This window comes from Furipterus horrens, unplaced genomic scaffold (assembly GCF_987537825.1).
Source record: "Furipterus horrens unplaced genomic scaffold, mFurHor1.1.pri manual_scaffold_17, whole genome shotgun sequence".
NCBI lineage: Eukaryota > Metazoa > Chordata > Mammalia > Chiroptera > Furipteridae > Furipterus > Furipterus horrens.
Window position 1 is genome coordinate 75,046,544 of NW_028327187.1, and position 63,924 is coordinate 75,110,467.

Sequence of the window (63,924 nt, forward strand, 5' to 3'; positions counted from 1 at the left end):
GATGTGGAGAAAAGAGAACTCTTGTTCACTGTTAATGGGAATGTCAATCTGTGCAGCCACTATGAAAAAACAATGTGGAGAACCCTCAAAAATTTTAAAATAGAACTACAATATGACCCATCAAATGGCCAACAGGTACAAGGTGCTCTCATGTACCTGTTGGCTATTTGAATATCTTTGGGAAAATGTCTGTTAATGTCCTTTGGCCATTTTAATTGGATTATTTGGGGGGGTTGCTATTGAGTTATGAGTTCTTTATATATTCTGAATATTAACCCCTTATCAGATATGTGGTTTGCAATTTTTTTTCCATATGATAGGTTGTCTTTTTCATTTTGTTGATGGTTTCCTTTCTTATGCATAAGCTTTTTAGCTTGGTGTAATTTCACTTGTTTATTTTTTATTTTGTTAATTAAATTTAGGTGTCATATCCGAAAACTCCTTACCAAGGCCCATGTCAAAGAGCCTAATTCTGTGTTTTCTCCTAGGAGTTTAATGGTTTCTGGTCCTATATTTAACTCTTAATCCATTTCAAGTTAATTTCTGTGAGTGTTGTAATATAGGGGTGTAGTGTCGTTATTTTTACATGTGAATATCCAATTTTCCCAGCACCATGTATTGAAGAGACTGTCCTGTCTCCATTGAGTTCTTGGTTCCCTTGTCAAATGTTAGTTGACCATATGTGCATGGATTTATTTCTTCTTCGTGGCATTTCTAACTAATATCACAGATGAATTTAAACAAGTAAAGAATGTTCAAGTGCTTATGGAGTCACCAGGTAAACTTGTCCCAAATACACAGGTGCTCCATTGATAGAAGGGAACTGGTCTTGGAGGTCTTGCTCTCCACAGGAGGAAAAGTTGTGAGGTTACTGGGCCTTAAAGCATTCTTAAAAGCTATGAGTTTGTGGGGCAGTGGCCCTGCATCTCCTTCTCTTGATTGGATTCTTCCAGGGCTGGGAGTACTGACTGCTGCTGGTCTGAGGAGACAATGTGCTGAAAAGTTTCTCTGTGCACCATGTCTCTGGGGGGCCACCTGTCAGAAATGACCTGTGCCATGTCTGTCTTTCAGCCACCTGACATCATGCAGCAGTGCTACTGAGATCATGTCTGTGCTGTTCTTCCACGTCATGAGATACAAACAGAATGAGCCAGTGAACCCAAACAATGACCGATTCATCCTCTGCAAGGTAAGCAAGCATGGGAGCCTAGGGCCTACTCAGTTGCTTGCCTTAAACTCATTTTTAAAGCCACCATGTGACTACAAGGCCTGAAATGGGCTCTGTTTATTTTGTTGGTTCTTCTTTCTTTGCCTTATATCTTAGTCCATTTGGGTTGCTATAGTGAAATACCAAAGACTGAGTGGTTTATAAACAATAGAAATTTATTTTTCACAGTTTTGGAGGCTGAAAGTCAAAAATCAAGGCACCAGCATGGTCATGTTCTGGTGAGGGCCCTCTACCTGATCACAAGACTCCTAATTGTATCCTCACATAAAGGGCCTCTTTTATGAGGACACTAATCCCATTTTTGAAGGTTCTGCTCTCATGACCTAATCACCACCCAGAGAACCCCACCTCCTAATACTGTCACCTTGGGCATTAAGTTTTCAACATAGGGATTGTGGTGTGGGAAGGAGGGGCACAAACATTCAGACCATAGAAGGTATTCTAGTGAGGAGTGAGTGGTAGGAGGGATGATTTGTGATGACTGGCCACCCTTCCTTTCCTTTGATGGTGTCCTCTCATACCACCTAGCACTAAAGCAGCCCCCCTTGGAAGGATCATGCTGCTCCCATCTTCTGTCACCTGGATAGAGCTGGGCAACTTTAGCAAATCCAACCTTTCTGAGCTCAAGGAAAACTGAGTTGGATTTGAAGGGAAATCTTACCCGTCAGTTAGTTTTCTCTTCCATTTCTCTGTAGATCTGACTTGACTCTAGTCGGGGAGGACTTTCTCATTAGACTAGCTATAGTGCTAGGTCAGGTACCTCATTACATTGGGGATGGGAAAGAAAAGTAATATTAAAAGCAAGGTGAATCTAGTAAGAATGTATAGCTCTTTGATGCTATCTGAAAGTTTGCTGCACCCTGAGCAAATCATTTAAAATTTAACTGATAGAGCACCATATATAAACAGAAACCCCAGATCTGGACAGCAGAAGTAGTTTAAAAACAAAGTCAGAATACAGGCTTGGCTGAAGTATCTGGGGTTATAGTTATAACTCTGTCTTAGTGTCTGAAACATAATCTTTAATGAGGTTTGGCAAATGGCGAATTAAATGTGTGAGCGTGCATAGGAAGATGGAAATGAAGCAAAAGTGGTCCATTAGTAATAGTTGGTAAATCTAGGTGAAGAGAGTATGTATGAGACATGATTATACTGGTCTCAAAAATTGCCTATAAGCTTGAATTTCCTTTACAATAAAAATCAAATAAATATAGGTGTATAAACACAGTATGAATGTTCAGATCTCTAGTTAGAAAAAGAAAAGGTGCCTAGACTATCCCATATCTGCTGCTATCCTATCAAATAATGAGAATCATTGGCCTTAGAGGGATAAAGAGGCTTTCTGACATGCAGTAGCAGCCTGGGCACTGTTCAGTTGCCAGAATTTGTATTCATAAGATTTAATCAGAAGATAAAATTGGAAGAAAGGAGAGAATACACAGAAGTGTAATCCATTTTGACTTTGGCTTGGAATGGAGTAAATGGACTCCACTATAGGCAGAGGAACCACGGTCTTCACGATCAGTACTCCTAGAATGTGTCTTAACTGCTAAAGCCTGGCAGTGTGTTTGGATTCCCTTAGAGCCCTTGGGTGCTGAAGGCTTGGGAGGGGGGCTTACAATGCCCCCATCATACACCCAGGCCTTTGTTTTTATCAACTCTTTTGTTTTCTCCAGCCAAGCAGGTTTGGAAAGTAACCGAAAGGCTTTTCTGTAAACTTGTTCCTCAGTGTGCACTTTATGCTGGAACAAAGATGAGAACATGGAAGAGAAGTCTTTTTTTTCTGGGTGTCCATAGCACCTTGTATGCATCTTTATTTTAGTTCTTGGTCCCCCTCAACTGTGTCTCCCTCCACAGCATAAGGGTTCTTGGAGAAGAGAAAGGAACCCATGTGGTGGCACTTCTGCCATGCCAGCATTGTGCTGTTGCCCTGCCAATCTTCTCAATCAATCCTACAGCCTCCTACTCCCCAAGGAGGGTTCTCACCTCCATCATACCCACAAACTAAAACTTCGAGGAGGTAGTTTCACTTGTCTCTGTTTTAAAGTCAGGGAGAAACAGGGTTGGTCTAAGGGCAGACCTCAGGTTGAGTCCAAGGGCATGCAAAGCAACTGGGAGCCAGAACTTGTTACAGGAGTAAGATAGGAGCCATGTGGGAAAAGATGACATCAGGAGAGACTTCAGTGGGACAGTTCTGTGGTGATAGAGATGCAAAACAGAGAGGAAGTCTATGGGATTACAGAGCATGTAGAGAAAGCTAGTAGTAGGGTGGAGCAGGAAGGGAGAGGGACCTGAGACTAACAAGTACCCTTCCATGGTGGTGACAACACACACCAACCTCTGCTAGATTGGAGCTGACATTTGAATGGAGGAGAACCCTAGCTGGTGTGGCTCAGTGGATTGAGTGCTGGCCTGCAAACCAAAGGGTTGCTGGTTCGATTCCCAGTCAGGGCACATGCCTGGGTTGCAGGCCAGGTCCCCAGTTCAGGGCAGGCAAGAGGCAACCACACATTGATGCTTCTCTCCATCTTTTTCTTCCTCCCTTCCCTTCCCCTCTTAAAAAATAAGTAAATGGAATCTTTAAACAAAAAAGGGAGCAGGCAAGAAACAAACATAATAGGTAGCTAGCGTGTCAAATGGGGTTGAGGATCCTGGATCCAATGGAAGTGGAGGGGAAGGGGCACTGGTTGAAAGACATGGCCCAAGAAGGCCTTGATGCTGCCATTCAAGCAGAATTTTGGAAGGGGTGAAGGAGTGAGCTGTACACTTATTTAGGCATGAGCACTGAGCACTTGGGGAAGAGGGAGCTGCAAGTGCTAAGACCTTCAGGCAGCCATGTGTCCAGTGTGTAGTATGTTCAAGGGGCAGCAAGGCCAGGGCACTTGGAGTGGTGTGAGGGAGAGTAGGAAGTGAGGGGGGGCCAGAGTGAACAGGTCAGTGCAAGAACTTGGGCTCTACTTGGCACAAGATGGCAAGACCTTGGTTGGTTTTTGTCAGAGTAATACGCAGGCTTAGGTTTTAACAGGCTCCCCTTGACAGTTGTGTTGAGAATGGCTATGGAGGAGCCAGGAGGCCACTGCAGCGATGGAGGAGAGAGAATTCTGTAGCCAGGCTGAGATGGTGGCAGTGGCAGGATAAATCAGTTCAGTGTGTTTTATGAAACCATATTCTCGAAAAAGATTGAGCATTTGTTTTGTGCGTGACTGGATAAAAGGCCTTGTGAAATGGCAAAATTCATGCTTAGGTGTTCTGCTTTGCCCTTGAACTCTGTTGAGTCTGCCATGTAAAGGAAAAGTCTCCCTCTATGTTCCCAAAGTTCCAGTCACCCTTGCTACGTTGTGTTAATTACCTACGGCTTCCCTATCTTTGTCATCTGTGACTTAGGGTGCATGTAGGTGTAGTGAAGAGGAAGTCATCCCACAGGGTGGGAGGGGCTATTCTGAGGAGTAGCCTGTGCTCAGTGCCAGAAGGTGGCCTGATATTCAACTTCCTGATACCTGTGTCCTGCAGATGTACCTAGGTATCAAAATACCTCCTCTTACAGAAACTGGCATTTGTTGATATGGCAGTCCGATGGCTCGGACAAGGATTGGGGGCTGCATGCGGGATGGCATATACTGGCAAGTACTTTGACAAGGCCAGGTAAGTTGCATACCCAGAAACCACTTGACTGTCCCCGTACCACCTCCAGCACTTTAGCTTTATTTGTGGCTTATTAGTTTGGAAAGACAGTGATTATTTGGAAAGTTCAGGTTACCAAGTGTTCAAGCAGTATAGAAATCATATTTCTGGAAACTTCTAGAATCTCAGGTTGGGTTCTAAGTGCTGCCTGCAGTATGGGCACCAGTTTATTAGGACTCTAGTCTTTCCTAAGAAAGTCATCTTCTGTATTTCATGTCTCAGGAGCTCTACTAGAGAGTAAACAGATGGCACATTTGCCTTTGCCTTGGGGACCCCTAAATATTAATAGTCAAAGGTTTCTTTTTCTGGAGTGGTTCCACCGTTTTGAAGACAGGCATGTGCCCAGCTGCTGCTGAAATGGGAGCAAGGCAGAGGCAGGTGGCTTGGGTGCGGGGGCAGGGTTGGCTATGGAAGTGTGCAGTTCTACTTCTGTGACTCCTTCACATCCTTAGTCCAGAGCCGATCAGTCCCTGGTTCCAGCCAAGGTGGCCCCTCTGGAGGCACTTCATGCTTCCTCCATTGCTCAGGCAGTTGCCCTGCTCTACTTCCCATAAGTCTGTAACATTTCTCATCTCATTATTGCTCCTATTAGTCCCTATCCTGCAGTTAATCAGTTTTTAAAACATAGCATTTTTGTGGAGTCTGGGTTACATTTTATTGATAGAAATGTTTCGTGTTTTTGCTGTGGAGGAATTTACCATTTTCAACCGAACATATGCTCCTGAGGTAGAACGTTTTGATTGTTGTGATTATTGTAAGTAAATCTGTAAGATCAGAAGTAGGTGGCAGTGTTAAAATGGAGCTTACCAAGAAACTATATGTAAATGCTTGGGTGTTTAAGGAAGTTTTCTTCCCATCACCTCTTGTTTGTTGAGCTCAGAGAAATGGCAGAAGAACCTAGAGATAGCCTTTACAGCTAGAATGAGAAAACCAGCCAAAGGTGAAGTCCATTCATGAGGTCTAAGCTTTCAAAGTTGTTTCCTCAGATGTTGAGTGTGGGCAGGGTGAACAAGGAAAATAGTCTTAGGAACTTGATCTTAAGCAGCTGCCTCAGTCTGTTCCTTTGTTTCTGTCCATGAAATATATTTGCTTGAGTGGCCCTGAAGAGACCTGAGCAGGGTCCTAAACTTCTTTTGACTTGCTCCAGCTACCGGGTGTTCTGCCTCTTGAGAGATGGCGAGTCTTGGGAAGGCTCCCTCTGGGAGGCTTTAGCCTTCAGCTCCCACTACAATCTGGATAATCTCGTAGCCATCTTCGACGTGAACCGCCTTGGCCACAGTGGCGTCTTGCCCATTGAAAACTGCTTAGAAATCTATCAGAAGCGCTGCGAAGCCTTTGGGTAACTCCTGTTTTATGTCACCTCTTTCTGCCCCCTCCCTCCTCCACCTTGTAACCTGGCCTTCTCCTTGGTTGACAGGTGGAATACTTACGTGGTGGATGGCCGTGATGTTGAGATGCTGTGTGAGGTATTCTGGCAGGCAACTCAAGTGAAGAACAAGCCCACTGCTGTAATTGCCAAGACCTTCAGGGGCCGGGGCATTCTAAGTAAGCAAGTGTTTGTTTTCTGCTTGGGGTTATTAAAAAACATCTGTCTACACAGAAGACAAGGCAGAAGACTCAGGCTAACCAGGCAGACAACTGACTTAGTATACAGTGACTATGCTGCTCCTTGACTTCTATAGATAGAGTGTCTGCTTAGGGTGGGAGGGGAAGGCCAGATCCCTAGCAAGGGAGTGGGTAGGAGGATAGTCCTATCAGTTAAAGGACTGGCAGGGAACACTCTCCATGGGAGTGCAGAGTGAGAAGGTACTGCTATGTGCATGAGCAGATACATAAATAAGGCTGAACACACACATGCATACGCATGCTTGTCTGTGCCCAAAGTATCAGGGAAAACACAGACAACTATTTAAGTGGTACCTCCAGGAAAGGTAGCTGTGGAATTGAGGGCCTGGGGAAGGACAGGGTTTTGAAAGATTTCAGAGCTGCCACCTGAATTTGTTCATCTTGAGTATAGATAGTTGCAAAGGGTGTGATTCCCAGTATGTTTTAATACAGAAATTTTAGAATAAAACTGTTCTATGACTCCTCCCAAAAATACAGTCTTGCTCTGGTATCCCCAGTTCAGAAAATGACTGCTTGACTGATTTGTTTCTGGCAGAAACCTGGGTATTGTCCTTGCCTCTGCCTCTCCCTTATATGCCCCATACACATATACCAAGTCCACTATCAATTCTGATTTATGCCCCTGAAGTATATCTCAAGTCTGTTCAGTCCTCTCTCTCTCTCCTACCCAGGGCCCTGCCATCTTTCCCTAACTGCTGCCTCCACAAGCCAGTCCTCACAGGGCTACTGTGGTGGTCTTTCTACAACACAGATCTGATCATTCACCTACCCCACTACAACCCTTCAGTGGTTTCTCATCTTGCTTTGGACAAATCTCAAAACTCCTTATACCCATGGGATCCTCCATGATGTGCCCTGCCTATCTCTCCAGTCTCATTTCCTTCACTCTCCCCTCCATTTACCAGCATATGGACCAGTGGCCCCTTCAAGAGCCTCTGGACCTTTGTCCAAGCTGTTCTCTTGAGTGCAGTACCATCTCAGGCTATGCCAGATTTGTACTCCTGTGAGTTCTTGGCTGACATCTTTTCCATCAGGATGTCTTTCGGATGATCTAACAGGTGTTCATGAAATATTTATGGAATGAATGTCTTTTATTCCTCCGTTTGCAGACATTGATGATAAAGAAAGTTGGCATGGAAAGCCAATGCCAGCAGAACAAGCAGATGCAATTATCAAACTAATTGAGAGCCAGATAGAGACCAATAGACATCTTAAACCAAAACCACCTGTTGAAGACTCACCTGAAGTCAACATTACGGACATAGAGATGACCTCTCCACCTGCTTACAAAGTTGGTGATAAGGTAAGAAAACTGCTTTGTATTCTTTTTTTTCTTAAATCCACAGGGTTCCTCCTTGACTCTGATCTCCATGGATGAACCAATTATTAGATGTTGTGACATCTAAAGGTTATGAGCAGTAGAAGGTGGGGAAGAGGCGGAGGAGTGAGGGGAGGCTGCGCTCTCAGGCTCCTGAGACCCGTCTGCACTTTGGACTAATTGCAGACAAAACATCTCAGTGAGCAGATGGACACTGGCAGGAGTCAAGCCTTGGCACTGCTGGATTAGAGAAAAACCATCTGGGAGCAACCTGTTTAGTGAGGATAGTGGAAGAAAAAGGGACGAAACGGGATTCCTGACTGGGGCGGCTGCCCGAGCTGCGGCTGGAAGTACACAAAGGCTTTTTGGCGACCACAGGCTTCCCCAGAGGGGAGTCAGGAGGAAAGTGGATCTCTGCCCACTGGCAGAGACGGGACTCGACCAGGTGGCATTGACGCTGGAAGACTGGAGACAGCGTGCTGCTGTGCAAGTGAAAATGTAATTTTTCCTTTGTATTTTTCTCTTGTGAACTGCAGAGAGGGGGGGAAAGTTTGGGGGTGATAGGACATTCTTGAGGAGCGCAGTCGCAGAAGTGCGCTTGCTTGCCCACTCCACAACCCTCCCCTGGGTCTCGCGGGCACGCATACGGAAGTGCCCTCATTCACTGGCCCAGATGCACAGGGCCGCGCGTCCAGGTGCCCCTTGGACACACCCCAACAGACATAAGATCAGTGCCCCAACGGGTGCAGGGAGGGCCCACTGGACATGCAGAAGACTGTGCACAGTCGCCCCTGGCCAGCTGCAGTGGGCACCAGGCCGGAGCGCAGAGCACTTGCTAAGGCTCTGCTCGTGCCTGCCCAGGCGGGCGCAGGAACGGTGGGTGGCTGCGGTGTGGGAACAACGGGCAGCAGCGACTCACAGACATTCACTTCTACTGAGCACAAGTGTCCGGGGTCCTGCCCTAAGAGGCAAGAGACCAACTCCCGGAGAGCGGCTTGGCAGGCCTGAGGTGGGCTCTCGGGAGCCTTGTGCACAGGGGCACCTCAGCTGGCTCCAACGGGCACCAAAGGAATGCACCGTGCTGGCCACGGAGCGCACACCACTGCTGCAAGGAATAGGAACCTCTGACCCGCCACATTAGACCAGCTGTGGACGCAGAAAAAGAAGACGACACACAAAGGCTGAACTAAGTAAAAACATTCCTTTTTTTTTTTCTTCCTGAAAGGGGAAGGGAAAGAGGGAAGAGAGGAAGGGGGAAAAAAACACAACTATATCTCTAATTTGTTTCATACAATCTCTCCTTCTCATCCTTCCTCTTTAATTGTTGTTTATTTGTTTGTGGGTCTAGTTTAGCCTCCCTTTCACTCTAAATAAATAGAATATAACTACTATATAAATCCAATACTATATAATTCCACTTTCCTACTATATTCTGCACTTTTCCCTTTTTTTCTTCTATAGTTATTAACATACAATGAAAATATTACCTACTGTCTTGCACAGTCTCAACTATTATTAATCTATTATCCCCTTCTTCAAAAATAATATTTTTCCTTCCTAAAAACAACTCTTATCTATTCTTCCTATAGTATAAAAGCTCTAATCTCTCTACATTTATATTAATACTGGCTCATTGGCTGACAATAGCAGGATAGAGGGTGGGGGATATTTTTGAGGGTGCGGGTCTCCTGCCTGGGCTGTGTGTTTATGTTTTTGACAGCATCTCCACAAAAGAACTCAAGACAAAGAAGGAAGATCGTAACAAAGAGCATCTGAAATATAACCAGACAACATAAACAAACAACATAAAGGGTACCCCAGGAACATCAGGCTCAGGAGATCAAAGAGACTGCACCACTGAAACCCCCAGATCTCCCATAAAGAATCTCATACCACAAAGGTGGGAAGTCAAAGCAGACAAACCCAAAAAACAAACATAAACAAGAAGAATCCAACATGGTAAGACACAGAAACAACCTCTCAATGAAAAGAAAAGAGGAATCCCCAGAAAGAGAGGTAGATGGAATAGACATAGCCCAAATGTCAGACATGGAATTCAAAACAATGGTGGTGAAGAAGCTCAATATACTCGACAACCTTAAAGACAACTATGACAACCTCCAAGGAAGTGACCAACAGCTCCAAGAAAATTACAAGGAACTTGCAGAGAACTACAGCAGCATAAAAAAAGACATAGAAACTATCAACAAGAACCAGGAAGAAATGAAGAATGCAATCTCTCAACTGAAAAACACAGTAGAATCAGTCAAAAGCAGACTAAACAAAGCAGAGGATCGGATTAGTGAGTTAGAAGATAATGTAGAAAAAATTCTCAGACGATACAGCAAAATGAAAAAAGATTGAAAAAGTATGAAGAAGAGGTAAGGGAATTACAGGATAGCATAAGGAAGAACAATATCAGAGACATTGGAATTAAACAGGGATCAGAAGAACAAGGAATAGATAAACTGATAGGAGAAATAGTGACAGAAAATTTTCCCAACCTGATGAGACAAAAAGTTATGCAAGTCCAGGAAGCACAGAGAGTTCCAATAAAGAGGAACCCAAAAAAACCCACTTCAAGGCACACCATAGTTCAAATGGCAACATTCCAAGACAAAGAGAGAATCCTAAAAGCAGCAAGAGAAAAACAGCAAATAACATACAAGGGTGCTCCAATAAGGCTATCGACCGATTTCTCAACAGAAACACTACAAGCCAGAAGGGAATGGTCAAAAATATTTCAAGCAATGAAAAACAAAGGCCTACAACCAAGAATACTCTACCCAGCAAGGCGCTCCATTCAAAATAGAAGGTGAAATAAGGAGTTTCTCAGACAAAGGAAGACTAAAAGAATACATCTCCACCAAACCAGCATTGCAAGAGATGCTAAAGGGAATGTTCTAAGAAAAAGGAAGAGGAAAAAAGAGTAAAGGAACAGAGGTACAAAGGGAAATGAATAAATACATGTCAGTAATAACCTTAGATGTAAATGGATTAAATGCTCCCATTAAAAGACATAGGGTAACGGAATGGATAAGAAAACAGGACCCACGTATTTGCTGTCTACAAGAAACACACCTCAAAATAAAAGATTTACATAGACTGAAAGTAAAGGGATATAAAAAAGTATTCCAAGCAAACGGACCGGAAAAAAAAAAGCCGGGGTAGCAGTCCTCATATCAGACAAAACGGATTTCAAAGCAAGGGCAATAAAAAGAGACAAAGAAGGACATTTCATAATACTTAAAAGAACAATCCATCAAGAAGATATAACACTGATAAACATATATGCACCCAATATAGGAGCACCCAAATACATAAAAGAAAATACTAGAAGACCACAAGGATATTAACAACAATACACTCATAGCAGGGGACTTCAACACTCCATTATCAACAATAGACAGATCATTGAAGCAAAGAAACACCAAGGATATACAGGCATTGAACAACACAATAAACCACATGGACTTAACTGATATATATAGAAATTTTCACCCCAAAGAAGCAAAATATACATTCTTTTCAAATGCACATGGGACATTTTCAAAGATAGACCACATGATAGGACACAAAACAAGCCTCAACAAATTCAAGAAAATTGAAATCATATCAAGTATCTTTTCAGACCACAATGCCTTGAAACTAGAAATCAACCTCAGAGAAAAAAATCAAAGACACCCAAACTCATGGAGAATGAATAACATGCTATTAAACAATGAATGATTTAACAATGACATCAAAGAAGAAGTCAAGAAATTTCTAGAAATTAATGACAATGAACACACAACAGCCTAAAACCTATGGGACACAGCAAAAGCAGTCCTAAGAGGAAAGTTCATAGCAATACAGGCATATCTGAAAAGGATAGAAGAATCTAAATAAAAAATCTAATCCTAAAGCTACAAGAACTAGAACAACAACAAACAAAGCCTAGGGCAAAAAGAAGGAAGGAAATCATCAAGATCAGAGCAGAATTAAATGACAGACTAAACAATCCAAAAAATCAACAAAACTAGGAGCTGGTTCTTCGAAAAAAATAAACAAAATCGACAAGCCAGGCTCATCAAGAAAAAAAGAGAGAAGACCCAAATAAACAAAAACAGAAAGGAAAGAGGAGAAATCACGACTGATACCACAGAAATACAAACAATTGTAAGAAATTACTACAAACAACTGTATGGCAAGAAATTTGACAACCTAGAAGAAATGGACAAATTTCTAGGAACATATAACCTTCAAGAAGAAGTAGAAAGTCTCAACAGACCAATAACAAAGAAGGAAATTGAAACAGTAGTCAAAAATCTCCCTGCACACAAAAGCCCTGGACCGGATGGCTGCACAGGCAAATTTTACAAAACATTTAGGGAAGAACTAACTCCTACCCTCCTCAAACTATTCCAAAAAATTCAAGGAGAGGGAAAAATCCCAAACTCTTTCTATGAAGCCAGTATTACCCTAATCCCAAAACCAGGTCAAGACACAACAAAGAAAGAAAACTACAGGGCAATATCACTGATAAACTTAGACGCTGAAATCCTCAATAAAATATTGGCAAACAGGATCCAGCAATACATCAAAAAGATCATACACCACAATCAAGTGGGATTCATCCCAGGGATGCAAGTATGGTTTAATATTAGCAAATCAATAAATATAATACATCACCTAAACAAAATGAAAGACAAAAATCACATGATCATATCAATAGATGCAGAAAAAGCATTTGATAAAGTACAACACCCATTTATGATGAAAACACTCAGCAAAATGGGAATAGAGGGAGCATACCTTAACATCATTAAGGCTATATATGAGAAGCTTGAAGCCAGCCTCATACTCAATGGACAAAAACTGAAAGCATTCCCCCTGAAATCAGGAAGTAGACAAGGCTGTCCACTCTCTCCACTTCTATTCAACATAGTGTTGGAAGTCCTAGCCACAGCAATCAGACAAGAAAAAGAAATAAAAGGCATCCAAATTGGGAAAGAAGAAATAAAACTATCACTATATGCAGATGACATGATAGTATACCTAGAAAATCCTATAAACTCCACTAAAAGACTACTAGATATAATAAGTGAATTTGGCAAAATAGCAGGGTACAAAATAAATATACAGAAATATAAGGCATTTCTGTACACCAACAATAAAATATCGGAGGCAGAGACGAAAAAGAAAATAACATTTACTATAGCAACAAGAAAAATAAAGTACCTAGGAATAAACTTAACCAAAGAAATAAAAGACCTGTACACTGAAAATTACCCAACATTGAAGAAAGAAATTAAGGAAGATACAAATAAATGGTAGCAAATACCATGTTCTTGGATAGCAAGAATCAGCATCATCAAAATGGCCATACTACCCAAAGCAATTTACAGATTCAATGCAATCCCTATTAAAATACCAATGACATATTTCACTGACCTAGAACAAATCCTCCAAAAATTCGTATGGAACCAAAAAAGACCCCGAATAGCAAAAGCAATCTTGAAACAGAAGAACACAGCAGGAGGAATCACAATACCAGACATCAAACAATACTACAAAGCCACTGTGATCAAAACAGTCTGGTACTGGCATAAGAAGAGACATATAGATCAGTGGAACAGAATAGAGAGCCCAGAAATAAACCCAGGCCTTTATGGTCAACTAATATTTGATAAAGGAGGAAGGAACATAAAATGGAGTGAGAAGAGCCTCTTTAACAAACGGTGCTGGGAGAACTGGACAGGGACATGCAAAAAAATGAAACTAGACCACCAACTTACACCACACACAAGAATAAACTCAAGATGGATCAATGACTTAAATGTAAGCCGTGACACCATAAAAGTCCTAGAGGAAAACATAGGCAGGAAAATTTCAGATATCCCACGTAACAATATCTTCACGGATACATCTCTTAAGGCAAAAGAAATAAAGGAAAAAATAAACAAATGGGACTACATCAAACTAAAGAGTTTCTGCTCAGCAAAAGAAAACATCAGCAAGATGGAAAGGAAACCAACCATATGGGAAAACATATTTGCCAATGACATCACAGACAGGGGACTGATCTCCAAAATATATAAAGAGCTTATAAGACTCAACATCAAGAAAACAAACAACCCAATTAAAAAATGGGCAAAGGACCTGAACAAACACTTCTCCGAAGAGGACATACAGAAGGTCCATAGAAACATGAAAAAATGCTCAACATCATTGGCCATCAGAGATATGCAAATAAAAACCACAATGAGATACCACCTTACACCTGTCAGAATGGCCATCATCAACAAATCAACAAACAAGTGCTGGTGAGGCTGTGGAGAAACAGGAACCCTACTGCACTGTTGGTGGGAATGCAGACAGGTTCAGCCACTATGGAAAACAGTATGGAATTACCTCAAAAAACTAAAAATGGAACTGCCTTTTGAACCAGCAATTCCACTGCTAGGATTATACCAAAATATCCTAAAACCCTAATTCAAAAAAACTTATGCACCCCTATGTTCATAGCAGCCCTGTTTACAATAGCTAAGTGCTGGAAACAGCCTAAGTGCCCATCTGTAGATGAGTGGATCAAAAAACTGTGGTACATTTACACAATGGAATACTATGTAGCAGAAAGAAAGAAGGAACTCTTGCTATTTGAGACAACATGGATCGAACTAGAGAGAATTATGCTTAGCGAAATAAGCCAGGCAAAGAAAGCAAAATACCATATGATATCACCTAATACAGGAAACTAAAGAACAACACAAACAAACGAACTGAATAGGACAAAGAGTAGAATAGTAGTCAATAGTGGGGAGAGGGGAGGGAGAGAAGGGGGATAAGGGAAGGGTCTAGTCAAGGAACATGTATAAATGACTCATGGACATGGACAACGGGGAGGGATATGATTGTGGGAGAAGGGATGGGCTGGGTAGGGGGGAGCAATGGGGGAAAAATGGGACAACTGTAATTGAAAAACCAAAAAATAAAAGAAAAAATAAAGGTTATGAGCAATAAAGATGAGTTTACCTTCTCTTTTACTATCTCTGATATTTAGTGTTTGATTTCAAAATTAATTTACATATGAATTTTTTAAAATCAGTCATTTGCTACTTATTAGCACCCAGTGCTGTATAGCTTTTGCTTGCTTCCTAAATTCAGTTTGTGGTTTGGCAGTCTACTGTACATGAAACAATTCTCTGTCTACCTTAAGGATGGGGGCCTGGCTGGGCTGGTATTTTGAACTTACTCCCTGGGTCACACAAGGAAGCAGGGCAATCCATCAAAGACCAATTATTCAGAAAATAAAACAAATTAGGCACGAAACCATGAATACAAAATTTTTTCATTTTTTATCATTTTTATATCCTGTCTTCTGGTATATTACAGCAGACCCAAAATAGGTGGAGTCTTCAGGATTTTTTAAAAATAAGTTATTTATTTGTTTACTTATTTTTAGAGCGAGGGGAAAGGAGAAAGAAAGGGAGAGAAACATCTCTGTGTGATTGCTTCTCACTCGCGCCCCCAACTGGGGACCTGACATGCAACCTAGTAATGTGCCCTGACTGGGAATCAAACCAGTGACACTTGGCTCGCAGGCCAACACTCAATCCACTGAGCCACAGCAGCCAGGGCTGAGTCTTCAGGATTTAAGGAAACAAGGTGACGGACCCGGGAGGAAGAAAATATTTTCTGACCTTTATTTATTTTCCTTATTTATTTGGGGACTTTCTGAGTGTCGCTTATGTTTTCTTGGCCTGGTAATACGGGTTAAAAATGAATTGACTAGCCCTGGCTGCTGTGGCTCAGTGGATTGAGCATCAGCCTGTGAGCCAAGTGTCACTGGTAGGATTCCCAGTCAGGGCACATGTCTAGGTTGCACATCAGGCCCCCAGTTGGGGTTGCAAGTGAGAGACAACCACACAGTGATGTTTCTCTCCCTCTCTTTCTCCTTTCCCCTCTCTCTAAAAATAAACAAATTATTTTTAAAAATGAATTGACTAAAGAAAACAGATGAAAAAGCAGAAAAAGTTAATAAGGAAAAAGCACATACTAACAAAGGATACTTTGTCAATATGTATTAACACTTTGAACTATCCACAACCTTCAAACTCTCAAGAATTTTTCCTACAGAAACATCTGTGCAAGTGTGCAGATGTGTCTATTAAAATTAATGTTGATTGCATCATTGGTTATATGATAAAATTGGAAACATCCTAGCAAAAAGCTGAGAGCTCACTCAAATTATTATTAAAGTTTTTTAAAGTTGCAAAGCAGTTTTCTATTGTATAGAAAATCTTGAAAGGGTGTAGCATATATTACTAACAGGCATTGAAATGTTTATTTGAAGATACAATGCCAAATTTAAGTTGTTTTCTGGAAGGTGGAATTATGGGAACTTTTCATTTTTTTAAAAGATGTATATTTTATGAATTATGAAAATTATGAAAAATTAAGGAAGTAGGCCAGTTCATAAAAAATTAATGAATTAAAAAACAAGTTGCATTAATAGACAAATCTAAGAGTTGGCTCTCTGAGTTACTAATACAGCAGAGAAGTCATTAGCTAGGTCTACTTCAAGATAACATAAATGTATAAAATTAGTCATTAGAGGAGGTAACCATAGATGCAGAAAACATTGTGAAAATTAGAAAATTACAACTCTATGGCAATTGACATGAAAACGTGTAAAAAATTGAATTCATAAAATACTAAAATTGACTTAAAAAGATATAAAACACTTAGGTAGATCAACCACCATAGGAAAAATTGAGAAAACTGTCTCAAGAGTTACACTTCTAAAATTGGCATTCAGCTCACCAAGTTACAAGAGTGACTTATTTTTAACCTCAAAGGAATGAGTAGTCCTAAGCTATTTCAAACCTTCTCAAATATGACAAAAGACAAACTCATCATTCCAATTCATTTGTGAAGCCAAAACATGACAAAGCTAAACCAAAGGAAAAACTATACAGACCAACCTTATTTATGACTATTAATGTAAAAATTCTAAATAAAAGTCACTAATCTCAACTTCATTAGTATATTAAAAAGTATATGCAAATTAGTAATTAAGGTGATTCATCAATATTAGGGAAGGGGGAATTATTTTGATGCATGGGAAACAAAAGAATTTAATAAAATTTATTCATTCCTGTTTCTTTTTTTTGGACCTCTTATAAAACAAAGTAGGACTGGTGAAATACTTCAATTTGATTCTCAATCTAGATATTTTAGACCTGGAGTCCTCTTCATAGCTAATGGCAAAAAACATCTTGTTAACCTGGCAGCTCCACTCTGGAAGTGCTAGCCAATGCAGTTAAATAACAGAATAAAAGACTCAGTCCTGACAAGGAGGCAGGCCTAGCATCATTTGCAAGTGATAGAGTTGTGTGTCTGGAACACTGAAAAGAATCAACCAGAAATGGTTAGAAATAAGAAAAGCTCAGTAAGATAGCTTGTACCAAAATTAATATGTAAGGATTATTTTCTTATATTAACAAAATGGAGAGGTTATCCCTTTAATAATGGCAATAAAAACTTTAAAAAACTAAAAATGATTATCACTCAACATCTTTTATAATTTGAATTCTCTGCTGTCTACATGAATTGCCAATTTTTAAAAATGTTTTTTGAGTGGATGAATGACAAAGAAACAGGCAAACCTTGTTTTTTTTCTTTTTTATCACAGGTTTATTGAGATATAACCCACTATATAATCTACCCATTTATAGTGTACAATTCAGTGGTTTTTAGCATATTGACAGAATCACCATTCTCAATTTTACAGCATTTCTATCACCCCAAAATGTAATCCCTTACCCATTAGCAATCACTCTGCATTCCCACCCAGCCCCTAGTAACCATTAATCTACTTTATGTCTCTTCGGATTTGCCTATTTCAGACATTTTGTATAAATGGAATCATAATATGTGAATTTTTGTGTCTGGCTTATTTCACTTAGCACAGTGTTCTGAAGGTTCATCCATGTTGTGGCATGTGCAGTTCTTCATTTTATGGATATACCATATATTTTTGTTTATCCAGTCATCTATTGATGGATATTTGGATTGTTTCTACTTTTTGGCTATTGTGAATCATGCTGTTGTGAATCATGCTGTTGTGAATATCTGTATACAAGTCTTACATAGATGCAGTTTTCTCTTGAGTATATACATAGGAGTAGAATTGCTAGGTCACATGGTAATTCTATGTTTAACATTTCGAGGAAATGCCAAACCTTGTTTTAATAGAAATAATGTAAAGATATCAGTTCTCCCTTAAATTAATAACTTCATTCCAATCTCAGACATATTCTAATGGAATTCTTTATTATTGGTATCAAGATTCTGAAGTTCTATATTTTAATTTCTGCAGTGAGTATTATCAGTTTGATAGATGAAAAGTTATAGAGACATTTACATTTTGGAAAATTGAAATTTTTAAGTCAACTTTGCAAATGTTACAGAGGAATGAATTTATTTTTGAGAAATTGATACAAGTGAGCGAAATATGGATTCAAGATTGGCTAGCAGTTCATTTTTATGACCCCTAAAGAGATTATTGGTGAATCATAAATTTTCTTTCTTCATTTAGATAGATGACAATATGTAATTCTACAAAATTTCACCTTCCTTCTAAATACATTATAAGAAACTCCACTGTTTGACTCTTCTAGGAAGCTACTCGGAAAGCATGCGGTTTGGCTCTGGCTAAGCTGGGCCACGTAAATGATAGAGTCATTGTACTGGATGGTGACACCAAGAATTCTACCTTCTCTGAGATGTTCAAGAAGGAACACCCTGAGCGCTTCATTGAATGTTTTATTGCTGAGCAGAACATGGTATGTGTACTGTAAGCATCCTTCTTGAGTCTTCTCATTGATTAACAGTGGCCCACTGGACACAGGAAGTGCAGCCCACCGTGTAGTTTTTCTTTTCATTTATAAAAGCAAAGGCACTGGAGAAAAAAATGTCTCCAGGGAAACAGAGAGTAGCTGGGCAGAGTCTAAGGGATGGCTTCCAGAACTGCTAGGAGGAGCGTGGTAGAAAGCCCAGCACTGTCCTGGTAGGCTGCAACCATTTGACACCAGGGCTCCAGGCCCAAAGTATCCTGAGCTCTCTAGCAGCTCTAGGAGGCCTTGCTCTTTCTGCCCAGCTCACAACCAAGCAATTCTACAATCACACAGAGGGTTACAAATGACTGTGATTTCTCTCTCTTCACTGTAGTGCAGGACCTAATATACTCTAGATACTCAAATGCTATGCTAATGACAGCCTCAAGAATGCCAAAAGAGCTGTGGTCTTGGATAAAGCTGTTCTGTTTATCGGTGCTTCATCTCTCCCTGGAGTGATATTAAGGCAGGGAGTCTCCTTTACGTGTCCACACCACCCCACTTCTCCAAGAAAGAAAGGAGTTAATTCCAGTGAACACCTTGACTTCTAAAGCTCTGTGCCAAGGCAGAGGACAGTGTACATCTATCTTCACATTTTAGAGGCCAAAAACAGCACTGGCCAGAAAACTATGGGCCAGCGGGTTTCACATGACCACCAGAGAGGTATTTTATTTAGAACAACTGATATTTGAAAATTTTTAAAATTAGTTGCCAGCTTTTAAAAATCAGATTTTATATAGAATATGAATTTCTGGATTCTCTTGGAGAGTGGGAAAATTGGGCAACACTGGGATGGCATTCCCTCAGTCAACTAGAGTCATTTAGATGGGACATGTCCCCTAAGCCTTCACCAGCCTGCTCATTCACTCACGGTGCTTCCTGGGCCCTGTCAGTGTTGGAATTTAAGACCCCTGTTCATTAAAGTAGGTCATCACAACTGTAAGAATGTGTACATTTTTTCTGTGAGTCTCATTAAGCTAGTTCCAGCTTGAATGGAAAAAATACAATCCATAACCTTCTGAATTAAGCCTCCTATCAGAAAGCTTTCTCCCCAACTTATTGATGATCATTTCAGTCACCAATCATATACTCTTTGCCTACTGATGTGTTCTTAGAGTTGGAAGGAAACTAGTAAAGAAGACAGCAGGTAGTATCCAGTGCCAAGGTGAAGCAACAGCTAGTAAGAGTGTGACTATCACCAATCAGGGACAGCCTCTTGGAAGAGGTGACATTTAAAGAAGCATGGTGATTACAGAAGGCAGTTGGTTTAGATAGGTCACCAAGGGTCAGATCATATGGAGATTGCAGGCCATAACCTTATGCAAGTTCCCAGTGGAGGGGGCAAATGAGGAAGGGTATGACCGAACCCCAGGACTCCGTCCATTGACCTTGGTAAAGAGGTGTGCACCATCCACCAGATCCAGCAGGGGCAGGAGCAGCAGCATCCACTGGAGGGGGAGGTTGTCTTGTGGAATGCTACTGAGAGGTCAAATGCAATGCAAACAGATCAGGTGAACTCTTGTGTTTGGCGCCTTCAAGGTCCCTCAGGTATGACCGGCTAATCAAAGGAAGCCAGGCAGAGGGTAGATGAAGGACAGTCTCTGGAGGGGAAGAACAAGGTGGAGGTGGGAGAGTGAAGATGAAAAATAGCAGCATATACTCAAATGATGAGTGAACCCAAGAGAAAGGGAAAAATTGATTGAATACATGAGGGGGAGGGGTAATTGCACAGTCAGAGATACCCTTGAGAAAGGGAGAGGAGGAGGAGAGTCAGCATGGTGAATGGACCTTAGGTAGATGCAGGGCCACATGTCTCCTAGGAGCACAGTTGGAGAGGCCAGTTGGGGCAAATGGGAGAACCTCCAATGTTCTCTTCTCATTCCCCCCAGGAGGTGTGAGGCGAGGACACCACGTTGAAGGGGCAGGGAGAAAGGTGTGCAGAAAGTTTGGGAAGAGAACGGGAAGGAGACCCATGAGGACTAAGGGGTGGTCATAAGTGTCTCAAGCGTTTCCTTCTTGGATTTGAGGAGCCAAGTCAATTCCTCTGATTTCTGGCAGTGTTCAGGGGACACTGGACTTGCCAGGTTTGAGGTTTCCCTTGGTATGTGCTTGGGGTGGGGTGAGGCAGGGAGGTATGCAGAGCAGGGATATTATCCTGGGAACCATGCTCTCTACACTGGGTAAGGGGAAAGGGGGGAAGTTAGGGGTGATGGGGGCCATGTCCAGGGGTGTTCTGATTTACTATATTGGTGTTACAGGTGAACGTGGCAGTGGGATGCACCATCCGTGGTCGGACCATTGCTTTTGTTAGCACCTTCGCTGCCTTTTTGACCCGAGCATTTGATCAGATCCGGACGGGATCCATCTTTCAAAGCAACATCAACATTATTGGGTCCCACTGCGGGATATCTGTTGGTATGAGTTCTCAGTGCCATCATCTTGATAGCCTACTTTACAGAAAAAGATTAGTATCTAAACAGTTGAATTGCCAATGTATGTAGGCTTTCATAATGTTTAATTATTTGTAACTACTTTTTAAAAAAGCATATTGTGTTTAGAAGTTCTAAATGCTCTGGGTAGCTTTTGACTGAATCTCTTGATATTATGGTAAAGTGTCTACTCTTGCAGTCATTGAGAAATAATAATCTGTTCTGAGTTCTTCTTACATGTCAAGCCACATACTGGGTATGAATAGGGCCATCCCAGCATTACAGAATCCCTTTCTGCTCTTGGTGTGATCATGAACACAGGGAAGTGAGGAGCACAGCCTGCCAGGGCTTCACCTGGGTGGAGCAGCCTGGTGGGATGGAATGGGAAGCTTTGAGAATCCTGATGCTGGGGAGCGAGGCTGAAGAAGACATTACTCTTGAGGCACTAACCTGGCAGGACAAGCTATATGGAAACTACAGGAACTGGGGAAGCCAAGAAGAGGGTTGAAGTACAGTGTGCATTAGCAGAAGATAGAAAATAAGGATGAATCTGAAAAAGTCTGAAGAAAGAAGTCACATTCTGATAGATGGAGGAGTCCAAAATTGCCTGGGAAATACCAAGGAGTCAGGGTCCTGAGTGACAGATATGAGGACTTGGGAAAGGTGGAGATGCCTGATGGACCTGTGGTGGGGCAGGACCCGTAGGTAGATGTGACAGCTTACATTTGCTGCTAGAATGCTGGAGGGGAGGGGAAGGGAGGGCTAGAAGTGCACATTTAGGAGTCATCTCTGGGACTCCCTGGGAGAACGAGACTAAGAAGTCTCTGGATGGGCCAGACACAGGGGGATAGAGCAGAGTGAGAAGAGAGGAGAGCCAACAGCATTTCAAGGCTGGCCTGGGAAGAGGGCCTGGGTTTTGGGGGGTCTTTGCCTGAGGCTTGGTAGAGTGAAAATTCCAAAATGAGTCAGTTAAGTTGAGAAGTGGCTCTAGGTCCAACCCAGGGGAGCTAGGGGTTCTGAGGTTAGATAGTTATCCCAGGCAAGGCAGTGTGCACAGTGACAGTGTCCTTCCTAGCTAGAAGAGGGAGGCTACCCTGGTATACATTGGGCTTTCTCTTCTCACAGTTTCTGGCCAAATAAATACACCCTAAAGTCCTGTTAGTTACAGCAGCACCCCAAGGGTACCCCTAAAGTACATTAATGCTCAGCTACCTTGAAGGTCTTAACAAATGAATAAGACCACTTCAATCTAAAAACCCCCATCTCTTGATGGAGAAGATTTCAGAAGAGTGGAGAAGGGAGGATAGAGCCTGAGAAGACCCTCATAAGAAGGGGAAAGGGACAGAGACTTAATGGGCCGACTTGGCCACCTGTTCTCAAGGAGAAGAGCATCAAATCACCTTAGCAGTAGCAGTAACCAAGTGGCAGAGGTTGGCAAGGGTCAAGGCCAAAAAGAGACCACTCTTTTGATGATCTGGAAGGCAAACTAACTGAACCTGGAGTATCACAGTGATGTCTCAAGGGAGATAGATGTGTGGCAGCTCATTATAAGGCATTATATTGACATAAAAATTGGACAGTTTTAGCCCTGGCTTGTGTGGCTCAGTGGATTGAGCACCAGCCTGTAAACCAAAAGGTCACTGGTTTGATTCCCAGCCAGGGGCACATGCCTGGGTTGCAGGCCAGGTCTCCAGTTGGGGGTGTGTGAGAGGCAACCAGCTGATGTTTCTCTCACATATCAATGTTTCTCTCCATCTCTCCTTCCCTTCCCCTCTTTAAAAATAAGTAAAATCTTTTTTAAAAGAATTGGACAGTTTGACAGGGCTCTGTTACAGTTGTGCCCCGCACCCTCACCTCGTGGCAATAAGAGCTATTGCTTATCCAGCAGAGGACAGGGTCCTAGCTTCTTGGTCTTGCTCATGTTTTTGTTGGGCTGTGGCTTTGTTTTCTCAGGTGAAGGTGGCCCCTCCCAGATGGCCCTGGAGGATGTGGCAATGTTCCGAGCCATTCCCAATTGCACCATTTTCTATCCAAGCGACGCAGTTTCAACAGAGCATGCTGTGTTCCTGGCGGCCAATGCCAAGGTATTTTTTGGGGACACTGGTTCAGACAGAAAATGCTTCTGAGGTTTGGTACTGATAATTGGATTTTTCCTATTTTTTCTCAGCACAAAGGTAATTGATATTCATTATAGATTATTTGGTTGTAGGATTCCTTTTAAAAATAGAACCATTACCCAATAAAGGTGATTTAAGCCCATAAAACAACACATTCCAAGACAAATAATTGCAGAGGGATGCTGAACACCACCTGATGGGCCCGGATTGGGCAGGGCTCAGCCAGAAGAGGGAGTCTGGGGCTCTGAGGCAGGGAGATTTTGGCAAGGCTGAAGGAGTTGGCTTTAGCAGTGAGCTATCACGTGCTGGCCCTGGATACACCCCATGCCACCACCTTGTCACATCTAGAAAGCTGGAGAGTGACTGGTGGGACTCCACTACAGACAAACCCCAGGGTCCCTCATAAACAGTGGAAAAGAGAAGAGTATAGTTTCTGCCCCACTTACCCTTCCTGAAGTCTCACACAAGGGCATCAGATGAATACAACCTAATTCCTGCCTGGAATCCAGCTTCAGGGGCATCAAGATATAGTCTTTACCTTTCCAGTCACTGCAACTGTCTGTCACCAGACTCTCCTCACCACCCAGCTCTGCACCCACATCTGGGCACAGTTGGGGTGGATTGTTTAAGTTCCATTCTAAGCACATGCAATGTGTTAAAGACATGTTTCTTTGACTTTTTTTTAAAACCTATGTGGGCTCACACTGTATGTATTGTTCTATACACTATATCCTGGAAATTGCTTTATGCCTGTGCATACACAGAGTGATCTCATTTGTGCTGGAGGATTCCATTTCTAGGAAGTTCAAAACAGGCAGAACAAAGCTGTGGTGACAAATCATAACAGAGATGACTGCTTGGGTGGACAGAGTAATAGGACAGAGGCACAAGGGAACTTTCTGGGTAGATGAATGCAATCTGGACTCATGATGGTTATGTAGTGTATACCTTTGTTAGAATTTGTGGAGTGCTCCACTGAGGTAAATTTTACCTCAATAAAAACACTGAATAGAATTAATTTATAACATGGGAATGAAAGAACAGAAGTTATGTTTCTAAGTTGTTATATTAGTTTATAATTGTGATTTATAAGTATGTAAATTAAATACTTTAGACATTTGAGTACTTCTGTTCATGTGTTCAAGTTGATGAAAATGTATTTATATCTTCTCACTGGGAAAATATTTAGTCATCTTATATTTCAGTGTTTAAGGTATTTGTAAGGTTGAAGCATTACAAGCTACTGTGGGAAAAATTAACTATTTAACATTGTGTTTTGGCCTTTCTATTCAACGTGAGCCAGTGCTGCTGCCCCAGACTGATGTTCTGTGGGGACAGGTCGGTATGTATTTGAGAAAGCTTTTTTAAATTGGTGAATGTGACAGCGTGGAAATCTTGCCACTGAGGGCATCTGCCAGGGTCCTGCATAAGCTTTTGCCTGGCTCAGTAGTAACCTAACCAGATGATACCTGACTTGTTTACCAGTAGTTATAAATGCTTATCCCTTGCTCCAAAATGTGTGTTTTGTTTTAGTAAAAAAAACTGTTCAGTCCTGTTCTCCTCTCTCCACCTTTTTAAAAAGGTTTATTAGTTAGAAATTGAGTTTGACTTTGTAGTAGTTCTGGTTTTCGTTTATATCCTAGGAGATGTGCTACATTCGGACCAACCAACCAGAAACTGACATTATTTACACCCCACAAGAAAGTTTTAAGATTGGACAAGCCAAGGTAAGGCCTTAAGTTCTCCAGTGTCCTCTCATATCATTTCATGTGCAGAGTGCTATTCTAAAGCTAGCACTAGGTATCCCCACAATCAAGGCTTTATCCTTTCTTCATTCTAGTTTTTTTTTTAAAGTTGTGACCTTTGCCTGCTTTTCCTCCAGGAGGAACATTCTGCCAATATCAGCCAGAATTGAACTTTTCTCCTTTCCAAATGGATACTCTCTTTGTTGAATTTTTATAGATAAAGCAATACAACTTGAAGGCACTTGAGTTGCTTGCCTATAACTTACCACAGCCTCAACCCAAACAAAATAATAGAACCCATTTCAAAGGAATAATAGATCTGTGAGGTTCTGATTTGGCATATTCAAAGCCAGGAACAAAAGAACACGAACCATCTTGCTGTCAGCCATTGTGTGGCCCTGAGATAGGTTTTATACATTGGATGCGGCCTCACCTGTAGGCCTTCTGATAAAGGCTAGCAAACTGGGCACTTTGTCTCCTGCATTCTCACAAAAGCCCTAAAAACACAGATTATGAGCAGCCCTGTATTGTAGATAAGGATAAGAGAAGGGGAGCCATGCTCAGGGTTCACAGTAAGTAGCAAGAGATCATACTGCATAGGAAAGTTTTATTCCCTACTCTTATCTTATAAGCCTTTTAGAAAGTCATTAACACTCTTCTTAAATATGTGAAAGACCAATAGCTATTCTTGAAGGACTAACAGGTGACATCCTACTTGATTGCTAAATGCTAGGCTGCTCCAGAATTTATAGTTGCTAGTTGTCAGAATGACTGTCCAGGTGTGAGTGGCTTTAGTGCTATAATAAAGCAGGTATATCTGGAACAGTCTATGACCTGCAACTAGGTAGCTGGCCCAATGAAAACTCTGCAGTATCCACCTTCAGTGTTAACTATAGGTTCCATTGTTCTTTACTCTCACATTTAAATGCAAGGCCATATTTTTGCCTCTGGAATGTGTGAGGGTCTCAATGATAATCATATGGTCTACAGAGCTTTCTCATACCTCTCCTGCCTTTTTCTCCCCTCATTTGCCCTGCCCTGACAAAATAAATTTCCTAATAATAAAGAACATTAAAATGTGTAAGATAATATGCATGGTATGGAATAACTCAAGCGCTGAGTTTTGGAAAAGTTTTTTTTGTGTGAAAAGGCTAGGAAATTCTCAGAGAATGGGGTGGCTTAGAAGCCCTGAATATCTGTACTGTCAGCAATGGTTCTAAAGCTATAGAGAAACCTATACAGGTGGCTGAAATAAAGACTAATTCCGGATGCTTTTGGTTGGGGAGCTTTGAAGGAAACCAAACTGAGAAAGACCAAGGGCCCCTGTCTTTGCTTGCAGAATAGAAAGTGGTTGAGAGCATGGATTTAACATCACATGGGTCTGGTTGTTAGTCTCAGCCATGGGCAAGTTTCTCCTGCTCTGAGATTTGCTCTCCTCAGCTGCAGAATGGACCCAATAATGCTACAAACCTTACAGAGCACTTGGGCATGCAAGGTGCTTGGCTCAGAGCATGTAGCAAATGTTCCCAACTGGTCCCCGTTAACATGTTCATTAGTGGAGTTCAGTCTGCATGCTCACCCTAGCGAGATGCCCAACCCATCCAGAGATGGTGCCTTTCCAGACTCCTCAGTGGGTACAAGTTCATGCTCTGGTCATATATAGATTGTACAACTCGTTTCTGGTCCTCTGCCTTTCAGATCCCAGTCCACCTTCTTTGTTAAAAGGTCATTTTGTATTTGTATTATATAAGAACTTAGTGATTTGGCACTGAAATCATGAGGAACAGTAGATGAATTTGTAAAACATATATGAAGTGGGGGTTATCAAAGCATGTCATTGTCAGTGTTGATTCAGCCTTTTTTATAGTGAAATATTAAAGGAGTAAAGTTGCCACCCACAGGAGGCACAGAGAGATTACTTACCCTCCGATTGTCAACAACTTTCGGCCCAGTCAGCATTCTTAGCGCGTATGCCCCAACCCTCTGCGCCACCACCGAAGAGAAAGAACAGTTCTACCATGCACTGAACGAAGTGTTATCCAAGATCCCCAGAAGTAACGCTCTTTATCTCCTTGGAGACTTCAACGCAAGAGTAGGAGCCGAGCACATGGCCTGGCCCACCTGCCTCGGAAACTTTGGGAGAGGAAAGATCAATGAGAATGGTCAGCGACTGCTTGAGCTTTTGTGTCACCACGGCCTGTGCGTGACAAACACATTCTTCAAGTGCAAAGAGATCCACCAGGTGTCATGGAGGCACCCCCGCTCCCGCCACTGGCACCAGCTTGACCTCGTCATCACCAGAAGAACGGATATTGGCAGCACCCTCCTCACCCGCAGCTACCACAGTGCAGACTGCGACACGGACCATGCCCTCGTGGTAAGCAAGGTGCGCATAATGCCGAAGAGTTTGCACCACTCCAAGATGAAGGGTCGCCCATGCATCAACACCAGTTGTGCCAGCAACCCAGTTAAGACCCAGCAATTCATCAACAAGATGGAAGATGCACTCGGCGAGGGAATGGCGGCAGATGACATTATCGAATCCAATTGGCCACGTCTCCGTGACGCCATATACAACTCCGCCATTATTGCTTACGGGAAGAAAGAGCGGAAGAACGCTGACTGGTACGAGGCTCACTGGGAAGAAATGGAACCCGTGATCGAGGCTAAGAGGAAGGCCCTACTGGCTTACAAGGCCACGCCCACTCCCAGTACACTTCAAGCTCTACGGGCTGCCAGGAACAAAGTCCAGAAGACCGCCCGCCACTGTGCCAACACCTATTGGCTAAACCTGTGCAGAAGCATCCAGGAAGCCGCCGATATAGGCAACGCACGAGGAATGTATGAGGGTATCAAGAAGGCAACAGGCCCAATCCCCTCCAAGATCGCCCCCCTTAAGTCCAAGACAGGTGAGGTCATCACTGACCAGGAACAGCAAATGCGGCGGTGGACCGAGCACTACCTCGAGCTGTACGCAACTAGGAACACCGTAACAGACACTGCTCTTAACGCCATCCCAGACCTACCAGTCATGGAGGAGCTAGACACCCCACCTACTGCGGCAGAGCTCGGCAAAGCCATCGACCGCCTCGCTTGCGGGAAAGCACCAGGAAGCGACGGAATCCCTCCAGAAATCCTAAAGAGCGGGAAACCAGTCCTGCTACAGCCGCTCCACCATCTACTCTGTCGCTGCTGGAAGGAGGGTTACATCCCCCAGGATATGAGAGACGCCAACATTATCACCATGTACAAGAACAAAGGAGACCGCAGCGACTGCAACAACTACCGGGGCATCTCTCTCCTCAGCGTCGTCGGCAAAGTATTCGCCCGGGTCGCTCTTGCCCGCCTGCAGACCCTTGCTTCCCGCATCTACCCAGAGTCCCAGTGTGGCTTCAGAGCTGGCCGATCAACAGTGGACATGATCTTCTCCCTACGCCAGCTGCAGGAGAAGTGTCACGAGCAGCATAAACCACTCTACCTCGCCTTTATCGACCTCACGAAGGCGTTTGATCTGGTCAGTCGAAGCGGACTCTTCAGCTTGCTACGGAAGATTGGCTGTCCACCACATCTGCTTGCTGTGGTCATGTCCTTTCACAACAACATGCACAGCACGGTGTCCTACAACGGCGCAACCTCTGAGGCCTTCCCAGTCAGCAGCGGAGTAAAGCAGGGCTGCGTCCTCGCGCCTACGCTGTTCGGAATCTTCTTCTCCATGCTCCTCCAATACACCTTTAAGGACTGCAGCGAGGGTGTCTTCATTCACACCAGATCCGATGGCAAGCTCTACAACCTGGCCCGTCTACGAGCCAAGACCAAAGTCAAAGAGGTGCTCATCCGTGAGATGCTCTTCGCCGACGACGCAGCCTTGACATCACACTCCGAAGAGGGACTCCAGCAGCTAGTCACTTGCCTTTCCCACGCATGCAAGGAGTTCGGACTAGCCATCAGCCTGACGAAGACGAACGTTATGGCTCAAGGCACGGGGACTCCCCCATGCATCACCATCGACGGATACACCCTGGAGGTTGTCAATGACTTCACTTACCTCGGGTCCACCATCTCGAGCTCTCTGTCAGTTGACTTGGAGGTCAACCGGAAAATCGCCAGGGCAGCCACAGTTATGGCCAAACTGAACCGGCGAGCGTGGAACAATTCCAGCCTCACTGAGAAAACCAGACTGCGCATCTACCAAGCCTGCGTACTCAGCACTCTCCTCTATGGCAGCGAGACGTGGACCACCTACGCAAGGCACGAAAGGAAACTCAACAGCTTCCACATGAGGTGCCTGCGACGCGTCCTGCATGTCGCCTGGCAGGATAAGGTTCGCAACACCGAGGTGCTGAAGCGAGCCAACATGAGCAGTTTGCATGCAGTTCTTAGTGAGAGACGCCTCAGGTGGCTCGGCCATGTCAAAAGAATGGATGCAGGCCGTATTCCCAAAGACCTCCTCTACGGCGAGCTAGCAGAAGGCCAGAGGATGACAGGGAGCCCAAAACTGCGGTTCAAAGACATCTGCAAAAAGGACATGACACAGTGCTCCATCAATCTCAACACATGGGAAGTTCAAGCAGACGACCGCCTAGCCTGGAGGCTCGCGGTCAGGCAAGGTACGTCATGCGCAGAGGCTGCGCGCAACGAGGAGGCGGTCCAGAAAAGATCGAGGCGGAAGCAGCGTCAACAGCAGCAACAACAGCCATCTGCCTTCACCTGTAACAAGTGCGGCAGGGATTGTCACTCCCAAGTCGGACTGCACAGCCATTCTCGGCGGTGCAGATAGACTCTCAGGAAGCTACGCCATCGTCTCTCGAGACGGACGGCTGCCGATGACGATGAAAGTTGGTAGGATCAGGGAAGAGCAATGTAGCAGAGTGTCTTCCAATTTGAGGTGCACTCTGAGCACAGTAACCACAGCATTTTTGCTTTGCGGTGTGCAATACCAGGTCATTCGTCACAGTGTCAATGATAAGGTCAAAGTTATTGGAGCTGAAGTTACTCTTCATGAAGCCCTAGCAGCTGCTGATGAACTTTCCAAACAAGGTCAGTTGTTGTTTTTTGTTTGTTTTGTTTGTTTTTTGCTAAATGTTGAAGTTCTAACTGGGGAGAGGTAGGACTTAGGCTGCCTCATGTGCCCCTATTGGTCTTTTTATTCTAAGTTTACTTCATATACCAAGCTGGTTATTGCTGTTCTCTAGGTATTTCTATCCGCGTCATCGACTTGTTTACCATTAAACCCCTGGATGCTGCCACCATCATCTCCAATGCAAAATGCACAGGTGGCCAAATTATCACAGTGGAGGATCACCACCCTGAAGGTATGTCTTTTTCAAAATCTGCTTTGGCAGGATGTATTTGTGTTTTCCTTGATTGGAGGCACCCCGTGCTCCTGGGCATCAGCTCCAGACAACTTACCTAAGCTTTATTACTGCTCCTTGCAAGTGTATTGGCTTAGGGGTCTCTTGCCCACCTACAGTGGCTCCCTAAGGATGGGGCTGTGCCCATACTCATTGTGTGTCCCCAGCACAGTGCACAGTGCCTGGTCCCTGGGTGGCTCAGTGGCAGCACAAAGGAGTGTCTGACTTGGCATTGTGGCCAGGGAGGGTTCATGAAGAGCTTCACAGTTGCTCTTGAGTTTTGAAAGACTAATAGCGCCCCTCACACACACACACACACACAAAATGGGATTAGTGCCTTGCAGTCAGAGAACACAACAAATGCAGAAAAAGTATGCGTCGGAGTAAGGGGGATGGGCAGTGTTTGGCCTGGGAAGGTTAGGTGGGGCAGATAAGGGGCCTCAAGAGCATACCCGAGGTCCACAGAGAGTCCCTGGAAGCACTCCCAGTGCCCTCACAGCTGAGGTTTATTACAGGGGAAGGGTGCACTCCAGGACCCACAAGGACAGAGGACACACATCAGGGGTAGAGAACCCCAGGATTTAGGCTTTCTCTCGCCCTCAATCCTGTGAGGGGCCTGCCAAGTACTCTCCCCTCTTCAGTAGCGAAAAATGTACTACTGCAGACCCGAGGAACCCACTTGAAATCCAGCACCCCGGGTTTTATTGGGGGCTGGTCATGTGGGCCCCCTGTGCCAGGCATGTACCAAATTTCCCAACTCCTGGAGGAAAGCAGGTGCTCTGCGTAAACCGCCCTATTGTGCAAGCAGTCTAGGCGCAGGGACCACCATTATCAGTAGGGAAAGTGTCATGTTGACCTAGGGGACTTGCACCAGCTCACCCCCCATGTGCCACCTGAGGGCCAGCCTTGCAAGTGGCCCTTCTGAAGCTGGTTGTCTCAGGCCTGCCAGTTTCTCTTTTCTTTACAGTTCATTTGTTGGTTTTCATTGTTTTGGGGTTCCTGACAGCTTTGAGTATATGAGTTCCGTAGCCCCCTGTATCTATGAAGCCCTAGTTGAGACAGTCCCTACTGTAGGTGGAGCTGCAAGCAGTTTGGAGACCTGCAGTTTAGAATGAGAATTATTCTGGGCAATCAGGAAATGGCTGCTTCCATGAATCAACAGCAAATTCAAAGGTCTGTATATCATGGGGCATTAACGCTGACTAGCTGATTCCAGAACAGAGCCTGACATTCCTTGCTTCCCCCAGGTGGCATTGGGGAGGCTGTCTGTGCAGCTGTTTCCATGGAGCCTGACATCCTGGTTCATCAGCTGGCAGTGTGCACGGAGTGCCTCAGAGTGGGAAGTCAAGTGAACTGCTGGATCTGTTTGGAATTAGTGCCAAATACATTATAGTGGCTGTGAAATGTATTTTAACAAACTAAAATAGCTGTTGACTTCAGTCTTAAAAGACTAGCCTCTACATTTATGCTTGTTGAGAAACCACCATTCAAATCTATACTGTTTCTTAGTTCTTAAAAGCAAAGCAAATTAACTACCTGTTAAGCTATAACTACATATACAACTGTAACTCTTCTCTCTAAGTAATTAAAGTGGGTTATAAAATTTTAGGTGACAGAATAGCTAACAAAACAACCACCTAATGTTAAGTTTTATGATGAGACTACAGATATCTGAGTTGAGGATTAACATAGGGCAACAGTTTCTAAATGTGTGTGTTTCTCATAAATAAAGAAAATGTGAACTGTAGGCTGCAACCGCCTAGGTTGTGCAGCACTATAACACCATGCTGTATAGTGCTGTCCCAGGTTGGTAATGTACATGCTGCCATCCTACCTGCAGTGTCCTGGGTACTGTGTGACTGGATGCCGTGGAATTTCATCTCCCCTCTTATGGTGCATGGAGCAGCAATGAAAGCTCTTAGAATGTCCTCCGCTGCTTGTGGTGACTAGTCTGTTAAGAGAGGACACAACTAGTTGTAGTTTCCACACTGCACAGTTTTGTGAGGTCTCAGAAATGTCGCATTTGCCCAGTGACTAGACCAAACTATCAGTTGAATTATACTAGTTAAAAGTTAATAAAGCATCTAAAAACCACCTGCTTTATTCATTTGTGTTTTGTATGTGTGATTTGGTTTCTCCTGGATAAAATCCTCAGTAAAGGAAGAGCTTCTATCTAAATCAGAAGGCGAAAGAGCCATGTCCTCCAACAGCAAACCCAGGAAAGGGTGTATTGGGCAGGAGATACACCACTAGAGGACAGTGTTTGGCCTGAAAAGCCATCCCTGAGCTGACTCCTTTTTTCAGTTGTAAGCACATAAATCATGTGGCTGGAATACAAGAAAAAAGTATTATCGTTTGTAAAATAAAAAGTTTATATAATTAATACAAAGTATACCAAAAAAATAGAAAAATTAGAAATACCATTGATTTTTTTTAGTAAAAATCAGTTAAAAAAGTGTCATGGTAGAAAGTTTAGAAAATGCACATAAGCAAAAAAGATTTTGACTTCACTTAACCATCTAATACTCCATACAATTTCACCCATTGAAAGTATGCAATTCAGTGGTTTTAGAATATTCAGACTTGTGCAACCATCACCATGGTCAATTTTACATTTTCATCGCCCCAAATAAAACCTGCATGCCTTAATAGTCACTCTCCATTCACTTTCCCAGCCCCTGGCAACCACTCATGTATTTTCTGTCTCCATGGATTTCCATATTCTGGACATATATGTGGCCTTTTTGTGTCCGGCTCATTTCACTTAGCACAATGCATTTGATATTCATCCACATTGTAGCATCTGACAGAACTTAATTTTTTTAATTTTTTAAAACATTTTTATTTACTTTTAGAGGGGAAGAGAGGGAGACCAACACCAATGTAAGAGAGACATTGATCAGTTGCCTCTCGCACATCCCCAACAGGGGACCTGGCCCAAAACCCAGAAATACGCCCTGACTGGGAATTCAACTGGTGGCCTTTTGGCTCACAGACCAGTGCTCAATCCACTGATCCACACCAGCCAGGGCTTAATTTCTTTTTAAGATTATGTAATAGTTCTCTGTATAGACCACATTTTATCTGTTCATCACTTGAGGGACATTTGAGTTTTCACCTTTTGTCTATCATGAATAATGCTTAACATTTGTATTCAAGTCTGTGGATATATTGGATTGGCCAAAAAGTCCCTTTAGTTTTTTCTGTAAGATAAAAGACATTTTTGATTTTCACCAATAACTTTGATTGGGATATTTTGAGTATGTTGACTATCCCATTATTGGCTTCTAGTGGGTCAAGGTCAGGGGTGCTGCTAAACATCTTCCAATGCAAAAAACAGCCCCACAGCAAAGAATTATTTGGCCAAAATGTCAATAGTACCAAGAAACTTTGCAAACCACTTTTGACCTGTTCAATTACTCACAGCACCTTCTCCATACACTGCACAAGTTTCTTTTTTTTTGTGCTTCAGTTGTGTTTTTACCTTTCTTGATAAATTATAATATGCCAAAAATGTGTATTTCTTTCCATCTTCAATATTAAAATGGCTGCACAAATATTCACCAATTTTGATAAGTTTTTAAAATGCATGCTGATATGACAGCTGTCACAATACAATTTAACAAAATTGTTTCAAATGAAGTTGACAGCTAAGCACTACTAGAGCCATGGTATGGAAAAAACTAAACAAACTTTTTTGACCAACCCAATATATTTTCACTTCTCAAGTGTATAGAAACCTAGGAGTGGAATTGCTGGGTCAGATGGTAATTCTCTACCATTTTGAGTGTATGTGTGTGCACTTAAACAGTTTTGTGAGGAGTGAATGAGACAGTGCTGTGACATCTATAAAGCACTGTATACTCTAAAAATGCCCTTACTTCCTGTATCTATCTGCAGGGCCTGAGGGTGCTGAAAATCAAACAACATTTAATTGTGTGTTACAGAATCCCAGTGTTATTTCAGTTCCCAGCCTCTCCATGTTTCTCATGTGAAAGGGCAGTGGTTGGAGGAGCTGGGTCCTGAAACCTCAAATTGGGACATCTGGTTGGTCTCATTTGAAGCTGACCATCAGGAAGCCCCGGGTCCCTATGAGCCTTACCTTCTGGTGAAAGTAGTCTGCTTTCCCATGTCTGGGGACTGATGTTCCATTGCTGGAGGACTCTCTCATTACTTCACTTGAGCAGGTGCCTTGCAAGGTGATACCTGTTGTCCTTGAAATCCTCTGCAACCACCCCATGTTACCATTAGACCCAAAACTAGGGTCCAATCACAGCATGCTCCCAGGTGTAGCTCCTGAGTGCAGAGTAGCCAAAGGAAGTGGGGTAGGGGCAGGCGCACAGTCAACTGGTGTAGGTGCTGAATGTTCCTTAATTGTTCTAGAGCCATGGACCCTGGAGCCCTTGCCCCTGAGTCTCCAGAATGCCTCCTTGCTGCTCTGAACCACTCCCATGGAGGAGCCGAACGCAGGGAGGGTGCCCCCTCTCCGCTTGGCCTTCATCTCCAGAGTTTAGCAGCTACTTGTTGGGGGTAGGGGTGACTAGGTAATCCATTTTGCCTGTTTGTTTCATCTGTAAAAGGGGATGACGATGTTGACGATAGCGATAGTATCCATCTCATAGCGCTATGGTCAGGATTTTAAAAGTGCTACCGAAATGTCCCATTGAGAGCTGCCCTGCCTTCCTGGATGGTTTCTCCTCCCTAGTTGCTAGCTCTGCCCACGGCGGTCCCAAGCCCCTTCCTGGCCTCATTGGGATTGTCGAGGGCTCAGCAGCGATTCAGGCCCGTCTTTCCCCTCTCTGGCCAGCCCTCCCCTCCTCTGCAGCCCTAGCTGCTCGCACTCCCCTCCAAACCACCTGTGCTCCCTCTACCCACCATTTGGCACTGCCTCGCGCCGGCCCGTGCTGACCTGCCCGGCCCGCAGGCTCTGAGCCGGCCACGCTTGCCTACCAGGGCATGCCAACTACTGGGTGGGCGTGGCCCAGGCCACGTCATTTGTATTTTGTTCCATCACTTATTAGGACTCAGCCAATCAGCGCCGCCAGCGACACGCAATGCCAAAGGAGCAACCAACCGCCCGCAAGAGGCTGGAGCCCGGTTGGTTGCAGGCGACCCAGCACTCCTGAGAGGAGGAGCAGGGAGCTGCCCTCGCTCCCAGAACAAGTAGGACAAGGGTACTTCTTCTAACCGCAGGCTCACCAGCGGTGGAGGGCAGAGGTATGGCCAGAGAAAAGGGAACTCTAGGGTGGAATAGGGTTGGGGGTGTGTTGGGTGTGTGGAAGGGTAGGGGTGCAGGGGAGAGGAGTGGAGGGGAGGGCGGTAGTGGGTGGAGGTACAGGTAAGGGGGGTTGCGGGAGTGTGCATCCCAGGCCATCCTGAACTCCTACAGGGGAAAGTGATGCAGAGACTGAGCTCCAAAGCAAGTGCGGTCTTGCAGCGGAGTTCTCCCTGCAGTCAGATCATGCCCACCCTCAGACACACCGGCCCAGCTGTGGCCTTACTTGCCAGAAGAAAGTAAGAGGGTACCTTCTATGTCCCCACTGTGATACCATGCCCTGCTGGACCATGCTTGGGATAAAAAAATCAGTGGCCTGAAATTCAGGAATCCTGAAACGGTCCCATATGTGACTCTCTATTTGGTGAGGACAAACAGCAGTTATAGAACACTCAAGAGTAGGAACACAGGAGTGCAACCGGGGGTGTAGAGACAGAGATGAAAAAAGCCCCTGCCCTTAGTATATGCCTATGCCCCTGGAGCATGCTGTGTTTGGACCCTAGTTTTGGGTCTAATGGTAACATGGGGTGGTTGCAGAGGATTTCAAGGACAACAGGTATCACCTTGCAAGGCACCTGCTCAAGTGAAGTAATGAGACAGTCCTCCAGCAATGGAACATCAGTCCCCAGACATGGGAAAGCAGACTACTTTCACCAGAAGGGGAGGCTCATAGGGACTGGGGGCTTCCTGATGGTCAGCTTCAAATGAGACCAACCAGATGTCCCAATTCGAGGTTTCAGGACCCAGCTTCTCCAAACACTGCCCTATCTTTCACATGAGAAACATGGAGAGGCTGGGAATTGAAATGACATTGGGATTCTGTAACACACAATTAAATGTTGTGTTTGATTTTCAGCACTCTCAGGTCCTGCAGATACAGGAAGTAAGGGAATTTTTAAGGCTTTCATGAAAGTTCTCTGCTTGCCACACTGTGATTTAAGCAGGCAGGAAAGGAACCAGAGCTTGAATATAAGGGGCTGGTTATTCAGGTTAGAGGGCTGAAGTGCAAAAAGGGATACCGAAGTAATAGAGATAATACAGGAAGAAGCTACCGCCCCTAGAGCAAGGGGAAGAAGGGAAGAGGTTTGTTTCATTGGAAACCTAGAAGCTGGGATGAGGGCATTGAAGAGCCAGAGCCCAGATCTCTGAATAGGGGCTGCTGCAGTTTTTCAGGGGAGGAAGCATCATCAGCTAAGAAGGGGAACAAGGCAGGAGGTATTTTCCAAGACATTGTCTTCAGGTCACTAATTCTTTGGTAGCATTTCTTTGTGGCTTAATCCATCTGTTGAGATTTTTATTTCAATGACTATGTTTTTTACTTCTTTTTTTTTTTTTTTTTTAAGTCCGGACTTTTAAAATTATTTTTATCTTTTTAAAAATATATTTTATTGATTATACTATTACAGTTATCCCAATTTTTCCCCTTTTGCTCCCCTCCATCTGGTACCCCTGTTTCCTCCAGCAATGCCCCCTGCCTTAGTTCATGTCCATGGGTTATGCATATAAGTTCTTTGGCTGCTCCATTTCCTATACTGTTCTTAGTATCCCCTGTCTATTTTGTACATACCAATTATGCTTCTTAAGCCCTGTACCTTTTCCTCCATTCACCTTCACCCCCCTCCAAATGATCCCCATATCTATGATTCTGTTCCTGTTCTGCTTATTTGCTTAGTTTTTTAGATTCAGTTGTTGATAATTGTGGATCTGTTGCCATTTTAATGTTCACAGTTTTAATCTTTTTTTTCTTGTATAATTCCCTTTAACAATTCATATAATAATGGCTTGATGATGATGAATTCCTTTAGTTTTACCTTGTCTGGGAAGCAATTTATCTGCCCTTCCATTCTAAATGATAGCTTTGCTGGATAGAGTAATCTAGGTTGTAGGTCCCTTGCTTTTCATCACTTTGAATACTTATGGCCAGTCCCTTCTTGCCTGCAAAGTTTCTTTTGAAATATCAGCTGACAGTCTTTTGGGAACTCCTTTACAGGTAACTCTCGGCTTTCCTCTTGCTGCTTTTAAGATTCTCTCTTTATATTTAACCTTTGTCATTTTAATTATGATATGTCTTGGTGTGGTCCTCTTTGGGTCCAACTGGTTTGGGATTCTCCATGCTTCCTGGATTTGTATGTGTATTTTCTTCACCAAATTAGAGAAGTTTTCTTTCATTATTTTTTCAAATAATTTTTCAATCTCTTGCTCTCTATCTTCTCTTTTCCTTCTGGTACCCCTATGATTAGGATGCCGGTATGTTTGGCGATGTCCCAGAGGCTCCTTATTCTATCCTCATTTTTTAAAAATCTTTTTTCTTCTTGCTGTTCTGATTGAATGCTTTTTTTCTTTCTTTCTTCTTTATGTTCCAAATCGATGATTTGATTATTGGCTTCATCCCCTCCACTGTTGGTTCCCTATAGATTTTTCTATATTTCACTTAATGCAACCTACTGTTGCATTACCCTATGAGTTTGTTTTTTAAAGATTTTATTTATTTATTTTTAGAAGGGAAGGGAGGGAGAAAGAGAGGGAGAGAAACAACAATGTGTAGTTGCCTCTTGCGTGCCCCCGACTGGGGACCTGGCCCACAACCCAGGCATGTGCCCTGACTGGGAATCAAACCAGGGACTCTTTGGTTCACAGGCCAGTGCTCTACCCACTGAACCACACCAGCCAGGGCCTCTATGTGTTCTTTGAGCATCCTGATAACCAGTGTTTTGAAATCTGCATCTGATAGGTTGCTTAACTCCATTTCATTTAGTTCTTCTGGAGTTTTGTTCTGTTCTTTCATTTGGGCCATATTTCTCTGTCTCCTCGTTTTGGCAGCCTCCCTGTATTTGTTTCTGTGTATTAGGTAGAGCTGCTTTGACTCGCTGTCTTAGTAGTGTGGCCTGTTGTAGAAAAGGCACCTCTAAATTGTGTGGAGTGGAGCATTAGATAATCTCTGGGGTGGGGCAGGGCAACCCATTACACCACTTTGTGTGGGGGAGGGCTTGGAAAGGGGAAAATGCCACTGCCTGGCCTCAGGAGATTTTCCCGGGAGGAAGCTATCTCTGGGTGCTCACCCTGTTGCCAGTCACTTAACATTCTCGTTGTATGCTACTTGTGGCCTTACAGCTGTTGCTGTAGTGCTGAATCACAGAGAAGGTGGGTCTGCAGAAGTTCTGAGACCTTTGTGGGCCCTTTAATAGGAGTCTCCTGAGAATCCTGCAGTTTCTTCTGCCACCCCAACCCCCACTAGTTATTACATCCAGAAGTTATGGGGACTTATCTTCCTGGGGATGGGAGGACCGGTCTGCTCTGGGGCTGGTATTACTTGCTCCCATGGTATCCCTCCTGATTTTTATCCAACATACATGAATGTGGGACCACCCATTCCATTGCTACTCTGTGCCACTCTGTGTCTCTGTACCTCTCCAGGCCTCTCCATCTCTCCGCACCACTCTGCATCTCCACCCCTCCTACCCATCTAGATGAATGTGACTTCTTTAAATCCTAAGTTGTCAATCTTCCATACAGCTCAATATTCTGACAAATCTGGGTGGTATTTGTTCTGTGTTCTATTTGAAATTTTTGCTGTACTTATGCCAGGAGACAGAGTGTGTTTGCCTATGCCTACATCTTGACCAGAAGTCCTATTTTTATCTTTTTGATCCCTTCTTCTGTATCTTCATTTTGTTGTGTCTCAGAGGCCATTGGAGATTCTGGGAGTTGGAGTAGCTTTATATCACAATAATGCAAACAATTCATAAATATCCACGAGCACTGTTTTCTGATCGCATGAGAATTCAAAGGTAATATCAATATCTGTGTTTCTAAGTTTCTCCTTATTAAACACAAAAGTAGAAGATGGTTCTTTCTCACCCTCCTCGCTTCCTTATGTGCTGGCCCAAGGCCTGGGGGATATTCACCTGGGTTCACCCCTCACACCTTCGAGACATACTGATGTCCCACATGCACTACCCGGGAATCTCTGAGTGAGGGCGCAAGCCAGGCTGCTGAGCATTGCCCGCAAAAAGGGGGTCAGGTCAGGAGAAAAAAAAAAGGGGGTGGTCAGGCTCGGAGCCCACCGTCCTTGATCCACACCCTGACTTGGCCACTTGGTAGCTGGTGATTCAGAACAAACTGCTGGACCCTTCTTTGTCCTGTTCTCATTTCCTCATCTGGAAAATAAGGATAACACTGCTACCAATCTGGAGACTACCAAGAGGATGGGATGGATGTGTCCAGGCACATAGCAAATGCAGCCATTACCGAAAATTATGTTATCTGGCCTCTGACAGTTACGCTCTGGGAACATTAACAGGGCCAGACCTGCTGATTCGCCGTGAAGGTGGGCAGTGTCTTCAGTTTTAGATTGCTGGTCCATCTTCAGCAGGGCCTCTGGGAGTCCTCGGTGAGGTGTCCCCTTCCAGGGAGGGTGGGTTTGCTCTACCAGGATCCCAACAGTGCTACCACGATGGGAGGCTGTTCCCCTCTCGGCCAGGGTTTCACCAAAGCCCCTCTGCCTGCGGCCAGGTAAAGGCAGCCCCTGCTCCCTGAGGCTGTGGTGGTGGAGTTCTTGGCCTGCTCACCCATACCCAGGGTGGGATAGACCTGCTTCTTTTTCTGTCCCTGTCCTTCCTTTTCACCATGTAGGTGTCCCTTCAAGAGCACTGTTTTTAGGTGGGATCTCGGTTCTGCTCGTTCACCTTCAGAGGTCCACGAACCCTGAGTGCCCTGGAGACCCAGCCTCAGCTCACTCCTCTGTTTTCATTTGCTCTGTTTCCCCAGCGATTTCCCTCCCTTACCTGCAGGCCACCTATGCATTTAAACAGTGTAACTAAACACTTCTCATTGCATATTTCTTTGTCTTTCTCCCAAACTGAACTGGCGTCCCTGGAGCACAGGGGCTGGATGTCTGAGAGGCACAGCCACTAATCTAGGCCCAGGCTGCACTGGGTCATGTAATCAGCCCCCCAGGCCACAGTGATGGGCCCGCAGGCCCACCCACCAGCCTGGCTTAATGAGCAGTTAGCAATCTGGACTCAGAAATTCCGCTCCAAGTCTCCTTACTCTCGTCACATGAAAGGAGGCCTCTATGTCTAAGATACACAACCCAGAAACCATCAGTTAAGAGTTTAATAAATTTGGTAATATAAAAATGTATAACTTCTTTCTTAAAAGTTTTCTTAGAATTTGATTTTTTTCTTAGAATTAGTATTGTTAAGTAAGTTCATAATAACAAATCTTTAAAAAATTTCACAGAGGAACACACCTTAACATAACGTTACATGCTTCAGTTACTTAGAAAGTTACAGATACAGTCAGAACAAATACCTGTCATTTATAAATGTGAGTTTTTTTCTTTGAGTGAAAGAATGCTCTTGGGAAATGTCAGACTTAAAAGCCAGTGAGACACCTGATGCAGTGATGGCTCATCAGTTCCCTGAACGTGAAGGCTTGGAGCCTGGTCTTCCAGGCTGGAGGCTGTACTGCTTCTCTCTGGCCTTCAGTTTCCCTGTGCACAAAGAGAAGACTGGATAATTTTTAAAGTCCTGTGTGTCATGGCCCTTTTATTTCAGAGAACAGTATATGACTATAACAGTATCATTTTCCTTTTGAGCAAGTTAGTAAGAAGCTAGGGAAATTCCTTGGCATGTGGAATGGGAAAACTGAGACAGATAGCTGAATAAACTGGCTGAGCAATTTACAGCCAGATGCAGAAGGTCACCAGGGCGGAAAGCCCCAGGTGCCTAGCAACAGGCGAAACTGGTGCCAGACCTTGCCCCCAGGGTGGCCTTTCCTTCCTTGGCATATCACTGGTCTTACAGTTTAGACTCCCTGCCCTGGTGCTGAGCAATCAGTGGAGACCATGACCCTGGACGGGCACACCTGGAAAAGCTGATGAGTCTTCTACTGAGATCCTCCCCTAAGACTTCCCCTAAACTCCCAGCCCTTAAAACCCTCAAGGCTGCCCTGACTGGTGTGGTTCAGTGGGTTGGGTACCATCCTGCAAACTGAAAGGGTAGTTGGTTCCATTCCCAGTCAGGGCACATGCCTGGGTTGCAGGCCAGGACCCTGGCTGGGAGTGTGCAAGAGGCAACCGATTGATGTTTCTCTCCCTCTCTTTCTCCCTCCCTTTCCCCTCTCTAAAAATAAATTTAAAATCTTTAAAAAAATTAAAAATAAAATGCTTAAGCCCAAGGACCCAGGAGCGCGTCCTCACCTTTCCCTTCCCCCTCCTCTTCCCCGATAGGCTTCTTGGGCTGACCCCCTGAACCTGTCTCCAGGGCCCCCTTTTCTCTGACTTCTCAGTGAGCCAAAGCAGCCCCGCCTAGACCTGTTTTTTCCCTATAAACATTTCTAGAACCAAAGGAGAGCACTGCCTAAGCTCTCTCCTGTTGCTTCCTCTGTCCTAAGTCCTTCCTTGTTTCACTGTCCCCAGCTTTAAAAACGTACTCTCAAGATCATCTGGACTTGCATTGTGAAATCTTTCCTGCATGAGTCAAGAACCCACACACTACCAGTTGCCTTAGGTGGGCCCGCTCCGTCCTAGTACCCTTTCCATTAACACTCATTTTTTAAAGAATTTATTTATTTATTTTTAGAGAGAGGAAGACAGGGAAAGAAACATGAATGCGTGTTGTCTCTTGTGCAACCCCAACCGGGGCCCCAGCCTGCAACTCAGGCAGGCAAAAGCCCTGACCGAGAATCAAACCGACCACCCTTTGGTTCACAGGCCAGTACTCAATCCACTGAGCCACACCATCGCCACACCAGCCAGGGCGCCAGTAACATTTTGATTGTAGACTTGAACAGAAAATAACGTGCTTAAAAATTTTACTACAGCCCTGGCCAGTGTGGCTCAGTTGGCTGGGCATTGTCCCACAAAGCAAAAGGTCACTGGTTCAATCCCTAGTCAGGGGACATGCCTGGATTTTGGGTTCAGTCCTTGGTTGGAGTGCATACGAGAGGCAACCAATTGATGTTTCTCTTTCACATCAACGTTGTTCTCCCTTCCTTCCCCTTTCTCTAAAACTAAATAAATAAAATCTTTATTTTCTTACATTTTATTTTATTTTTTATTCCAGAGAGAGGGGAAGGGAAGAAGAGAGAGTGAGAAACATTGATGTGGGAAACAACTATTAGTTGCCTTCTGTTCAGGCCACAGGGGGTGACCCTTTCAGAGAGAGGGGAAAGGGGGAAGGAAGAAGGGGCAAAAAATATCAATGTGTGAGAGGTACCTCAACTGGCTGCCTCTTGAATGTTTCCAACCAGGGACCAGGCCTGCAATCCAGGCATGTGTCCTGACTGGGAATCGAACCAGCGACCTTCTGGTTCACATGCCAGCACTCAATCCACTGAGCCACAACAGCCAGGGTAAGTTTCATAGTTCTATTGTTAGGAAAGTGGCATGTTTCAAAGTACCAACTGGAGTATTAGATTAGATTTAAACGAAGGGAAAATACAGTATCAGTTATACCATTTTCCTACCTTGGCATGCAAACTAAAAAAAAAAAAAAAAAAAAAGAAAAGTCATCCAGTTCTTTAGTGATAAAAATACAGTTCTTTTGTCCTGGCCAGGTAGCTCAATTGATTACAGTGTCATCCTCATATGCCAAGGTTGCGGGCTTGATCCCCAGTCAGGGCACGTACAGGAATCAACCAATGAATGCATAAATATGTGGAACAACAAATCGATATTTCTCTCTCTTAAAAAAAAGTCAATCAATAAAAAAAATACAGTTCTTTCGTGAGCATAGACATAATATACGGAATCTTTTTTTTTTTTTTTGCATGGAAAGTAGAGTCCAAGTAAAAGGATGCAAGTTCTATTGCTACCTTTTAAAAAAAGATTCTATTTTCATTTATTTTTAAAGAGAGGAAAGGGGAGGGAGAAAAAGAGGAAGAGAAATATTGATGTGTGAGAGAAACCTCAGTTGGTTGCCTTTCTCACACCCCCAACTGGGGATCTGGCCTGTAACCCAGGAATGTGCCCTGACTGGAATCGAACAGGTAACCTTTTGGTTTGCAGGCCGTTGCTCAATCCACTGAGCCATGCCAGCCAGGGTTGTTGTTACCTTTTTGTTAACCTGAGTAAGAATGTGCATAAGCTCAAGCTTGTGAGTGTACAGCTTCGGTGCAGCACAAGGTGGATGAACCAGGATTCAGCCTTTGAATTTCTCCAGGAATAGTAATCAGGTGCTGTGGAATACGCATACAAGAAGTCTGCTTCAACTGGTATTTTCTGACATGCCATGTCACCATTATTACCACAGTCCAGATCTGTACCTTGGCAGGCCTGAATAAGGAAAAGGTTGGGTTTTCTAGTTAGATTTCTACAGTAATCCCCTCTGAAAGGCCTTGTTAATTTTCTCAGGTCAACATTTGTTCCAAAAATTATTTCTTCATCACCATGGCTTAGAAGCATGCAAATAAAACTGCTCCTTTTGCTATGATCTTCTTTAGAAACACTGAATACTTGGGGGTGGGGATTGGGACAACTGTAATAGAATAACAGTAAAAAATTTAAATTAATTATCAATTAATTAATGTAAGAAGAAACACTGCACACCAATTCCACAATATTTTTGCGTGTAAGATCATTTTTGTTCTTGACTTCGTATTTCAAGTTCATGAATGTTTCCCTGAGGTTTGCTTCATCTATATCTGTACCAGACCAAGATGCTATTCCAGAACTTTTATGAAAGTTCTTATTATAATATGTAAACCCATTTCAGGATAATCCATTTTGTAGCTATTGTCCAAGGGTATCCCAGAGTCTATTGATTTGCTTCCATGTAAGAGCTTTGTTCCCGAGTTTTAAAAAAATGTTTTTAGATTTTATTTATTTATTTTTAGAGAGAGGGGAAGGGAGGGAGGAAGAGGGAGAGAAACATCAGTGTGTGGTTGCCTCTTACAAACCCCTAACTGAGGACCTGGCCTGCGACCCAGGCATGTGCCCTGACTGGGAATTGAACCAGCGACCCTTTGGTTTGTAGGCCAGCACTAAATCCACTGAAACACACCAGCCAGGGCTATTTCTGAATTTTTAATGGATTTTGAATACACTGAGTTTTCAGTGTTCTCCATGGATGTGGCCAGCACTACCAATAAAATGGCATTGGTCTGATCAAGGTATCCTAAAGTATATAAAACAAAGTGGAGCCACTCATGTCAACCAAATGGCTGTAAGTCAGCCATAACACTTTGATTCAAGAAGGAAACTACCTAAGTCTGAGCAGACACATTTGGTAGGGAAACACAGCTGAGATATCTGTACATGTGATCAGAACAGCCATGTCTGTAGAGTGGGACCTCCCACAGATAGGCTTCTGGGGAAATTCCACACCTGCCATCAGGGGTGTCAAGCAGAACACCCATGTATCATCCATAGGCTTTTGGGGAAATCCCCACTTGGCATCAGGGGTGCCCAGACATTTATCAAAAAGACCCAGAAGGGTGGAGTGCACCCCTTTCAAGGCATAACTGAGGCAGGTTCCAGACCACTGCTGAGACAGCCGGAGTCCACACACCAGAGTGCTGCTCCATGCCACGCTGATCTCCCTTGGCATCGGCCGTGGGAGGCGCTGCTCTGATGGACTGAGGACATCTTCTGCCCTGCTGCCGACCTGGCTCCAGAGCTCCTTCCTTGTAAGACGCTGAGAGCTCCCTTGCCCGCCCCGCTGTCTCCCAGACCTGCAGACTGAGACTCTGGAACTCTGGTTTGTTATTCTCCATTGATTTCTGTGTGTGTGTTATAATTATCTTAGATTGTTAGAGTGTGAGTAGGATATTAAGGTGTGTTGATGTTCTACTTTGAGTGAACCTGTATTCAACAAAAGCTGAGTGAATAGCATAGTTACTGTGTGTGACTCTTGTCTATTCCTTGGTGCTGGGCTGCTCAGCAGGCAGCCAGCCGAGCAGTTGCCCGGCATACAGCCTCCACACAGCAGCCACAGGCTTGCCCTCACCTCCCCTGCCCATGGGAGCCAGTTTGGTTTCTGCTGCCAGCCCTCAGACCATCGCCATGAGTTCTGGAGCAGGCCCTGTCCCCGCTAAAAATGTTTAACTTCTTCACAGCCAAAACCAGCAAGCCTGTTTTTTTTTATGACAAAAGACAGACTGAGGGAAAATATTTGCAACATACATAACAGAGGACTGACAGCCCTAGTGTATAAGAAGTATGGTCTTTTGGGAAGACACATGGTGGTTTTTGTGGACCGGGTCCCTGGCTGGGGGCGCGTGGGAGGAGGCCACGCATTGATGTTTCTCTCCCTTTCTTCTCTTTCTCTGTCCGTTCCCCTCTCTCTGAAAATAAGCAAATAAAATCTTAAAGAACTAAATTAAAAAATTTTTAAAAAAGAGGTGGGAAGGAGATCGCCTAGCTTTGATTGGGCAGAATAAGTGTCCATCAGGATCGAGGGGCTGGGCTTAATAGGGCGGTCTGGGGGCCGGGCTCTTCACAAGCAGAGCTTATTTATTGGCAGAGCTAGCCTTGAAGGTGTGGACAGAGAGGCTGTGTTTCCGGTGGGCGTGCTGAAATCCGCGCAGGTCCAAGCGGTGCGCAGAAAATGCTCGGCCCCTTCGTTTCCGCCATGCTCTCGCCTCCCCTCCACCACCAAGGGCCCTAGGTCTGGCCCGAGTGCACTCTTCCTAGAACCTGGGATCTACGATCTCTCCCCAAGGAGAACCCACCGCCGACTCAAGGCCCCAAGAGATTGTGGGGTCGCTGTATGGCAAACTGGCACCCATCAGGGCTTCCCCCACTGTCCTGATGATGCCTGGCCCTCCAGATGGCAAGGGACAGTGTACTGGGGTCCCCAGGGCCGTGTGAGCAGGAAGGAGGGCGGCTACCCCACCCGGATGGCAAAGGGCAACGTCACTCTGTCTCTGGCCCCGCCCAGTCGTAGCCTGTGAGAGTGGCCTTGCTCCAAGCTCATGGGAGCTTCCATCCTTCCTGGACCCAGAATGTGCCTGCCCGCCAACATACACACATCACAGACACACACACACACACTCACTCACTCACTCCCATACACACTCCTTGTCGGACCCACCTAGTATCTAGGGAGAGGTGGACAGACTTGAGGCTAGTCACCCGGGAATGTGCACGCTTCTGAAGGTGAGGATGGCAGGAAGCAGCAATCTTCCCTATGGCACTTGACAGGGGTGGTTCTCAGGGAGGGAATCCTGCTCAAGCATGCCTGTTCGTCTCCTGAACGATGCAGCCATCATCTGTGCCTGCCTGCCTCTCACCTGGGGAGGTTGAGGTGAGGCCTGCAGAGAGAGCTGGTGGCTTCTCTAGATGGGGGTGTGATCAGAAAACATGCATCCTGGTAGTTGTCACGCTGCAGGGTGCAGGTGCACGAGAGCACCTGGAGGGCTTGTTCAAACCCGGGCCACGGAGCCCGCCCCAGAGTCTGATCTTGCAGATCTGAGGTGAGGCCTGAGAATTTGGGACTCTCACAATCTCCCTGTGATGCTGATGATTCTAGTCCAGGGACCATACTGCGAGAAGCACTTCTCTGAAGACCTGAAGCTCCTAGGTGTGTGCCCCCTGCCCTACTTGGGGCTGGCTCCTTTGCAGGGTCCCCACAGGTCTGGTAGGAGGGTGCTAGCCCTTGAGAGGTCAGGGACTTCCTGTTTAACAGCAGTCATGCTTCCATGCCTGGGAGCAACAGAGGGCACCGTCCACAGCCCAGGTTGGGAAAGAAGTCAGGTTTTGTGCTCAGCAATTCCCAGGCTAAATCTGATAACATCTGGACATAGAGAGAGACAGAGATCAGATTTGTGCCTGGTTGTGGGGATGGAAAGAACTCTCTGATGAGGCAGAGGAAAGACCCAAACCCTGAGCTTGGGGATGGGAAAGGAACCTGGGCCCTGAGAGCAAGAACATGGATTTGGGGGCACATACAGACCAGAAAGCAGTTTTCTGCCTGGGAACTATCCTGACGATTGTCAGATCTGTGGGTGTGGCCTGCCCTGTAGCTGGTGTGACGCCTCTACCTTTCCTGCCTAAAGTTCCTCACCAAGAGGGTCTCCCAGCTCTTAGGTGTCACTGCCCAGCAATGCCACCCATCTTCACTGGCCAGTCTCTGCAGTGGTCAGTTGTCGGACTGTATTTGGCTCCACAGTGGCCTGTTGCCTGGTTGGAGCAGCAGGTGAAGTGCATTGCTAGTCCCTGGCCACCACCGTTTGTCCCTGGGATCCCAGCACCTGAGCATATGCTGCCTGTGGGAACAGATGGTGCAATAACCTTTGGCTTTTGTTTTCCACGTTTCCCATCCTTAACCCCCCGGCCCTTTTCCTTTTGGGTCATCAGGCTGTTCCCTGTGCACTGACTGGTTCAAGCTCTCTATACTGTAATGATAGGAGCCCTGAGTCACATCTTGCCACTGTTTTTCCCCACTTTGTCACTTGTCTCTTGACTTGGTGGTTTGGGGTTTGGAGTTTGTGTTTGGTCAGGCAGATGAGTTTAGTTTCCATGTCATCAGACTTTCCGGGCTTTTCCTAATGGCTTCTGGGGTTCTTATCAGTCTGCTTCAGACTAACTTAGAGTCTCTTTTCTTCTTCTTTCTTTCTTTCTTTCTTTCTTTCTTTCTTTCTTTCTTTCTTTCTTTCTTTCTTTCTTTTTCGTTCGTTCTTTCTTTCTTTCTTTCTTTTTCTTTCTTTCTTCTTTCTTTCTTTCTTCTTTCTTGCTTTCTTTCTTTCCTTCTTTCTTTCTCTCTCTTGCTCTCTCACTCTTTCTCTTTGTTTCTCTTTCCTTCCTTCCTTTCTTTCTTTCTTTCAATCCTCACTTGAGGATATGTTTATTGATTTTACAGAGAGAGGAAGGGAGAGAAAGAGAGGGAAACATCAATGTGGAAGAGACAGACACATCAATCAGTTGCCTCCCATATGTGCCCTGACCGGGGATCAAACCCGTAAACTTTTGGTGTACGGGAACTTGCTGTACCCGAGTGAGCCACCTGGCCAGGCTCCATTTATTTTTTTATTTATTTAAATATTGATTTATTGATTTCAGAGAGAGAGGAAGGGAGAGAGAACAAGAGAGAAACATCAATTGCCATTCCATACATTCATGCACCCATTGGTTGATACCTGCATGTGCTACTACTGGGGATTGAACCCGCAACCTTGGCGAATCAGTATGATACTCCAACCAACTAAGCTACCCAGCCAGGGCCCATTCTCCATTTAAAATTGTGTATTAGTTCCCTGTTGCTGCCTAACAAACTGCCCCAAACATAGCGCCCTGATGCGACTAACACTTGAGATCGGCCAAGGTTGCTAGAGGGCTTGGCTGGGACCTCTGGCTCAGGGCCTTTCACAGGCTGCAGTCAAGGCTTCATCTGGGCGGCAGGCCTCTGGTCTACCTAGTGGTGGTGGTGGTGGGGCACTCTGCCTCCAAGGTCACTCATGGGGATGTGGCGGGGATCTCAGTGCCCCCCATGGGGCCTGTCTGTAGGGCTGCTCAAGGCAGGGCTCCCCCCAGGCCAGGGGAGAGAGGTGAGCAGCCCCCAAATGGAAGCCAGTCTTTTCTACCACTTTATCTCTAAGCGACATTCCCTCACCCCCGCCGTATTTGTATGGATCACACAGGTCAACCCTAGAACTGTGCTGGAGCGAACGACGGCACCCACTAGGGCGAGGGGTGTTCCGTTCATGGCAAGTGCGAAGGCTCTGAGGAGTGTCCTTGCTCCTGAACCTGGGCGACCAGGAGCGAGGACTCCTGGTGCCACACAGAACAGGCCCCTCAAGAACGTGCCCTTTGTCCATGTGGGGTGGCGAGTTCTAGCCCCGGCATCAAGACAGGCAGGGCCTGTGTTTGCCAGGGCGGAGTGGCTCTTTGTCTTTAAAGGGTTGTAACCAAGTCACAACCAGAGAGAAGCCAGAGAGAAGAATGTGCGTCAGAGCCCCCGTGTGCCCACGGTGTGTGCTCTCTGCCCTTGCAGGGGTTTGCAGCCCTGGTGGCAGTCCCAGCCAGTAGCAGCCCCAGGCCCAGGGGCAGGAAGCTCTTTCCCCACACAGCAGCCCTGTCAGTCGCCACCCAGGCGGGGCCGCAGGATGTCCCTGGCCTCCGATGTCCCCACCCAGTGGCCCAGTCTTGCCCCCACTCCTTCTTCCCCAAGGACAGGGGCAGCTGCCCTGCCTGAGGCAGGGGTGCTCTCGCTCTGCACACAGGCTAGGTCCCTCCTGTCCCCGCCCTCCCCTCTGGCCTTCCACCATGCAGCCGTGAAGTGTGTGGGGGCGGGCAATGGTGAGCTGCGGGCCACATTATGGAGGTGCAGGCCGACAAGCCCCTTTTCTGCAATGAGGGTATCGGGTAGCCCTGAGCTGGGTTCTGGTAGCGGGGTGTGGTGGTGGCAGGCGCCAGCCAGGGAGGGGGGCAGCCGAGGGTCCAGTTGTTCAGGATGGGGCTCCCACTGTGGCTGAAGGAGGCCCTTGGCATCTCGTTTCCCCGGAAACATGCCCGCCCTTTCCTGGCTGGGGCTCAGAGGTGACTTCCCGATGACACACTTGGTGTCTCTGAATTTGTCACACAGATCTGTGGGCAGTGAGGCTTTTCTTGTTGGCTCTTGCTGCTGGGCAACACCGAGGCCCTTGGCAACAGCTTCTAGCACCCTCCGAGGCTGCTGTGGGTTTCTTGAACCCAAGGGCAGCGAGTCTCAGGGGAGCCGGGCTCTCTGTTTCCCAGGAACAGAAGCAGAGACCAAGGTGATGCTTCCTGGCCTTGCTTCAGGGATCCTGGTCATGACTCCTGGGGACAGTCAGCCAGGGTGTTGCGACACACGGTCCTGGGGCTCCTGTGGAGATGCTCAGGCCCAGTGCAGCCCCACGCTCCTGGGCTGGGCCATCTGATCGCTGACCTCAGCATCCCCGGGCCTGTGCCGGAGCTGAGCCACCTTCCCGTCCCTCCACCATGGGCAGGAGGAACAGTGAGGACGGCCCTCTTGCCCTGCAGTCTTTCCTCAGGGGCCGCCTGCCCACGAAGGCCGTGGAGGGCTGGAAGGGCACTGGGTGCTCCGTCAGCCAGCTGCACCACGACACCCTTCCCTGGGGGAGGTCCTCCTAGTGGCCTGCTCTGAGGATGGGCACAGTCACAGCACCAGCCAGGCCCTGTCCCCACCCACCTTCAGTGACCAACTGTGGCCTTCACCCTCTGCCCGAGGACCTGGGCCCCTTCCCAGTGAGCACGGGCTGTGTGTGCCCTGCCTGTCTTCAGCAGCTGTGCTGACCCAAGGGGCAACCTCTACCCCGCCCACTGCTCAGCGACTTCCTCGGCTCTGCTCCCCTGGTCGCAGCCTCTCTGGGCTCAAGGGGACCTGCCATGACGCCGGTGGTGGGTCACAGAGGTGGCCGAAACCACCCTGACCTCCAAGCAGCAGTGTCCTCTTGCCAAGGAATGCCCTCCCAGGAGGTGCCTCGGCCTGAGGAGGAGTCTGGTGTACATGACAGTCCCTGCCCTCTCGGGGCCCTGTCTGCAGCTGGGATGGGCCCGGGGCCCTGGAGTGGGGTGAGGCTGTCCTCAGCCGTAGATGGCTGAGTGCACACGGTGGCCCGAGGCTGGCACCCAGCACCCCGCATGCTCACCGACCCTGACTTGGTGGTTACTCCTCCTCGGCCCACTGGCTCCATTGAGGTTCCCAGGGGGGCTGCCCTGGGTGGGATGAGGCTGCACGTGTTGGGGGGACCCCAATGGTCCCCAGACTAATGTTCCCCTTGTTGACATGCTGGGACTCCTCTCTCACTGTCAGGAAGGGGGTGGTGGTGCTACCTTGGGGGTCCAGCGCTCCTGTTTCCCTGCATGGCTCCCTCCCAGCCTCCTGGGGAGATAGGCAGCAGGGAGGGTCCAGTGCAGAAGCGTGACTTGGGTAGGTGTGGAGGCTGGCTGTGGGGTGGGGGTGGCCAGCTCGGCCCTCCCCCTGCTGGGTTGGCACGCTCCCAATAGGCTGACCAGCCATCTCCTCCCCTGACTCAGGTGAGGTGGGTGAGCCTGGGGAGGTCACGGGGCAGGGACTTCTCCTCTGCTCCTGGCACCAATTGGAGAGCAGGACTCGGGCATAGGGCCTGGGTGACCACCCCACTGGCTCTGGGTGGGTGGCCAGGCCTCCAAACCCAGTGTGTGAGCCTGGCTGATGGCCTGGGCCTTGCAGCCAGGGTGTCCTCCGGGATTTGCTCAGTGGGTCAGCCAGGTCCCAGGCCATTTGCCCCCAGCAGCATGGGGTCCTGGTGGGTGCTCTTTTTTTTCCCCGGCGCCAGCTGCTGGCCCTCCACTGGAGCCCCTCACAGGGACAGTGCCCCAGTCTCACTCTCTTCTACCCCATGCCTGGGCGGGTCTGTCTCCGGCCTGGTCAGTCCTGCAGCCTCTGTCCAGTACAGTCTCCAGGGGCCTGTTCCCCCCAGTTGGCATTGTCCATTGTTGCTGCTCCACATGTGTCACAGCTGCCTGGGCCAGATGTGGCCTCCGGGGAGGGGACAGGGACTCCTGGTTAGCTCAACTCAGTTCTGGGGCTGTCTCCATGGGGGCCCCACCAGGCAGGCGCTTGGGAGAGTATGGGAGGCAGGACAGTCTCCTCTTGGAGCGGCCAGCCCAGGGACAGGGCAGGAGGCTCCAGGTGACTCAGGGCAGGGAGGTGTGCTCCAGGTATGCAGTGTCCTGGGTGCCCAATGGGCTGAGGGGAGGAGAGGGTGCCTTGGGGGAATCTTTTTGCCCACTAGGGCTGACCTCTCTCGGCCTGGCTCTGCCTTCTCCTGCCCCCCTCTCTCCAGCTGGGTAGCTTCTAGAAGCCTCCTGAGTATACCTGCCTCCCTTCCCTCCCAGCCTTTGATGACAGTGGGAGAGATTAGTGGGCCAGGGAGTTTTATTTAGCCGTGTACTGAGCCCCTGGGGTCAACTGGAGACTGGCCACCCAGAGCCTAGGGCAGCAGTCCAGCCCCAGATGCAGTAACAGTGAAAATCCAGCGTCTTTTTTCTCCTCTGTGCCTGTTTATCCACCACATGCTGTGGAGGGATAGAATTGGGGAAGGTGGAGCTCCACCAGGGCTTGGGGAACTGGTACTTGGCCACTGCCTTGTTCTCTCCCTTTCCCTCCCTGAGCTCATGTTCTTTCTCATGGGCTAAGAAGCAACTTGGGCTCTGGGCTCATGCTGGCCCACAAAGTGCATCCAGAAGGGGCGTGGCCAGCATGCCTGTAGCTACCCATTTGGGGAAAGGGCCTGAAAGCTGGCTTTAGGGCCCTTCCCCTCAAGTGGGGGAAGAGGCTGTCTGTGCCCATGGCAGAGGACTCGGGGTGGGCATTGGGAGACTTGGTTAGTTTTTAGAGTGGGAGACGTGGGAGGCGATGGACAGGGATGCAAAGGACAACAGCTAAGTGAGGGGCTGAAATTGCCTCAGTGCACTGTGGGCAAGAGGGAGCCATGGCAAGCCATGCTTGGAGAGGGAGGGCAGGACACACAAGGACACCTGGAATTGGGTGGGAGTGGCACAAACTCTGCTGCTAGCTAGCTGGCAGTTCCTTGAATACTGCTGCCTGCCTGGTGAGGGGCCTTGAGACCCGCAATCTGCCCCCTGGGGGATGGTGGCACATTTAAGATGCCTAGGAGATGGCCTACTGTGACTTCAAGCCTATCTGGTCCTCCCACCCAGCACTTTGCATCCTGAAACCTGGCCATGGTCTGGCCTTTCCCTAGAACAGTGTTTATTCCTGGTGTGGACTGGGACACATTTCCTGTTCTGGGGGTGCTACACACCCACTGCCCTGCATTGACCTGTACCCAGGGAGGCAGAGGAGGCAAGAGCAGATGGGACCTCTTGGAGTCAGGGGGTGGGGGTTAGCAGGAGCCCCTAGGTGCCAGAGCAGTGGGAAGGGGGGGCCAAGCCTGGAGATCCAGTAGCCTGTGGCCTGGGCCCATGCTTCCATCTACCCTGTCGGCACCCTTGTAAGAAAGCTAGAGCCACTCTCAGGAGAATGAAAGCTGAACTTTATTCTTCTTGGATAGGGCAGAGAACTAGCAGGTGGTCGTGCACAGGCCCCCACCCATCACCCCTCCCAGAAGCAAAGAAGACAGGTGGAGCCACCAATGGCTCCCTCTGCTCGCCTCTCTCCTTTGTCCAAGTGGAAGCAGGTGAGCGCAGGGCAGGGCTGGCTGCAGTGACAGGGTGGCCAGGGCTGGCCAGGGATCCAGGGCTGAGGAGAGGAGGGGGGCTGCTTGGGAAGGGAGCAGGGGGTGGGGGCGGGGGGCCACTTCTGGTCCTGGGAGTTGCCACTGGCACAGGCACAGAGCTCAGGGCACCAGGACACGGTAAGGACTGCCTGGGATATGCTCATCACCCCACTTGACAACCAGCGTGTACTCCCCCTTGTCCTTGAGCAGGTAGGAGACACTGTAGAGCCGGCTACCCACATGCTTCACCAGGATCTCCTCACATGGCGTCCTGGGACCATGTACCCCCACTAGCAGCATGTTGTTGCCTGGCGGGGGAGGGGGGAAGTGGCCTCAGTCCCAGAGCAGGTGGGGCTAAGAGGTAGCCAAGTCCCCTATTTTTAGCTGTAACTACACTGACCGCCCCGCCGCCCCCCCCCCCCGTCCTGTCCTGTATCCTCCCCTGTCCCCTTTGCCTGTTCCAGGGTGACAGCTCTTTCTAAAGAGCTTCCAGCACCCCTGCCCCCACCCCAGGCCAGCACAGGAAACTCTAGCTCCTTCAAAGCACCGTCCTGAAGGGTAGGGGAAAGGGCAGGGAAGCCCAGATGGGAAGTGGCTCTAGAAGTGACAGCCACAACACCAAAGGCATTCCCAACCCCTCAACCCCCCTTCCTGTGTTCCAGGCACCCACCTGCTTTGCTGCAATCCACTGTGAAGCTGCTCTTCTGGCCCGCGTAGGCCTTGCTCAGCCCCAGGCCCTTGGCCAGCACCTTGCTGGCATCAGTGGGACCTGGGCCCAGGGTGCCGTGTTGGGCGACACTGGCAGTCTTGGTCAAGGAGTCCACAAATACTGATGATGTCTCATGGAGGCTGTGGTTGCTGACAAGACGGGGACCTGCAGGGCAGAGCAGGTGGGGCTAAGAGTTAGCCAGAGTGTCAGGTGCTGGGTTGGGCACCAGCAGTCTGGTGCGAGGCTCACCTGTGACTTTGGCCTTGAAGGGGCTGCCCCCAATGTGGTAGGGGCCACCATATTTGATGGAGATGAGGTAGCTGCCAGGTACCATGGGGGTATAGGTGACGCGGTAGCCCTCAGGGCACTCCTGGCAATCCATCTTCACCTTGGAGGGCCCGTCGATGGTTACCGACAGGGCACCAGCTCCCGCATTGCTTGTGTTCACGATAAACTCAGCTGGGCTCCCTGGGGGCACAGTAGGTCAGGCAGAGCTGGTCTGGCCCGTTTCCCACCCCAAGCCCCCAATCCCCACCCCAGAGAACAGCTTTATCACTCCTGTGTGCCTTCTGTTGCCACTGAGATCTTAGAGAAGGGGCCCTAGCAGCTGTGTCCATACACTGAAAGCCACACCCACTGACCTACCTGTGACACCACCTTCCAGGCCAGCTCCATAGGCAGACACCAGGCCTGGGTCCCCTCCATGCCCAGGCTCCCCAACTCGGATCTTGAAGGGGCTTCCAGGGATGTGGGTGCCATTGAACTTGACATCAATCAGGTAGATGCCATTCTCCCGTGGGATGAAACGCACGGCGTACTTATCTGAGAAGCAGAGGGGCATGCTGTGGACCTGGGGTCCCTCCTCCAAAACAGACCAAGTGGCATCTGTGAGGAGCTTCCCTTGCCCACCAGTGTGAGTCCAGCAGGTCCACGCAACTCACTCAGTTTCTTCCATGGACCACGCTGAGCACTCACACCCCACAGCACAGATCTCCTAAAACCTGAGGGGTGAAGCTTCAGATGCCCAAGCAGCCTGTTGGGACTCTATTTGGACTGAAATCCTTCACAAGCAAAACACTGCCTCTTTAGAAAGGTTATCGTGAATGCTATGGCAACTGGGGCTCAGAGGCAGACAGGAACTTGCTTGAGGTCCCACAGCTGGGAAGGGGCAGGACTAGGCTGTGAGACTAGTCCAACTTTGCCCAGCACTAGCTCTCATCCTTTCCCACCCCTGGGTTGCCCCAGGTCTGTCTGTAAGTGCCATGCCCTGGCTAACGGGGCTGGACTTGAGGTCTCTCCTTTGAGAGACTTCATCATACTGCCTGCAGCCGTGGCTGCTGAGCCAGATTCCCAAGTAGTGGCAGGGTTGCCTGGCTGAGGGAGGCCAGGTATGTGGGCCCTGTCTTGGCTGCTTACAGAATCTGTACCTTCCTTTCATACTTTCTGCCTGCTTCCATTCCAGCCAGTTGGACAGGCCCGCTGCTCCCAGCGGGGCCAGGGCAGGTGGCTGGGCAGCCGGGTAGGGACAGGGCCTCACCTTGGTCAATCTCTGTGACATAGCACTCCTCCAGGGCTCCAGAGGGGCTGTGCACCTTGGCATCGATCGCCCCCTTGGCCCCATTCAGGCTGACTGCAAAAGAGGCTGGCTGGTTGACCTTTAGCCCTGACTCCTGGAAGCACAGCACACGTGGTTAGACAGGGCAGCCAGGGCGAGGGAGGGCAGGGCCCCGGAAGCAGGAGGCCCATAGGGTTGCACTTACCCATCTGGCGTCCAACTTGGTTTAAAGAGGGAGAGCCATTGATTCTCGAGGGGCAGCAAGCTACAGGCACACGCCCCCGCCCCCAGACCCATGTGCTCTGCAATCACACACCTGGACAACATGAAGGGAAGGCGGCCCCACCCTGTGGCCAGCAGTCAGCCCTTGCAGGCTGTCCCTCTTTAAACCTCAGCCCTGGTGCTCAAGGGGCACAGGCTTCTGTTCAAAGCCTTTAGACCTGAGACACGAGAAAAACTCCACACGGTGGGCAGGGGTGCTTCCTGCCAACCCCAAGCGTGGGCTGTACCCGGCCAGAGCAGAGGCCCGGTGCCCTGAGCTGGGCTGGGCGGGTCACTCAGCACAGGGCTGAGGCCTGCTCTATGCAGCGGCTCTGGTCTGGCCGGGCCCAGGAGCCCTAGGCGGGCGGTTTCTCTCAGTGCCTCACCTGAAGACTAGAAACAGTAAGGCGGCGGGCGTCGCCAGACGGAGAAGCCACAGGCACCACGAAGGGGCTGTCGGGGATGTGTTCCTCGTTGAACTTGACTGAGACCTCGTAGTCACCTGGGCAGGAAGAGCACAGAAGGCATGCTGGGAGACCCCCACTTCCAGTGTTTCAGCCTCCAGCCTCCTACAAACAGCCTAGGTGGCCCTGGGTCAAGGTGGGGGGTGGGAGCTGAGTGGGGCTGTCTGCATAGACCCAGACCAACACCCCACACCGAGGCAGTGCCTCCCCTGACCCCAGCCAGGCCCTCAGTACCTGGCTCCTGGACCACATAGGCCACGCCACAGGAGCCGTCCTTGCGGTCCTCGAAGGAGATCTCAGCCTTGCTGGGGCCCTCGACAGCAATGGCCAGGCCCCCAGCACCAGCTTCCCTAGTCCAAATGCTGAATTCAGCTGTGGGAAAGCAGTGTGTCCTCATGGAGGGCTGCAACCCCTGGCCTCAGCCCCCTCAAAGCACGGCTAATCTTCCTCAATCCCCACCCTGCCCAGGAGAGCAAGAACCTGGCAGAAAGCAGGCCTACCTGGCACTCCAGCTTCAGCTCTCTCCAGGCCAGGGCCCCCTGCACGGACCTTGTGGGCTCCTCCTTCCCCAAGGGGCCCCACAGTGAACTGGAAGGGGCTCCCAGGCACGTGCTGGCCCTTGTACTTGACGCTGACTGTGTGCATGCCCATTTCAGCAGGCACAAAGCGGATGCAGTACGTATGGTTCTCCCCTTCCACAATCTCGGCTTCGTGGGTCTTGCCCGATGGGCTGGTCACCTGGGCTGTCATGTCCTGGATGCTAATTTCTGTAGGTAGGCGATAGCCTGGTGACCAGGAGCTCCAGGCCCCACCCTTCTGCCTGGGACCACCAGCACTCCCCAGGACTCTTCCCTGGCTCCCTATAGCTCCTACCAGGGATCTTGAGGCTGAGGTCACAATGGCTGCCAACATTGGCCACTGAAGGGGCCCGTCGCCTGCGTGTGATGCTCTCTTTCACCCGGCCCTCGCCTGTCACCTTCACAGAGAAGGGGCTGCCTGCAGGAAGAAAGCACAGTCCATACCCCACCCAGGTTACATTCTAGCCCTGCAGTGTCATAGAGAGGGTTGCTTAGCCACGGGACAGATGTGTCTGTGCTGCACTCACCAGGCACGTGCTGGTCAGCGAATTTAATGTTGATGATGTAATTTCCAGGCTCCGTGGGGCAGTAGGTGACCCTGCATGTGCCATCCTCCAGGTCCTCTGTGTTGATGTCCACCTTGCTGGGACCCTCAATGGACAGACTGAGCCCGCCGTAGCCTGTAGGAGAGACATTCCTGACTTAGGAAGCCAAGCATAGTGGTCTCACCTTGGCTGGCAGGCTACTGCCACTTACCAGCATCACGGGTGTCAATAATAAACTCTGCGGGCTCAAAGGTGTGGCCTTCATGGAGGCCCTGGCCTGAGACCCGCACACGGCTGGCATCCCCAATCTCTGACTGGCTGATCATCACTGGGATGGGGCTGCTGGCCACATGCTGGCCACTCTTCTTCACATGCACAAGGTGCTCCCCTGTCTCCTTGGGCACGAAGGAGATCCCTGGGCGCAGAGCAGGGATGTCAGTCAGGGAAAGGCGTGCCCCCCCCACCCCAACCTCCCTCCTTTCCAGAAGGCCCTGTCCCTCAGGCTCTTACCCACATGGCCATTGCGCAGCCGCTTCAGTAGACAGGGTTCCTCCCGGCCCGAGGGTGGCACCACAGTGGCCGTCAGCAGGCTGAGGTCCGTCTCCGAGATATTGATGGGGATGTCAGCAGCAGAGCCCACCTTCAGGTGGGACATGCGCATAGAGTCATCGCCTGGCAAGGGACAGTCACTGAGTGTCTAGGAGCAAAGAGAGAACTGCACCCACCTTGCCACCTGTGTTCTTCTGTCACTGTTCCTAGTGGCACCCACCTGTGACCCTGGCGGTGAAGGGGCTGCCTGGGATGTGCTGGTCATTGTACTTCACTAGGATGCTGTAGTCGCCGGGCAGCACAGGCAGGTAGGAGACGCTACACGTCCCATCCTGATTGTCGGTGCAGCTGATTTCTGCTTTGGATGGGCCCTCAATGGCCAGGGACAAGCCCCCTGGAGAGAGTTGTGGGTGAGGGTGGGAACTATACCCAGGGACACTGCACTGATGAGGAAGAGCCCCAACAGGCAAGCAGAGGCCAGGGTGGCAGGGCAGGGAGCCCCGTCCGGGAGCATCTCTCCTGTGTCCAGCTCTCCACAGGATGAGGGCATCCCGCGGCACACAGAAGGTCAAGACTAGAGCTGCCACTCACCCTCTCCTGCATCCTTGGTGTTGACTGTGAAGACAGCAGGCTTGTTCACTACTCCGTGGGTGAGGCCAGGCCCGTAGGCGGTGACGTGGCCACAGTTGATGTAATCCACGTAGAACTGCAGGGGGCTTCCTGAGGCAGGAAGAGGGGCCATGTGGAATGGGGACCTTGGGTTGCCCACAAGGCCTCCCCCCAGGCCCGGGCCTTTATGAGGTAGGTGGTGGTGGCACACTGTAGGGACACACCTGGGATGTGCATGTTGTCGTAACGGATGTCCATCTCGTGTAGGCCAGCTTCACTGGGTGCGTAGCGCACAGTCACAGTGCCATCCTTGTTGTCGGTGATAGCTGGCTGTGCCACCTTGCCAGAGGGCATCCGCACCTCCCCTGTAGGGCAACGTGGCCGGGGTCAGGGCAGCCCATTGGCACACTCTGACCTCTGCGGCTCCCAAGCTCCTTCCTGTTCCCACTCACCAGTGATCTCGCCCTTCTTGATGGTGAAGGGGATGACAAGGTCGAAGGGCCTCAGGCTGGTCACATCCAGCCCATTGACGCCCACCATGGGTCTCTCTGGGGCCTGTAGCGGAGACAGAGGGCCCAAGTGAGGAGCTGTAGGAGCTGAGGGAGTCCCAAGCAGGAGGATTTGGGGTCCCTCCTCACATGTGTCAGAACAGGGCCTCACGGGACACCCAGCTGGCCAGCCCCCAAATGTCCCCTAGAGCTAGGTGAGCTGGCAGAAGGCAGGCCAGGCCATACCCAGGTTTGCTGGCCGCCCTGGGCATAGGTGTATGGTGGGGCCAGCTGCTGAGGCCGCAGTGGAGGCTGTGCCGTGGGCTGGTCCCCAGCCAGAGCCTGCAGAGCAACACACAAGAGCTGGAGACTCTGTCATCCATCACAGAGGAACCCCGGGGGGACAGAACAGGTCCCACCCAGACCCTTCACCCCCTGCCCCTTCTGACCGTCACTTGGAAGGGGCTGTTGGGTACGTGTTCGCCGCCAAAGCGCACACAGATGACATATTTGCCCGGCTGGGGGGCTGTGTAGAAGATGTCAAAGGTGCCATCCTCATTCTCTACCACATCCACGTCCACCTCGGAGCCATCGGGTGTGCACACGGTGCAGGTAACCTTGCCTTTGCCCGCAGCCTTGGTGTCCACAGTGATCACTGTTTCCTCCCCAATCTGGATGGTGGGGCCGATGCCAGCACCTGGTGGGGTAGGGCAGGTCCCCAAAGGGAGGCCAGTGCATGAGCTTGGCACTCAGGCCACTCCCATCTGCCTGCTGCCCGCCCAGGCCTTTTACTGCCACCACCAAGCACAGCCAGACCTCCCGCCCCTGCCCCCCAAGCTGGGACGGTGAGTAGTTTCTCAGAAGGCAGGAAAGGTTCCCTTGAGCCACCTCAGGCCAGGGAGTCCTGTCTTGGGAGGTAGCCCCCATGTGGAAAAAGCCCAATGGGTGGCACCCAGGTGTTTGGGAGGATGGGCGGGCCTGGAGGCCCATGAGGCCGCTGCTGCCATCAGGGCACAAGCGTTTGCTGCCACCCCGCCTGCCAACTCAGCCTCAGTTGGTGCCGTGGACCATGCTGACCAATGCCAGTGCTCTGGCTGGGCCCAACAGCTAGCTGCCTTTGCCCCTGCGGCCTGGCCCCGGCCCCCAGAGCTGTGTGCGGACGCAGTGAGGCGGAGTCCTGCTGCAGTGTGGGGGAATGTGATACTTGCCTCCCCAACCCCAGGCCTGAAGGGGAAACTGGAGTTTCCTGACAACTGAGAATGCTTGCTCAACCAAAGGCTCGTGACGAGGGGCAGCTGGGCATGGCCCGAAGCAGGCAGGGAGCTGGGAGCAGGGAAGCAGGGAGGCAGCGGGGTTAGCACCCTAGCAGCACAGCGCACAGGCAGTGGCAGCACCCAGAGGGAAGGAGGACAGGAGGCCCAAGCCACAGCCACCGCCTCTAGGTTGCAAGGGCAGAGCAGCTGAGCAGCCTCCAGGGCGCCACAGTGCCTGAGGAAAGGGAAGGGACAGTGACGTTAAGACCTGGGCTCAGCTGTGGAGGCTCGGGGGGTTGTAGGCTGTGAGGTCTTGAAGTAAGAGGTAGGCTGGCTCCTGCCAGGGAAGCCACCAGGAGCATGGCACCTGCTCCAGGGCTATGTTCCAGGGGCCCCCCAGCCAGCCTGCCACTGAGCTCCCCTATGGCCAAGGGCTCCTGCTGCCCAAAGGCTCCATGCTGGCCTTCCCCAGCTCTCCTGAGCTCTAGACCTGGCCCCCTGATGTCCACTACCTTGGGAGGCCCTCACCTCATACCCATCCATACCTGTTCTCCCCAGCTGGGAACCTGAACCCACCATCTAGCTAGTGGTTTGGACCTTGACCTCACAGTTACCCTCGAATCCCCACTTTTCCCACCCAGCCCATCAAGCAGGTCTCGGCTGCTCCATCCTCAAAGTACACAAGTACACCCCCCTCAAGTCCCATTGCCACAAGCCTGGCCCAAGCTGCCCTTCTGGCTGGTCTAAAAGTGACTTCAGCTCTCCAACTGGGCTCTCCGCCTCTGTTCTGCACACAGTGGCCAGGTAAACTGAGATCACTTCCTCAACCAAGGCTTGACCCTGCCTCTGGTCCCCAAGGCCTTGCCCACTGCCCTAGGCACACATGCCTATCACCCCAGATCCCAGGGCCTGCTCTATGTGGCAGATGAGCCCGGGCTGCAAAACCCTAGTTACCCCTAACTCCTGCACTGGCTGCTTCTCCCAAGCTCCAGGCCTGCAGCCTTCAGAGCCTCCTAAGTAGTCCCTGACTCTTATTGGTGCCCCTGGCTGGGGCTGGCTCTCCCCTGCCACGCCACAGTAGGAGAACCTCCATGCCTGGTTGGGGACCCTCTGAATAACGTCACTGCTGGGGGAATAGGGGTAGGGAAGAAGGCAGGGAGAGCGGGTGGGCCACTTAGTGCACTTTGGGGCTCTGAGGCTGGGCCAGGCCCCGCCATGCTGGCCGCCCAAGCAGTTGACGCTGGTGCTACTGCACTACCAGCTAGCCCCACCCGCTCATGCAGGCTGCACCTCCCCCGGCCCGGGACACAGAGGCCCCTGGGAGGTGGGGATGAGGGTCTGTGGATCTGGCCAAGGCAAGGGATTCCCGACTGTTGGGGGGAGACCCCTTGTCCCCTTAGCCAATGCAGGAGCCCTTGACACGGAAGGAAGAAGCAAGAAGGGCCTGCCGCCTGCCTCCAGGGCTTTCCTAGGGTGCCAAGATCCCCAGACCCCAGAGCCCCAGTGGGGTGCCTCTCAGGGTGCACCTCACCCCAAAGCTCTCAGCTGCAACCCAACTTCTCAGACGGGGAAAACAGAGGCCCAGAGAGGGGAAGGGCCGGAGCACTCATGCTCAGCTCCGGAGGCCTCCCTGGGCCCTAACCCTCCAGCCCCCCACTCTGTCCCTGCCAAGAGATGCAGCTGGAACTGTCCTGGGAATCAGCATGGAAGAGGAAAGGAAGCTGCCCTCTGGGCAGGAGGGGCATTGGGAGTGGCCCCGGCAAGCAGCTTACCTAGCCCGTGACCTCCGATTGACACTGAGGTGAGAGGGCAGAGAGCAAGGAGAAAGGTCAGGTGAGTCACTCAAGGGGGCAGCCCCCACTCCCACACGCTGCCCCAAGCAGCGAGCCCTTGCACACAGGCACACCCAAGCCCCGTGCTGACAGCCGTGGCCGATGGCGGGCTGGCTCACCTGTGACCGTGCACTTGCTGGCATCCCCGGTGGGCACGGCACGAACACGGTACGGGGAGAAAGGGATCTCATCACCGCCATACTTGATGAGGATGGTGTAGCGGCCTGTCACATCTGGTACATAGGCCACCGTGTACGTGCCGTCATGGTTGTCTTGGATATGCGTCTTCTTAGGCTTGCCTTCAGGGTCCTGTGTGTTAGAGCACAGGGAAAGGAGGTGGTTGACCTAAGCCTACCCAGGCCCAGGATTACCTCAGGCCCTCTCAAAGGAGCAAGTGTCAAGCGCTGCTGCTGCAGGGACACCCGCCATAGCCCAAAATAGCTGCTTGCATCCAGCACTACGCTTTACTTGAGAAGTCCCAAAATGCTCAATGCTCCCTGCCCCCACTTAACAACAGGCAGGGCCAGGGAGCATGGCACCCATTCGGCTTTATCCCCATGAGTACCTCTCGGCTCCCATCTTCCGCCCCAGGGCCTACCCCAGCACCGGAACTACCCTGGAGGATGTCCAAGGCCTTAATATTTATATGTGGTCCAGGAGAATGTTACAAGTGGGCAAGCTGAGGAACTAAGGGCTTTGGTTTTGGTAATGTGCTCAAAGTCAGGAGTGAGCTAGTACGTGGATGGGGAAGCCTGTGCCTATCATCATCATTCTAGACGCAGGAGACCTGCCCTGGCTGGCGTGACCCCCAAGGGAGATGTGTACTGCTCCAACTGCAGGTACACGGCTCCAGCCTGGGCTCCTGTCTTCCCTTGCCTTCCCAGTGCCTGGAGTGGCAGTCCATCAGGGCCAGGAAGCTGCCCAAGGCAGCCAGCTCACCGTGATCTGCACAGCTAGCAGGCCTTCTCCTGCATCCTTTGCATCAATGGTGAACTCCACAGGCAGGCTGGCGGGCACGCCGGTAGTGTTAAGCCCAGGGCCACTGGCCTTCACCTTGCTGGCGTCGTGCGTAGGAAGCACCTTGACCTTGAAGGGGCTGTTTGTTGGGCCAGTGTGTTGTGAGTGGTTAGGAAGGCTCTTGATGTCGTCTGCCACCCTCCACCCCAGCAGTAAGCTGCCTCTTACCTGCGGGGCACCTCCTCCTCCCCATACAGCACAGAGATGCTGTAGGGCCCCTCACGGCTGGGCACATAGTTGACGGTCTGGGTGCCATCGGCATTGTCC

At 48.2% G+C, this 63,924-nt stretch overlaps 2 protein-coding genes and 1 pseudogene across 2 annotated transcripts; 1 reads left to right on the forward strand and 2 right to left on the reverse strand.

Moving 5' to 3' along the window:
* The first annotated feature begins 1,105 nt into the window (after positions 1-1,105).
* TKTL1 (transketolase like 1) lies at positions 1,106-31,797 on the forward strand. Its single transcript, XM_090264293.1, is given in 13 exon segments — positions 1,106-1,189; positions 4,773-4,870; positions 6,057-6,248; positions 6,327-6,454; positions 7,645-7,838; positions 18,518-18,682; positions 20,992-21,148; positions 23,116-23,246; positions 24,923-25,006; positions 29,965-30,061; positions 30,217-30,336; positions 31,623-31,690; positions 31,693-31,797. Coding segments are annotated over 13 exon segments (1,623 nt in total).
* Positions 31,798-43,354: 11,557 nt separating this feature from the next.
* Positions 43,355-44,719, reverse strand: LOC149991256 (caspase-3-like; annotated as a pseudogene).
* An 8,874-nt stretch (positions 44,720-53,593) lies between these two features.
* LOC149991257 (filamin-A-like) lies at positions 53,594-63,920 on the reverse strand (the record flags this gene model as incomplete). The annotated part of the gene is made up of 22 exons (XM_090264091.1): positions 53,594-54,105; positions 54,468-54,671; positions 54,756-54,974; positions 55,152-55,328; positions 56,044-56,176; positions 56,709-56,824; positions 57,021-57,158; positions 57,287-57,553; positions 57,660-57,782; positions 57,892-58,044; positions 58,121-58,324; positions 58,420-58,581; positions 58,679-58,852; positions 59,050-59,178; positions 59,292-59,432; positions 59,520-59,622; positions 59,802-59,897; positions 60,005-60,252; positions 62,581-62,604; positions 62,760-62,949; positions 63,580-63,736; positions 63,826-63,920. Coding segments are annotated over 22 exons (3,441 nt in total), but the record flags the coding sequence as incomplete, so codon positions are not given.
* Positions 63,921-63,924: the final 4 nt, after the last annotated feature.